The sequence below is a fragment of the Mangifera indica genome, chromosome 10, assembly GCF_011075055.1.
Source record: "Mangifera indica cultivar Alphonso chromosome 10, CATAS_Mindica_2.1, whole genome shotgun sequence".
In the NCBI taxonomy this organism is placed as follows: Eukaryota; Viridiplantae; Streptophyta; class Magnoliopsida; order Sapindales; family Anacardiaceae; genus Mangifera; species Mangifera indica.
Genome location: NC_058146.1, coordinates 12,860,834 through 12,932,922, shown reverse-complemented (window position 1 = coordinate 12,932,922; position 72,089 = coordinate 12,860,834). Strand labels below are relative to the sequence as shown.

General features: G+C 32.8%; 5 protein-coding genes and 1 long non-coding RNA gene across 10 annotated transcripts; all 6 read right to left on the bottom strand.

The window, feature by feature from the left end:
• Positions 1 to 4,024: 4,024 nt before the first annotated feature.
• On the bottom strand, positions 4,025 to 4,889 carry LOC123228378. Its single transcript, XR_006504674.1, has 3 exons — positions 4,810 to 4,889; positions 4,623 to 4,730; positions 4,025 to 4,390 (listed from the first exon to the last, which is right to left on the bottom strand). It is a non-coding gene; the product is annotated as an uncharacterized LOC123228378 (long non-coding RNA).
• Positions 4,890 to 19,709: 14,820 nt separating this feature from the next.
• LOC123227086 (carnosic acid synthase-like) lies at positions 19,710 to 22,073 on the bottom strand. The gene is made up of 2 exons (XM_044651723.1): positions 20,928 to 22,073; positions 19,710 to 20,434 (listed from the first exon to the last, which is right to left on the bottom strand). The coding sequence occupies exons 1-2, from the start codon at positions 21,858 to 21,860 to the stop codon at positions 19,814 to 19,816; spliced, it is 1,554 nt and encodes a 517-aa protein (XP_044507658.1). The 5' UTR covers positions 21,861 to 22,073; the 3' UTR covers positions 19,710 to 19,813.
• Positions 22,074 to 28,013: 5,940 nt separating this feature from the next.
• Positions 28,014 to 30,264, bottom strand: LOC123227205 (carnosic acid synthase-like). Its single transcript, XM_044651908.1, has 2 exons — positions 29,211 to 30,264; positions 28,014 to 28,719 (listed from the first exon to the last, which is right to left on the bottom strand). The coding sequence occupies exons 1-2, from the start codon at positions 30,141 to 30,143 to the stop codon at positions 28,099 to 28,101; spliced, it is 1,554 nt and encodes a 517-aa protein (XP_044507843.1). The 5' UTR covers positions 30,144 to 30,264; the 3' UTR covers positions 28,014 to 28,098.
• Positions 30,265 to 37,400: 7,136 nt separating this feature from the next.
• LOC123227238 (accelerated cell death 11-like) lies at positions 37,401 to 41,696 on the bottom strand. Its single transcript, XM_044651950.1, has 4 exons — positions 41,395 to 41,696; positions 40,472 to 40,644; positions 38,262 to 38,407; positions 37,401 to 37,725 (listed from the first exon to the last, which is right to left on the bottom strand). The coding sequence occupies exons 1-4, from the start codon at positions 41,584 to 41,586 to the stop codon at positions 37,619 to 37,621; spliced, it is 618 nt and encodes a 205-aa protein (XP_044507885.1). The 5' UTR covers positions 41,587 to 41,696; the 3' UTR covers positions 37,401 to 37,618.
• A 721-nt stretch (positions 41,697 to 42,417) lies between these two features.
• On the bottom strand, positions 42,418 to 53,646 carry LOC123228118 (cation-chloride cotransporter 1-like). Of its 5 annotated transcripts, XM_044653362.1 has the most exons (14): positions 53,308 to 53,646; positions 52,161 to 52,304; positions 51,769 to 51,853; positions 50,731 to 50,822; positions 50,349 to 50,463; positions 49,816 to 49,916; positions 49,564 to 49,625; positions 47,813 to 48,040; positions 47,030 to 47,144; positions 46,117 to 46,311; positions 45,515 to 45,609; positions 45,209 to 45,283; positions 44,861 to 45,022; positions 42,418 to 43,721 (listed from the first exon to the last, which is right to left on the bottom strand). In XM_044653362.1, exons 1-14 carry the CDS (start codon positions 53,463 to 53,465, stop codon positions 42,628 to 42,630), a joined length of 2,721 nt encoding a protein of 906 aa, XP_044509297.1. In that variant the 5' UTR covers positions 53,466 to 53,646; the 3' UTR covers positions 42,418 to 42,627. The 5 variants fall into 5 exon arrangements, with proteins under 5 accessions (XP_044509297.1, XP_044509293.1, XP_044509294.1 ...); XM_044653358.1 differs by having other exon boundaries at positions 45,209 to 45,609; XM_044653359.1 differs by having other exon boundaries at positions 45,209 to 45,609; positions 47,813 to 48,034.
• Positions 53,647 to 66,274: 12,628 nt separating this feature from the next.
• Positions 66,275 to 71,309, bottom strand: LOC123227087 (BTB/POZ domain-containing protein At1g30440-like). The gene is made up of 5 exons (XM_044651724.1): positions 70,748 to 71,309; positions 70,504 to 70,639; positions 69,542 to 69,611; positions 67,624 to 68,850; positions 66,275 to 67,043 (listed from the first exon to the last, which is right to left on the bottom strand). The coding sequence occupies exons 2-5, from the start codon at positions 70,560 to 70,562 to the stop codon at positions 66,495 to 66,497; spliced, it is 1,905 nt and encodes a 634-aa protein (XP_044507659.1). The 5' UTR covers positions 70,563 to 70,639; positions 70,748 to 71,309; the 3' UTR covers positions 66,275 to 66,494.
• Positions 71,310 to 72,089: the final 780 nt, after the last annotated feature.

Genomic DNA, 72,089 nt, shown 5'->3' with positions numbered 1-72,089 from the left:
TTTGGTTTATCCCAAGTAATTGAATACATGTGCTTTAATTCTTAAATTCTTTATTTTTCAAGGGATTTGGATTTGTATTTTCAAAGATCTACAAATTATACTCATTGAAAATTTTAATGAATCAAATTAGACTCAGAATTTGTTAATGTTGGCACTTAACTACTAAGTTTCATTAAAAAATTTAACAGTTGAATAACCCTCCCACTAATTTCAGTGAAAGGTTCACATGATCATCTTCATCTGAAATACATTACTAATATTCATTATTCAACAGGAGTCGAACAAGTTGAAATTCTACCATGACTTAGCCTTTTATGCCACTTGACACAAATTGTTGAAGTTCTTGGGATGATGCTCAACAATTGAGTGACATTCCCACTAAATTTGGTGAGAGATTAACATAGTCATCTTTGTCTTGATAGACATAACCAGCATTCGTTATTTAATGAGTCAAACAAATAAATAATGCTAGTCATGACTAAATCTTTTCGTGTCAAATTGTTGGTCCAATTTTAAATTAATTAGATTAATCTAATTGAGAATAACTAAAATACACATAGTTTTAAAATTTTCTAAAAGTTTTATTTTTAAAAGAATATTACAGTATGTTTGATTTCTATCATATTACCTGTACGCTATAGTGAATATTTAAATCTTGCAACTAATGTGGCATGAACGTTCTGTATTTTCAACTTGCAGGTCTATTTTTTCCTCTTAGCAAACATTTACTATACCTCAGAACCTACACATTAAAACAAATGTGAGAACTCAATTATATGTTAAATAACCTAAGATTTTGAGAAAATATTTAATTCTTAATTATACCTGAAGTCAAAGACTTGGTCTTCCTTTTTTGTTAGTTGTTAAGGTTTTGCAATGTTTGCTCCAGTAACCAAGAATACCATATTGAAAGCAAATTACCTTATTTTTGCAATTATACCATTATGAGGGTTTAGTGTGTTCTGAGATATTAGTTGAGATTCAAAATTCAGCTTGGCTTTAGCCTTCCTTTCTTCTTCCTTTCTTTTCACACTAACTTTAACTAATTTTGCCGTGCTAATGTGTACATTAGCATACATCACAATTCTTAGCAATCCTTCAGTGAATTCTCCCTTATTATGCTTTAGAAAGTCCATAACAAATTTAATATAAGATTTGGGTAAAGATGAAACAACAAGGTCAAATGTCATGCTATCTATCATATATGAGCTTAGAGATTTGGTCCTCTCGATCATTCAGTTGTATTAAACACCTGAGTTCTAATCTCCGCTTCATCATCCACTTTATGACTAAGGATTTCCTTTGTTGCCCGATATTGCTCTAGACAAGCATGACCTCAAAAGATCTTACACAAATGGTCGATTATGTCTTTATCAACTAAACTATTTCGTTTGCGTGTCAGGAGTTAATGAAGTCAATATAATGCTCAATATAAGTTTTGCATGATGTTCATGTTTTTAGAAGCATTAAACTCCCTCATTTCGATGCCATGTTTAGGCTCAGCAAGTAAATCATGTACAACAACATACATGATTTTCTTTTCTTCTAGTACAATTCGAAAACATTGATACCACTCGAGATTTTCTACATCCAACCCAAATTCATTTTTGAATATCTTTTCAAATATGGGTTCATATGTATAATCCATCTACAAAAGCAAAAACAAAGTCATATTTTATTTTTACATTTATCTAACAAGGTCTTTTGTCAAATAAATATTTTCATTATTTTCTTTAAGCCAATAACTCTTTTTGTTAAACTTGAGAAGTTCCAACGGACTTCCTAGTGGGCCAATATCCCATCAAATCAATCTTAATCTTTGCTTTGATAAACATGTATCAATTGACCGATTAGGTTGGTCAACAAACCAATCACAAAAGTCTATGATGTCGAGTTTAGTAGTTACATATAACCAGATCATATGGCATCAATTATGATTCTTGATATTTGCAATGGTTTTGTGTGTCCCTACTCAATCTCTAATATACTTTCGCCTTTACTTTAGCGAACACATTAAGTATATTAGTTAAGTCAAATCTAATACAAACAAACACTCAATTTTCCATTTGTTTGAAATGTACCCTTCATTTTAGTGAACAAGCTTTTAATGAACAAGGACTTAATCGAGGCATCATATTGGAAGGTTATATGTTATTTTTTGACTTAATATGTTTAAGGGATTTAATTACAGTCTCATTGATTTTAGTTTAAGCATGTGAGGTGTTTATACATAAATGTAAATCCTAATATGCATATTATAACGTAAATAATTGTGTCAATATACAACAATAACTAATGTCGATCCTCTCAATCTATAAGGGGTCGACTACTCAATTGAGGTCTTACTCTTTGGGTCTTCAAGTATGCAACATCTTCTTCATCTTCAAATATTACAATAATTTTCTTCTTAGTTACATTTTGTTCTAAATAAATAACATAAATCATATTCTAACATAAAAACCCATAAGTAAGTTCAAGGACATTTTAGTCTTTTTCTTTGCTTTTAATTTAGTCTATCAATGATTTACAAGAGATGCATGCCAGTTTATGTTGGTATACATAGTTATGCATCATCAACAGAGTTTAAATTCTAGATAATATCAAAATCGCAACAAAATATGATGTTGTCATAATTGAGCAATATGACATGCTGATGTACAGTGTCTACATGTATGTGTGTCACATCCTGAAGGCAAAATAAAAAAAGGTGTTTAACCTACCAAGTCATTCAATTATCGATATGTATCAGTTTATATTATGGAGCCATTGAGATAGACATGCATCTATGTCTTAATCTCAAGAGATATTGATCAATAAATGGATCGTCTTATGCATAACCGTGAATAGGAGTGGATTCGAGCCGAGTCGAGCTCGAACATAGACAAACTCAGTATCAGCTCGATAACTGTTCATTCGAGCTCGAGCCACGGCTCGAACTCATCGAACGTAACAAAAATGCAACTCGTATTCGAGCTCGTTGGCTTGCGAGCCTTTAACAAGCCTGGCTCGCAATACATACTGATTCGAGCTACTCGCGAGCCTATAACAAGCTGAAAATCAAATATGTTTCATGATCCGAGATATCAAGCTAGGCTCACTTATGCTTAGCGAGCCGAGCCATCGAGCGAGCCATTGAGCCAAGCTATCGAGCTGAGCCTAACGAGCTTGTTCACAAGATCACAGTTTCAATTTCAAAATGTTACTTTCGTTTAAACATTATTTAATACATTTTCTTGAAAATCAATCATTGTTTGTAAATCAATCTATTTATTTATTTTGAGAGAGAAGAGAAAACAGTGAAGTGTGTTTCTTGAAAGATAACCCAAACGGAGAAGCAATGTAGAAAAGCAAATGGCTTCCTCTGCTTTTGATTTTCCTTTTGCTTCCTCTGCTTTTGATTTTCCTTTTTCTTTACTTGTGACTTCTACACTATAGAGCAGCAGAGGCAGAGGTAGCACAGTAACAGCATTTCCAACAAAGAAAAATAATGGGAAAATGATTAGAAAAAGTGTCTTTGACATTTAATTCTCCTCAACTCTGCATCTAGTTACCTAATTTTTGTATTCTGTCCGATTCCAATAGGGACTTTCCCTTCTGCCAGTAGAGATGCAATTTCAGATTCTATTTGGTAATAGTCTGCACCCATCATCACATATGCAAGTAGAAAACCAAAATCTTTATTATACCAGTCACCTTCGTCCCCGATCGTCCTATATGACACGATCCTTACCAGTGACTTTCCACTTCCAGTATCCACCACCGTTGGTTCCTTCACGTAGTTTTTTTCTTTTTTTTTGGGTAAGTCCTTGACACAGATTTAAATCCAAATAAAAAGATTGTGTTTGTTTTTTCCTATTTCAGGGGGTAAGGAGACGCAGGGAGGTGGGTAATTTTTTTTTTTAATTTTTTAGTTTTAATTTATTACTAAGTAATATATTGTCATTGATATAGTTGAGCACATGGTTCTCTTGAACAAGTGCTTTCTATTTTGGTTGCACAACTTTTTTTTCTGCACAAATGAGGATTTCCAGAAACAAACAAGCAACCCAAAAGAAGATTTTCTATGGGCTGTCTATACCTCATTTTCAAAGCTTTTACAAAATTCTGATTCTTTCTCTAGAATGGTTTTATTTACAAATATGCCTAAGTCTTCAGTAAAATACCATTAAGAAACTTGCAGCGACACTGGTGAAAATACAACGCTAAGCCGGGCATGGTTAGGAAGAGAGTAGTTCTCCGGCCAGAATCCTTTCTCAACTTCAGGAGGGAAGAGACATGCATTCTTTACTCTAAAGCCAACTACTTCTTGTTCTCTGCAATCTTCGGACGTCTCCATATTGTCATTGAAACTATCCTCTATTTGCTCTGAACAAGTTGAATTCCACATCTTCTGCAGCAATGCCAATATTAATCTAAATTGTATTAAATTTATGCAGTTGACAGCATAAGTACAAATTTCCTGCAAATTTAGTCATTCCCCATTTTCCTCCTTTTTTTTTTTTTAACTTAATGATCCCACTTTCTTTCACTTAATTATCTAAATTTTGAACAGAGAAATGCAATCAATAGGGCTTCTACAAGTAAACAACCAATAATATGGGAAAAAAAAAAAAGTTAAATACCTTCAATTCTTCATGATTAACAACACCATTTCCATCAACATCTGCTAGTTTCCATAGATCATCTGCTTGTTGGAAACTCAGTCTATAAGGTTGTACATTTAAATTTGCCTGCATAAGAAATGCAATGTGTTTTTTTTTAATTCAATGGAGCTAATAGATCTAAACTTAAGGCCTAATATTCAAATACCTGCTGGTGGAGGGCTTCGCAGAAAGCTGAATAACTAATAACATCACCATTGTCGTCAGCTTTCAATGAGGCAACATAATCCTGGAGAGATAAGTCAGATTTTTAATAAATTAAATTTATCTTTCCCCAGCAAGCTTCTTATGCCAAGAAGAGAATATCTGAAAGCAATGAATGACTCACCTTTAGCTCAACACCATAGTCTAAACGTGAGCGTTCACCCACTATGGAATGTTCAACACTGCATTCTCGCAGGAAACATCCATGTGAAATTATTGCATCCTTAATCTGAAAATAAATATGAACAATGAGAAAGCTAGACAAGTGAATGAAGCCAAGAGGATAATCAGAACTCTGGCAGCATACCCGGAAATTATCCACCTTGGTTGGTGGTAGGAAACGAGGAGAAGTGTAGAAAGGAGTCTTCGGATCATAAAATTCAAACGTTGGACTTGGAACCTGCACAAAAAGAAATACTCATTTTAGATATCAAAAGGTAATATTCAATCAGCTCCACACAAGGGAGGCCTTATTTACAGCAATCATATGAACAAAATATAGAAATCATGTGAAAGAACAGAGTAGTAATGTAATCAAACTATCAATACAATTGATATAGTTAGGATGTAATCAATGTGGCTATTTGGTGATTCTGTCCTTGTTTAAGAATTTTAAATGTTGATTTCATAGCTTTCTTAGTTGGAGTAATGGCTTTCACAACATTCCAAGAGTAGTAAAGACAACTTCTAATAATCCTAAAGGCTGGTTGATATATGAATCATAATAACGTGAATAGAACATACCATTTTGTCCAGAGACTATAAAATTGTCAATGACTTAATGCACAGTAAGCCAAAACGAAAGTATCAACAGTCCCATTGCAAGTCCACCTATGACATCAATCAGACTGTGCATGCCAAGGTAAATTCTTCCTACCAATAAAACCAGAATTCAGTTCAGAAATTGACAGTAAAGAAACTAGTAATGCTGCCAATAACCGGTAGAAGTTAAACCTACCTAAACCAATAAGCCCTACAAACAAGCAAACAAGGGCAACTCCTGTAAATTTTACGAAGTCATTGTCATGTTGGTAATACGATAGGATACAGTGCAACAACAGATACCTGGAAACCACACTAGTTCTACAGTAAACAATTAGTGCCTACAATAATAAAATCCATTTCTAGAACGATAAAGTAGATAGAGAATCATATAAATTTTGTGTGGATTACAAGGTTTAATATCACTCTCGTAACAAATGAACATATACTCAATGCAATAATGCATTGCCACCAACTAGAAACTTATTATTGCAGGCACAAACATTCTACTGATTTAATTTAAAAAGCATTACTAAACATTCACAAGAGCCTTGGTTAGCTTAAATAAAATCAAATATATTAATTAACCAGAAATTGGTAATCAGGAAAAAAAAAGTATACGCTTTCCCAGAGATACTACATTAATTTGAAAACATCATGAACAGTTTGAACCTTCTTGATTCAAGCAATTTTGAGGAAATCTCATATTGCAGAAGGTCTAGAAATGTATACCTCAAACCCCTAGGAAAACACAAACACAAAAGAAGTAAAAAGGTTATGAATACCCAGCTAAGCAAACTGTGTTAAGAATGTGAGAAGAAGGCAATCCATATTCCATTGCATTCTCTTTCTCATCTTTTGTAGCAGCTATTCTCCTCACAGGTGGGCAATTTGGTCTAGGAGCTGAAACCACATCCTATATAAACACAAAACACCACCGAAGAGCAACAAAGAACCAACTTAAACATCTAATTCTAAATATCACAATCAAAAATATAAAAACAAAAACAAAAACAAAAAACTTACCCGATAAATTAATTACCTTTATAGCATTCCCAAAATAATCACAAAAAGCCATCAGTAGTGTCATTTGTCTTGGCAATTTTCCATGTCCACTCTACAACATTCATACTGTAACCTAATTAGGAAAATACTTATTACTATTGTATTCATTAGATTGTTAGAATTCAAAGCACTTAAAGAATATTTCCTCCAATCCATTAATTGTATTTGCACCATCTTTTATGTCAGCACAGTTAAGCAATCCAGTGCTTGTTGAACTCTGAAACAAAGGTGTACTTTTTATCCTAACTCATATAACATTAAGAATTCAGGGAAAGATAGGGATCACCTGAAATATATTTGTTGCTGATTTCACAGCCATTTATGGAATAAAGAATAAGCAAGTTAACCATGCCCATGAAAGAAGCTTCCTGAAATCAACAGAGAATAAGCTTTCAGATAAGGGGTAACTGAACAAATTTTATTAGCAAATTGGTTCACAGAGTGACAGATGAACAAAAGGAATTTGATGGAAAAAAGAATTACCACTCTAAATCATGCCATAAAGCAACAAATTCCCCTCCATCAATGAATGTAAAAGATCCAAAGCTGCTAACATTTATGGCTTGTGGCTTAGTATAAAATCTGGGCTGCTTCCAACTATATAGGTGCAAAAAAGTTCATAAATGCTATTACCTTGTTACCTTATATCTTTATTTATCTGGCAAGATAAGCTCAGCAATCTCGTTTTCAACTTCCATCTTCAAGAAATTAAAAATGAATAAAAGCTATTAATCATACTGTCAACAATTAAATGAAAAATCAATTTAAAGATCATACAGTTGTGATAAGTTATTGACTACCTCATCTTGTTTCTTAATATTATAACGTGTTCTCATCCAATCGGCTCCAGACATAAGCATGTTGACTATTTCTGGCGATAGAGATGACCTGTACGTGTCAATCACTCTACTACCCGCACTAAATGCACTCTCCGAAGCCATTATTGTAATAGGAATTGCTAAGATATCGATTGCCATTTGTGAAAGTACTTTATACTTATATTGATTGTCCCTCTACTAGTGAAGCACATTAAAGTTGCCTGAGTTGACATCATCAGGTATCTCAACACTACATTCATCCAGATACATTTCTAACTCAGACTTCATGGTTTCTTCTAAGTATATTTTCTCTTTATGATCCTTCAAAAGCATCCAACTATATCCAGGACCATAATGTCTACTCTCTGAATATCGAGAGCTTGATGATTTACCTTCAAATTAAATGTTAGAACTTATGATATGTTATAAAGTTTGATTTAATGACAATGATCTAATGTACCTGATGTATTTGATAGTGCTTGTTGGGTCTTTAGCTGATATTGTGGATGCGCAAATACAGTTGATGAATTTCCTGATGACAACATGTCAACGTATTCTTTGTATAATTTTTCTAAAGCCCTTTTGATATTTTCTATCTCCACAGGGGCATTTTCTTGACCATATATAGTGGGAAATGCCAAAGTAATCATAAGAAACTTTATCCTGAAATCATCACAAGCAAACTAATTAGTTAGAAACATGTTCTTTATATACATATATATTATAATAAACCCAATCAATTGTAAATTAATTACCTGGGATCCATGATGCTAACAATCGCCATAAGGAAATTCACCTCACCCTAATATTTGTCAATTTTTTCTGACATTGCTCGCACCATCATTGATATAGAATAATCTTCATCAAATTCTCGCTCTTTAAAGATCTCTTTTATTCTAAACACTTCTTGAAAATACTTATTTGCAGTTGTATACTGCGACCCAGAAATTAATTTTGTTATATCATCAAATATTTATAAAAAGTCACAGACGACCTCCAATCTCTCCTACTCTTCTCTTGTCGAACAATATATATAGCTTGACTCAACAAACATAAAATGAAGAAAAACCTGTCTGAACTGTAGTGTTGTCATTGGCATTTTGTATATACTATTCCATCGTGTAGCACAATCCAAAACTAGTTTCCTCTCTTTTATTCCACACTTCATAGCAATTTTCGCAAAATTTTTTTGCCTTGCCTCACTAGCTTTTATAAACTTCACACTTTCCCGAATATTGTCTATGATGGGTTTAATCACAGCCATCCCATCCTGAACTAACAAATTGACAATATGGGCAGTGCATCTAACATGGAAAAGTTTTCCATCATACAACAAAGGTCTCTACATTTGAAAATCTTCTTTCAATCTTCTAACACAACTATCATTTGCAGTAGCATTGTCTACTGTGACAGTTTTCACCTACAAACAAAATTAATGAATATTAATAAAATGATATGCGATAAAATTATATGTGTATTTTGATAAACAATTTGCAAATTTGATTTTACCTTATTTTCAATCCCTCAACCCTTTAGACAATCAAAAATTGCTACGGCAATGTCTATTCCTCTCCTAGGCGGAGGTAGGTGCACAAAATTTATAATTCGTTTATTTAAGGACCACGACTGGTCCACCCAATGTGTTGTGAGTACCATATACTCAATATTTTGATGATCTGACTTCCAAAGATCAGTAGTAATACTAATCCTTCTAGTCTCCTCAAAAGTCTTCTTCAATCTCTCACACTCTGCTTGATAAACCCTAATGTAATCAGTTTTTACTTGTTTTCTTCCAACTTTTTCATAAAGAGGTTGCAGAACGTGACAAAAATTAATAAAGTCGGGGTGCTTGACTATATTAAACAACAATTCAGATATCATAACCAAGTGGGTTAAGGCCTCTCGAACCTGAAACACCAACACCATAATCATTGCATTAGTTAATATAATTAATTTCATAATAATTTTATAGTAATAATATACGTTATTAATTGAACTCAAACTGACCTTGGGATGCTCATAATTCATCTTTGTTTTCACCACAGTTGGAGTAGGTACCCCTAAGGTTGAATGCTCAAAACCCAAAATAGTTTGTCCCCCTACGACTAGGTCGTTCCCTATTGCTTTCTTCCTTTCAACACATTAACCCACATGTTGTGTCAAATGGGAAGTAGCCTTGGTCTTTTGCAATTTCATATTTTTCTGGCAATACTTGCAAATCGCATATGTAGCATCACCAATAGTAACAAACATATCTTTTGGAAAACACTCCTAAACAGCTAATGTTTTCCTCCTTTTAGTAGATGGAATAACAGAAGGTGGTGCTTCTGTTTGTCTTTGAGGATGTTCAGTTGCTTCGGCTTCTTCACTTGTAGCTGAGATATCAAAATCTCCTATTGCAGTCAAATCAATATCCATATTATCAATTCCAACCGTTTCAGTTGGTATAGGTGCTTCAATTTGCACCGATTTTCTCTTGATGGATGTACATATAGAAGGAGTCATCGTGCTTACAGTAGATGCTTGCGATGAAACTCGACTTGCTCCAGATGGTTCTACTCTTCTCGACGTCATATTCTACATCGCAATCACATGTCAATGGTTAGTCAGAGAAAACAACATAATAGTATAACCGTCCAAATTCAAGATATCCTGCACTACACTACTTCATATTGAACAATAAAATATACAAGCACTGTTCTGAAATTTGAAATTGCAAATTTTCCAGGGTTCAAAATTTAGAGATCAAATTAACTTCAAACTGAAGTAAGGGCATGTTTATACCAAGGATAAAGAAAAATGGACAAACAAATCTTAATTGAGCAGCTTGACAGTTAGAATTTCCAAAAACTACAAAACAGAGATCAAATTTCAAGAAAAAACAGAAAACAAAAACCTTCCTAGTTAAGTACTATAACACAATGAAAAGATTACATTGTAATACACTTTCGGTATAATTTCTTTGAAACAAAGAAAATAAAAATTTAAAAACACGACCCAGTTAGATACATGAACATAATTCCTGTAACAACACAAGCTAAGAGAAATAATCAGATCAAAAGTGTAAATTAATCAACACCCATTACTCTCTATTATAAACTGAAAAAGAAAAAACAGAACAAATTACAACCCACAAACATAAAAAAAAACAATAATTTTAATCAATAATTATGCAAATTAGCTTCATGCCCTTTAATATAAACATTGAAATGAGCAATTCAAACATTAAAAAAGAGCAAGGCGTTTACTGTCCAGCTTCACCAACCATCATCTCTCCGACATAAGGAAGAGTCATTTAGAATTGACAAAGTCACGAGGCTTCATCGCACACTGAAAAGGATGAGGGGTGGTTCTTCCTTTATTTTATAAAACTAACAATTTCTCTTTAAAATTAAACTCTGAAAAGTTATATTTTATCACTTAGAATTTTATTTTCAACCTATTTTCTCTAACAGTTAAAATTGGATTGTGATTTCTCCTTCACTGTAATTGATAGTCTCCCTTATGACGCATCCTCCAATGCACGTCCATCTTTATAGAGAGTATAATTGTCATAAGATTTCAGTAGACAGAATTTTGGGTGATGGAAACGTTAACCCCTCCCACCACCAATAAGATAACTCTAGAACACAAGGATATATATGATGTACACTATTTCAACTGGAAAATCAGCTGAGAAAAGTACTTGGTAAAATAAGCTATATCAATTGGCCTATTTAATTTATGTCAACTGAATCCAAACACTCAAATTTTTATGGTCGAATGACTACTTCCCACCTAAGGTTTGATGAAGAGCATTTCTAAGACACACGCAACCAACAATTTTGCTATTAATAAATGTGACCATTGGCAAGTCTACTTAAAAGATTTAAAAATAACCCAGTCGTCTACATCCAACCCCAACAGCGTAGTTTCAACAATAAAATTTTATATAAAAATACTCAACGATTGTGAATAAACTAACTCTCTTGATAAAATAAAATTTGTGATACAATAACGAAACTGCCAATTCAGAAACCCTAATTCCAAAGTTAGGGTTCAATCAATTTAAGGCAAAAATTAAAAAATTGAAAGTGAAAAAATGGAAAAACACAAACCTAAAATATATTTGTGTCGTCCACATCGTCGTCGTTGTCAAACTTCTCTCGCCGTAGAACTCCCGATCGTTGGAATCTTCTATTGGCATGTCAAAAGACTTGAACTGAAACGCCTGAGAAACCCCTGTCGATGGAGAAAATAAGTCGAAATTTCAGATTGCAAAGGGTTGTACTCTGGAACTGGAACTGGAGAGCAGCTACACATACTTGGAGTTTAGAGGAGAGTTTTACGTGACTGGAAAACATAAACAAGTGAATGAAATTAGCCTAATTTCATTCCCTTCTTATTTAACCAAAAACGATAAAATTTTCGGTTAAATATGAATCAAACTCGTGAGCCAAGTCGAGCTGCTCGGCTCACGAGCCTTGACGAGCACTAGCTCGCGAGTTAAGGCGAGCTGCTCAACTCGTGAGCCTTGACGAGCACTGGCTCACGAGCCAAGGCTAGCTGCTCGACTTATTGTTCGTGTTTGGGCTCGAGCAAAGTTTCTCTAAAACTTGAAGCTCGAGCTTGGGATTGGGCTCGTTAATACCTGACTCATTTTGGACTCGAGCGAGCTGAGTTCGAGCCGGCTCAGCTCGAATCCACCCCTAACTGTGAAGTTGATAGAGTTTAGAGTTGTTTGCTAACACTCTATCAACTAAATGGCCATGACATCTTGCTAGAGGCCAATCTTGGTCAATGTCTTTATTTGACTTGAATTCATACATTATTAACTTGATAGAGAGTTGATGGGTTACACACATATAAAAGTTGATTCAGACTTTTTGTATCATCTTAAGCCACTAATTTTTCATATGATCATAGGCTCTTTGTTGTTTGTCTAATGCATCATCATTAAATTCAATACTATACCCATCAGATTCTTCCTCAGTCACAACATAAGTTATCTTAGACATATTTGCAGAAAATGTAATAAACGTTTCTATAGACACCAACTCATTAGATTCATTCACAGCCTCAATAATTCCACTATCATTAAAGGTTAATGCAATCACTTTTCCTTTCTTTTTAAGATTGTTAGCACATTAGGACTAGATGTGACCATAACTTTTACACTCTCTACATTGTATACCTTTATTTTTCTTCTTAGTTTCTTTTAAAAAGTTTTCATTATTACTATTTCCCAAAAAATTTGATTTGAACTATCTCTAATAACCTTTGTTTCTCTTTAGTAGTATTAGAATTTCTCATGTCCTTTTCTAAGAAATTCAAAATAATTTCTAGTCAACATGACATTTTTTCTTCATCTAAATTTTCAAAATCAATATTTTCAAGCAAGCTAGAATCAACAAAGTGTTCAAGAGCAAGACCAATACCCGATTTTTTCTTATCCATAGAGTTCACTTGTCTGAAGGGAGCCAATAAACTCATTTAGATCCATTTCCTCAACATTTCTGCACACATCTATTGAGGTAATCTTTCAACTAAAGAACCTAACACTTTACGAACAAGTTTGACACTAGAATATTCTTCACCTAAAGTATAAGAATCATTTGAAATATCATAAATTTTAACCTGAAAATATGCAATGTATTCAAAAGCAAGCATGGTTAGATTTTTGAAGTCAATTATGAGTCTCCTAAGTCTAGTCTTCTTAACACTTTTGTTTCCCTCATTTTTTATTCTAAATTTATCCATACATCCTTAGCTATTTCACAATTAGTAATAACCTTTCATTTGATTAATGGAAAAAACATAAAAAATAGCACGAATGACCTTAAGAATTCCAATTAGAAAATTCTAATTCAGCAATAGTCCATTGCTCTACAAGTTAAGGTTTTATTTCTCCTCCTACCGAAACTATAGGATGTTTCCTACCATTAAGAATAGAGTTCCAAACTTTTTCATGAATAAATTTTAATAAAACTCTCATTCTTGCCTTCCAATATAGATAGTTGGTTTCGTCTCATGGGTGGTTAAGTCCTTGAACCATCTTCTTAGAACATAGCCATTTAGAAGATAGGCAAGACAAGTAAAAAACAATTAAAACAACATCATTTGATTTAAATCCAACCTTGCGAGTTTATACTTAATATAAGAGATTCAGTACCAACACTAATACCAATTTGAGATCAAGCATGATACAAACTGGTTGGGACAACAACATGTGAGCACAATTAATATATAACTAAAAGTGAGTCTGAATTAAAAAATCATCATAGAAAATATAAAACAAACAACTTAAGCAAATAAACATCAAAATGTGAAAGGGACAAAGTTTTTACATGGATTGGATATAAACATAGCCGACATCCATGGGACCTAGTCCAAATATTTCAAATCCACCAAGTTCACATAAATGCCAAGTATAGTAGAAATTTAGCTCAAACAACCAAGCTCACAGGTTCACTCAACTAACTCTTAAACTCTTTTGATAGTCACTTTATACATATCTAAATCTTTCACAAGCATCTTGCTCATTTTTCAAGCACCTCGCTTAGAATATAGTTTAAGATCCCTTTAAACTTTTTATACCAAAATCCTTTTGGCTACTATGGTTGAATCCATTCAATCCTCAAAATAGAAATGCCTCATGCAATATATATAAATAGGGGTGGATATGAACCGAACTAAACCAAACCTAAACACTCCTCAGCTCAAGTTTGATTCAAATGGAAAATGATTCGGCTCAGTTTTGACTCGAGTTCATTGAACCAAAATTAAAGGTGGTTAAAGTTATGTTCGAATAAAAAATGATTCAGATTAATTCGATTCGAATTCATGATTCAAATTGATAGTTCAAATTTGTAGTTTGAATTCATGACTTGAGTTTACGACTCAATAAAAAAAACAATATCGTTTTACCCAAGTAATAAGTGAAACCATTTATTCAAGCTATAAATTCAAGTAAAATTAAGCAACAAATTTGAACCACTAATTCGAACTATGAATTGGAACTTAATTAAACCACAAATTCAAATCCAAATGAGTCATAAATTCACACCACCTATTCAAACCATGAATTTGAACTAAACTTAAATTGAACATCTCTTAGCTCAATTTCAACTTGGTTTCAAAAATGAGTCAAATCTTCTTACTAAAATTTATCTCGAATTCGAATTAAATAAATTCAAGTCAAACCAAACTGAGTTGAGTTGGCTTTCGAGATCAAACTGGCATGGTTTAGATCTATCCCTATGTATAAAGAGGCAAATCTGTTTGAAGAAACATAAGAGAAAAACATAATAACAAGATGTACTACTAAGCTACAAAACAAAAAAGAACCTGCACCAAAAATATAGAATAATTCATATATACGAAAAAAGAAAATATTGAGGTTCTAACTAAAATGAAAGAATATGTATGATCAACACCAATGTCCAAAGATGCTTACCTTCCTTACCATGAAATAATACAATTGTCCCTTTTAAATAATTAAATTAGATTAGGGAAATTATGTCGAAAGTCTAACAAATTAGGACATAAATAATTTCATATATTCAGATATGCTCCGTATCTGATTAATAGGAATATAAAATAATAACAAATACAAGATATTATCAATGTTGAATTATATATATCATATCAAAATAATATTATATCAAAAGATAATTATTTGAATAATATCATATCGTAAAATAATTATCAATATCCTATCATGTCTAGATGATAATATTTGTATTTAAAAAATATACATTACAAAACAACTGACATTAGCAAGAAAACAATTAACGAGCGGATAATATTCAATCATTGTAAGTACTTTTTCATGATTTTAGTGAACAATTATTTATATTTTTATTAAAATCAAGTAAATTTATAACCTGAACAAAGAAAAAATAGATGCTAAAAGTCTTTTCTATCATTAAAACGTTTTTAACAATGAAAAAATCATGTTGTCACTAATTGTTATAATTTCCCGTATTATAAATATTAACGATGGGAATGAAAGAATTTTTCTCTTGTTAAAACCCTTTTTTTTGTAGTGATGATCATACGATACAATATGTATGTGTACACAACATTGTGAAAACACAAATTAAGAAATGTGACCACAATTGTTCACTGGTCAGTTACCCCTCCTTTTCAACGAAGCATGGTTGACATTGTTACGCGAGCATGATTATTTAGGAGCTGTAACGTCTCAAGGATCAGGTTTGTACCTTGAAGACAGAAATGGTAGAGACTAGTGAGTAGTCTGAAGCTCATAGAGTTGTAAATAATTTTTACTAAAACTTATAGCAATACAAGATTCAACAACATTTATTTGTTATATACAGTTAAAAATAATGGCATTTATAAATATTACTAAAATTCATTAAAAAAAACAGTCGTGAAATAGTTATTTTGTTGTAATGAAGGTAATCATATATAAAGACATTTGTTCCTTAATTTTGTCCACGCACTCAAAATTGCTTTAGGGGTACAAGATGGAACTTATCTTAAGGTCCATGTGCTAGACAAAGACAAGTCAAGATATTGCACAAGAAAAGGCAAGATTGTTACAAATGTCACAAGGGCATGTTCGATAAGAAGTTCATTTTTGTCATGCATGGATGGTAGGGTTCAGCATTTGACTAAAAGTACTTCGAGATGCTCCCTCTGATTATAAGTAAGCCAACTAAGTTTAGAGTTCCAAGCTATAAGGTATTTCTTAATTTTTTAAACATTTTAATTAACTTTTTATCCTTAACTATCATTACGTGCTAACTTTTTTTTCTCTTTTGTTTGATTAATCAAGTTATTACTACCTTGTAGATGCTAGACATGGAAAAGTTAATGGATTACTTGTATCATATATAGGAACTAAAATTTACTTATCGGAAAGGAGAGATGCGCACCTCAAAAATAAAGAGGAATTCTTCAAGATGGAACATCCATATGCAAATAATGCCCTTGAGCGATGTTTCAGTTTACTTAAGGCACAATGAGCTGTGCTATGTAGTCCATCTTTTTATTCAATAAAACCATGTGTAATTTTTCATGCACTTAAAATGAGTATCAATTTGAGTACTAATGATGATGTATCATTATGTAATTGAATATTATTTTATCTTTAATTCAAAATAACTTAATCTCAATGTAATTGTGACATATTATTATTAGTATATAAATTAATATTCGTTATAAATACATATAGTTTTATTTGAAAATAGATTCCCTCATAATTACTACATGTTGTTTACTGCATAATCTTATTACAAAAAGATATCAATAGAGACCTATTAGTGAGTGAATTTATTAGGTGCTTGACAATAAAAATTTTAGTGAGGATATTAGGCTCAATTAAATCATCTCATCAATGGCCAATTTGGATGCATGATTTGGTAGAGAGCATGTTTAATGAATTGCAGATTAGGATTTGCTATATATTAATTGTTACTAATTTGGACTAAGAATTAGCTAGAGAACTAATCTCGATGTGTTCAATTATTATTTCTCATGGTTGTGCTGTTATTGACCTATGGATTGTCATGACTTTTTTATGTGTTAGTTGCTTTACTCATTTTCTTTTCTGCTTTGATATAAGTCATGCCATTGATTTGCTATTGATTTGTTATAATCAATGGCATGTTATCATATGATTGAATAATTTAAAATTAAAAATAAAATAATACTTAATCACAAGGTAACATGTCATTAGTTGTGTAAATAGTTTTATTGATATAACAAAACTATGCACACCTTATTTTGAGTAATTAATTGAATACCTAGATGATATATCATTATGTAATTAAGTATCTAATTACATGATGGCATATTGATTCACAACATCTAAGTATTCAATTGAGTACTTAAAACTGAGTACACATAGTAATACTCTTGACTATGAGGATGTTCGATAATAATTACTTCTCTTTCAAGAATTATGAATGCAATGTTTAGGAATAGAGCAAGGAGGAACTAGATGTAACAGTGAAACCAATGTTGATGCAAGAAAAAGGATCTAGACGAGTGTGGACCACAGTTGAAGAAGCTAAGTATAAGTTAGTGTCAATTTAGTTACAATCTATTTACTTAATAATTTGTTAAAATATTGTTTAACTTGTGTGAATTTTTAATCACATGCATAGAAGCCAGAAAATAGATAAACAAGTCATGCCCCATATATGAGAGGCTCAATAATAGTAAGATTATGTACACCCAATTTTAAATACTTAATTAGATAACTTGATGATAACACATTTGATATCTAATTAAATATTCATAACTGAATACACATAAATTTACTAATGTGGAAAAGCCTATCGATTATCTTAATGTTAATGATGATTGTTCTCCAATAACAGTTACCAAACTTGGTAGCTCCCAAAGGTCTCAATCAGAAAATTCAAGTAAAAAAGAGGAAAATCAAGCGAAGTCACATTGTTGGAATGAAAAAGGTTACAAGCTTGTTGTTATGGGTATTCCGATTCATGATGAATTGGAGTATTAACCCAATTAAATTAGGACTCATCCATTCAAGTTTAGAAAAATTATTGATGTCAATGGGTTATAGTCTCGCTTATACTTTGCAAAAATATAAGATTTTATGTTTTTTTTTATTTATCAATAAAATTATGTATACAATTTAATGCATAAACAATAATATATTATCATATGATTGGGTATTATTTTTTATCTTTAATTTTTAACTATTCAATCACATGAAAACACGTTATTGTTTGTGTATAAGTTATACATATAATCTTACTATTTATTTATTATATATATCATCAATAATTTTTAATAAATTTGTTAAGGTTGATGATTAAGGTTATAAATAAAGACTTGTTTATTTAATTAAAAAAACCATAAATTTGACCATTTTGTATGATATACCTTCAAGTTTTTTAATTTATTAAGATATAGGAGGTATTAAAAAATATCACCTTTAAATTATTTAATTGAAATATATTAATATGGTTATGAATTTAAGTCAACTAGAATTAGTTTCAAGTTAGTAAATAATGATAAATTTGTGAAATCCCAAAACACAAAACAATTTTTGAATAATAAAATTAAAAATAAAAATCCACGTCATTAACGAAGCAAGGATTTTAAGAAATTTACTCTTTTAGGCTAATTAATGCAAAAACTCTATCCAATTAATTGATTTTTTTTTTCCCAAATGAGAAACGCTCTTCGAACCGAATCTTCCCTTTGAGGTCTAATTAATTGATTTGAGTTTTGGGTTTTAAAATTACGGTGAAATGGAGTTTGGGAGATTTTCGATTAGGGTTTACAGAGAGGGTTTTTTTATTAATGTCCAAAGAAAAATGAAAATGGTTATTTCAGGAGGGAATGTGGTTTGCGGATTTCAGACTGAGTAGCCAATTATTTTTTTTAATTTCTCCATAATTTTAATTTGTCAAAAAAAAAAACAATAAATAATCTCTTGCCATTGCTTAAAAAAGGTTTCCAAAAATGTGTGTTCCTATATATGCATAAAAAATAAAAGGCTTATTTTCGCCCTTAATTGAAAAATAACACCTTTATTTATTTATTTATTTTATTTTTTTGCTCTAGGCTAATAGCACTCCCCCAATTTAAACTATTTTTTTAAACCAAAAAACTTTCACTCTTTTTATTTTGGCACTTCACCTTGATATAAACTTTATTTTTACTCTTCCCTATATTGACTAGATCCGTTAATCTCCACTTGATTTCACCATCTTCATGTGATATTTACATTGACGTGATTCTTGAATTACCGTATGTAACATTATTCTTCTCTTAGTCTATTGTTATGTTGAAAATGAATTGTTGTTATGTTGGTTATTGTTGACTGAGAAGGGTAGAGATGATATGTTTATATACATATAATTTTATATTAGATTCAAATCTAGGATTTACATACTTAACCCACGTTTTCTATTGAAAGTTATAGATTCAGGTAGGTCTAAACTTTTGGCCAAAAATTGTAATGAATGGCGTGTTTCATAATTTAAGGTATATAATATTATTTTACTCCAAGTTTGTTGTTATGTTAAAAATGGACTGTTGTTATGTTATTCATTGAACATTTTAAGAATGAAGGGTTCACGGATATTATGAATTTAGATTAGATTTAAATCTATGGTTTATCTATTAAGGTCACATTTTATAGTCAAAACCAAATGATTTGACTTGATTTCATGCCTCAAATAGAAAACACAAGACCTAATTAAGAAGAAGGTTGACCAAAAAGAAGGAGGTAACTTGATTTCATAAATAAATTTATTTATTATACACTTGATTAACATTGCTTGCCAAGCATATTGGAATATTCTTGTTACTTATCTACATGTACAAGGCTGAATCCGATAATCTCGGCGTTGGGATTGCCACAAGAGAAGTCTTCAACTTTAAAACAATCCCAAACTTTTCAGTGAGATCCACTTTCTGTCCCTCCCCCACTTTCCAATCAAAAGAATGCAGAAGTGTAGCCAGCGAATACATGAACATTCTCTCAGCCATAGCAATCCCGGCACAAATTCTTCGTCCAGACCCAAATGGAAAATAATTGAAGTCACTTCCACTGTAATCCCATTTCTCATTCAAGAACCTCTCCGGAATAAACTCCAATGGATTCTCCCAAATCAAAGGGTCCCTGTGAATTGCCCACACGTTGATGAAGACTCGTGAACCTTTTTGAATTGTGTAGCCGTCAATGGTGCAAGTTTCAGAAGGGCAATGGGGAACTAAAAGTGGGAGGACGGGGTGCAAACGCAAGGTCTCTTTCATTATGGCATATAAATATGGCAATTTATGAATATGGGATTCTTCTACTATGTTGTTTTTACCAACTACTTGGTCTAATTCTTGGTGGGCTTTCTCCATTACCTCTGGTTTGTTGATTAGTTCAGCCATGGCGAACTCCATTAGATTGGAGGATGTATCACTCCCACCCACCACCATATCCTGTCAAAAAAATTCGTCAAGTCATGACAATATTTTTCACATTTTGGAACAAGTTAGAAATTAGATTGAATATTACACATAATTTAAATTTGAGATTAATTACAGTTTAACCATCCAAGGAGAACGAAAACAGAAGATAAGTTCAAAGATAAATAGTAGATAGGTCAATTTTCTTAATAATCCTATAATTATTCATTAATTGGATAGATCTTAATCAAACCAGCTTAACTCTTCAGCACCCCAATTCAGGTTCAAATCGAGTGATCAAATAGTTGGAAAATTGTTGATAGATTCATAGACTTTTGTTTTTGTCTAATTTCTTCTCCAACAGCATCTCTTCTTCTTTAAAACTGTCTTGTCCTCTCATATGAACTCACACTCAATTTGAGCAAGACCTTCTAGATTCAAGCTGATCCCAATTCGGGTTTGGTTCAAATCTACCCATATTCAGAAACATTCTTATTTAAGAAAGAATAATATAAAAAGTAATTACCATAAGCAAGGTTTTGACATGGGTCATGGTAAAAGGTGTTTTGGAATCACCCCTATCCCTCTGCTCAAGTAGAAACTGTAAAAAATCTTCACTATCTTTCTCCCCACTCTCTCCATTACTTCTCAGCCGTTGATCAATTATCTCATCAATCATGCTATCCAATTTCCCAGCTACCCTATGCATCTTCTTCTCCAGACCTTGCAAATCAAACCTGGCCAAACCTGGATAAAAGTCCGATATATTCGGCCGGCTCAACAAATCCGTCAACTCCGATATCAGATTCCGAAATAACCCACCCAAACTAGCCCTCTCCGCACCCTGAACCGATCCGCCCCATAACATGTTCGTAATGACATTCAGTATCGTCAAAAACATTTGTTCACCAACGTTAACGGGTGACCCGACTCGACTGTATAAGTACCCGACCGTTTGCCGGATCTCACGCCGCCGTAGCTCGTAAACAGAGTCCAGGGTTTTGTTACTGAGCATCTTGAGAACACAGATCTTCCTCAACATCCTCCACTCGGGTCCATACCGGTTCCAAGCAATGTCACGCCCTCCTTGCGTTGCGACCCGAGCCGTAACCGGCACGTCCCGGTTGGCGAAAGCGATGTCGTGGTCTTTGAGTACTTGGCGAGCTGAGGAAGGAGAAGTCAAAATGACACCGATTTTATTACCAAGACGGAGCTGAAAAATGGGGCCGTAGGAGTGAGCGAGGTGCGTGAAGTAAGTATGGAGCTCCGGGTCGAGAGAGAGGAGGTTACCCAGAAAGGGGATGCCACGTGGGCCAGGCGGGCATGGAGGGATTGGGTTCCTGGATTTTGTGAACGTCCATTTGAGGAAGAAAAGGGAGATAAGAGAAGAGAAAGTGAAGAGTAAGAGGGTAATGTTATCAGAAGGAAGGGATTGAAGGAGGGTTGAGGTAAGGACCATGGCGGTGAAATGGGAATTGGATGGAGGTTTAGAAGGGTAAAGTTTTTAATGGAAAACAGATTAAGTGAAGACAACAATGGATCTTTTCTTGTGTGGGAAGGAAACAGATATGGGATCTGTGTTGACATGAGGTTGCCATGTTTCTAAAAAGAGACATGGATAATTTTTGTATATTTTGTCAACCAAATTTATCCTTTCAGCTTATCATGATGACGGCCAGAGAGTGGAAAACTTGGACTGCCATGCCAGATATAAGACAAAGACAGTTGTCGTTATGGATATGCATAATTCGATATAAATGATGGAACTGAACCAAATCTCTTTTTTAATTTATATTGATAAATTTTTTAAAAATAATTTATAGTTTGAATAATTTTTAAATTAAATCAAATAATAAATTATATTTTATATATATATATATATATAACTATATTTTATAAAATTTATAAGAAAATAATTAAATGTGTAATTTGTTTTTTCATATTTATTTTGTATTTTTTATACGTTATATATATATTTCGTATTTATTTTATATATTTATATTATATTTTAAAAAATTATAATTCAATTAATTTTATTAAATGTTATATTTAAAAATGAATGATTTTAATAAATTTAAATCGTAATCTAAATCAAAACTAACCATATTTTTTCAGTTTAGTTTAACTTGATTTAAAAACTTTCAAATCATACTAAAACAAATCATACACACGCCTATGTACTGCATTCAACTTATCTTATTCCATAGCAAGAAGGGCACTATTCCAAGTAGCATTATCGTTTTATCCATGTATTGAGGAATGAACCTCTTTCCGTTTCATAAAATTCATATCATCATTCATGTAATCGTGGTGAAAAAGGATCAGTTGGGAGGTTTGAATAGATGGTGAAGAAGGATTGTGGAGAGGTAAGGGCATGTTTGGGTCTTCTTCAATGTTACCCATTACAGTGATATATGTGTTATATCTGTAATTTGATTGAATTGGTAGATTTAGATTGAAATTGAAATATAGATAGAAGAAAAAGGTGAATATGAAAATATAGAAATTGCTGACTTATTAATGTTAGAAGAATAAAATAATTAAATTTAAAATTAATTAATTGTTGTTGTTTTTAGGTTTTAATTTGACTGGAAGTTGTTCTGAATTATTGAATCAGAGATAGTGAAACAAACAGACAGAGGGTTTGTTCATCTTCTAAATGGTGGTAAGGTTTTCGCTTATTACTGTCAGCATGTTTTGTAGTAGGCACCATGCATGTGCAATCCTCCCTCACCATGTTATCATCATTCACCAATGAGAGTAGAATGACTATGATTTGACTAGATCTAATCAATTCAGTCTACTCTTACAACATACCCAGATCATCCTTGTCTTTACCGTCAATGTGTTTGCTCCATCTTCCATATTGTCCACACTCCATCGCACGTAGTTGTATATATCATCCTATATTTCACATGTTCAAAATTACTTGGTAATCGAATTAAATTGGAATTTAAACCAAAAATTAAATAAAAAATAAACTATTTAAAAAATCGGTTTTTTATATTGATTCAAAAATATAACAAAACTAATTTGTTGTTTTGGTTACCGCTTGTGAAGAATTTTGTTTGCATGATGGTGTTTTGGTGAGACGGCTTAGGGTTGTTGCCACGATGATGGTGTTTTTTTATTAAGTTTCCATGGCATGTGGTGTGTGAGAAAGAGAGAGATACATATTCCATGGCTCGTGTCATGTTTAAGAAAATTAACTTTTTTACCTTTTTATTGTACATTTTCTAATAAACAAGTTTGATTTTGGGGAAATTAATTAAATTACCCAAAATTTAGGGGTGCAAAAAAAATTACCCAACTTTTTGAATTTTAAACAAAAATGCTCTTATTTCACTGTAAAGACAAAAATACCCTTTTATACCAAAATCAAAGAAAACGACAAATCATCGATTCCAACCACAAGAAACTGTATACCCAACCACACGTCTCGCAGACTCTCTTCGACCATTTTTCTTAGGTGATTTTTGTGACTTTTCTGACAACAAAAATAGATAAAAAAGTTATTAAAACAATCTTTATCATTTCTTTTTGCATTTCGGTGCAAAATTTTGTCAATTAGACGTGAAATTTGGGTGTTTAGACTTAAGGTTTTAATTTGAAAGATTTGATGAAATTGCTTGATTTGTTGGTGATTTTGATAAATTTCATTAGGGCTTTTGTGTTAGATTAGTTGTAGAGTTGATTATTGTTGAAATAACATTTGAAAAACAAAATTTGCTAGGTGAAATCTGACCATACAAAATCAGTAGTCACCACGTGAATGTTTTGCTAGCCACACGAATTCATGTGGTGAGATTTCTTAGAGACAGGGAGGTTTTATGCATTTTTCAAACTTTCTGCAACGTACAAATCTCTGTGGTTGGGGGCCAAAATGCAGGTTTTGAAATAGTGAATCGTGTGGTAGGGTAGAATTGTAAATTTGAAAAATTCGTTGACACGTGAATTTGTGTGATAGGGTGCAAAATGCATTTTGCCAAAATTTTCTGCCACGCGATTTGTGTGGTAGGTTTTGATGGGGCAAAATTATTTTCTTCAAAATTATGGGCTTTTTTTATATTGTAATATAAGGGGGCAAATTGAAATTTTTGCCTTTTAAGGTTTTTTTTAAGTGGTAAAATTTGAATTTGAGGTCTATTTTTCTAAATAATGTATTTATGTTCAGAATTAATAATGTATTTATGTTCAGAATTAAATTATTTTTATTATAAAATTGATATGATTGCAATTTGATTTTTTTTATAAGAAGCTCGACAAAAGAGAAAAAATGATAAGGGAAAAGATGAAATCAGATTCCCTATGGAAAAACACTTTAAGACTCAAGTTACTATGCGTAGATATAGAGATATGGGAGCATGATTAAGAAAATATTAGTAAAGTGGCAATTGTAAATGTTTCAGCATACCTGTTTGGGACACTTCTTGGACTTTAAGGATAACCAATTCAGTAGAGTGTTAATACACTCCTTCATCTTAACAGGGGTAAATAAAGCGAACTCGAGCGATGAGTTATGGTTTTAAGTTAATGAGGTTGACGTGAGATTCAGCCCGTACGAATTTACCATTATGATAGGCCTTTGATTTAATTATATGTTATAAATTGACATGTATATTTCATCAAAGGCCACAGATAGAATCCATTCTTATCCATTCCCCCCTTTCTAATTAAAACATATTCAGTCATTTAGATTAATCCTACAATAAAATATATAATCAACATAAATAACATAACCAAAAATACTATTTACAGATTTGTGTTACATTATTTTATTATTAAGTTTGAATTTCGTGATTTTATTTCTATTGCACAATTATATTTATTCTATAATTCTATTACATATTGTGACTATTAATATACTTTGATTAATGCAATACTAATTTTTAAAAATATCACTTTACCCTTATAATATCTCTAACACCTTTTATTATAAAATATCATTTCACTTCTTACTCTATAATAATTACAAAATACCCCCTATAATTTTTACCAATTTAATTTTTACACACAACTCTAATTTATTATATAAAACACTACATATAATTGCATTATTAGTAAAATAATAACGATTGAAGTTATAGTATGTATAAAAACTTTGATATCACAAACTTTTTCTTCTCACCCGAAATCTCAATCACAAAATTTTTTTTTCTCTCAAATAATAAGTAAAATTGTATATGTTAATAGATAAAAGAAGAGATATAATTTATATAGAATAAAGGAAGGGTAATTTTGGTATTTTTTTTATATTTAGAGTATTTTCGTTTAAATCCTTTAAAATATGGATATTTTTGTTTAAACTCCAAACTTAGGGGTAAATTTTTTATTACCCATGAAAATTGGGTAATCTAATTAATTTCCCTTGATTTTGAGTGTAAAAAAGTTTTATAAAAAGCTTTTGAGCAAAACTTTAGATGGAAAAATGTAATTCCCTCTACCCAAATTATCCTTTTATTCTTCTTCGATATAACTTCTTATTATGTGACAAAACAACCTTAGTTAGAATCTCTTCTATTGGAAATACACAGAAAACTGAATAATTATATCTCACTTGAACATTAATGAAACAACAATTTCCTACTTTTCAAATTTGAAAAGTTTGTTTGTCCACTCATCATCCACTTCTATTAATGAAAGAGCAATATTATGTGTATCCATTTTTTATACACAATTCATGTACACAATGATGTGTCATCATACAATTAGATGATTTTAAAATATGTTTCATCATATGATAAAGAAATATTCAATCACATGATAACACATCATTTATGTATACAAATTGTGTACCAAAAATAAATACAAATAGCTTTACCGTTAATGAAAATTATTATACAAAGGGTTAGTAGTTCGTTTCCTTGAAATCAAATTTCATGCAAGTTGGTTTGTGAAGATATTATGTGAACATAGTATGTGACCACAATTCACATGCAATTAAATCGAGCTTGAATTAAAAATATCTCCTTTGACACAAAAAGCACACACATGAAGCAAATAAACAACAAAAAGTAAAGTGATAGAGAATTTTTACATGGTCTAACAATAATCATAGTCCATATTCCTGAGATCTACTCCAGACATCTTAAATCCACTAAGCTCAAACAAAGGTCAAGTACAAAAAGGAATTTAGCTCAAATAATTGAGTTCATTAACTTACTCAAGTAACTCTTAAACTTTCTTGATAGTTGTCTTTCACAAATCTTAAATTTTCACAAGCGTCTCACTTGTCTTCCAAACATTTGTCTCAAAATATAGTTCAAGATCCCCCTGAAATTTTGTGTTAAAATGTCTTCAGCTATTGAGGTTTAAATTCCTTCAATCCTTGGACAGTAACATGTCGCATGATCTATATATATAAAAATGGCAAAATCACTAGAAAAAAAAAAAAAAACTTATGACAAAATTAGAGGAAACAAATGTAGTAATAAGTTACATTAAATAACACAAATTGTCTTTTTTTTTGTAATAAAATCACATTAAGATCATTATGAACAAAATTCAACAAATAAAGAGACAAAATAATATCAAATATTTAGATTTGATCAATATATAATATGAATAAAAGTAACATATCTTATATCAAAAAAAAAAAAATCATATATCTATAAGATAGAAAAATTAACACTTATATAAATAATGTCATATCAAAAGATAATTATCATAACAATCTCAAATTAAAAAGATAATGATCAAATGTTATCATATAATAAAATAAGTATCAAAATAATACCATATTAGATGATATGATCAATATATTTTTATATCTAGAGGATAAGATTTGTATTTCAAAAACATGATCACATAATGCAACATATTTGCACACATCATTTGTTGGGCTACCTTGTCATGGATTATATATCAAGTTGGAATTTGGTGTTACCACAAGCAGAGTTTATCTTCAACAACTTTTTCGACCGTACAATGTGGTGTACTCCTTTTGAAGTAGTCCAAGGCTTTCGACTTCAAACTCCATTGGACTTGAATCCCTTACCCATTCCTACTAGACCGAACAAAGCAACATTAGATTTTAGTAATTACGTGTGAAACATTTAAGATGAAGAATAATGTCTTATCATTCTTCATACAGAGTCTTATACGAACTTTACCAATATAAAAGAAGGGATAATACTTATTCGTCTACAACTAGAGCATTTTGCTCTAGGTAGTTATGATGAATTGCATGCTAGACGAGCAGGTCCATTTAAAATAGTCAAGAAGTTAGGTTTGAATGCACATGTCATTGACTTGCATGGTTTTAGTCCAATGTTTAATATCTCAATTTTATGAAATTTACTAGGAATATGGATGAAACTACATTGCCAAAAGATCCTTCAGCGGATGCCACTATCCTTGACTGTCCAAGCACTGGCACTCACGATGAGGTTACATCAATTCTTGACCATCAGTTTGTCACAACATATTAAGGAGGCTATTACAAATTCTTGGTAAGGTAAAAGAATCGTCCAAACTCTTATTATACATTAATACATAAATATATATAGATATGCATAAAAACAAATCTTATAAACTAAAATGTCAGATTGTGATGAAATTATATAATTTTTTATTTTTTATTTTATTTTAAAATTATCTAAATCAAATTCTATTATATCAAATTGAAAATTTATTTATTTATTATACTCTTCATTAACGTTGCTTGCCAAGCATATTGGAATATTCTTGTTACTTATCTACATATACAAGGCTGAATCCGATAATCTTGGCGTTGGGATTGCCACAAGAGAAGTCTTCAACTTCAAAACAATCCCAAACTTTTCAGTGAGATCCACTTTCTGTCCCTCCCCCAGTTTCCAATCAAAAGAATGCAAAAGTGTAGCCAGCGAATACATGAACATTCTCTCAGCCATAGCAATCCCGGCACAAATTCTTCGTCCAGACCCGAATGGAAAATAATTGAAGTCACTTCCACTGTAATCCCATTTCTCATTCAAGAACCTCTCCGGAATAAACTCCAATGGATTCTCCCAAATCAAAGGGTCCCTGTGAATTGCCCACACGTTGATGAAGACTCGTGAACCCTTTTGAATTGTGTAGCCGTCAATGGTGCAAGTTTCAGAGGGGCAATGGGGAACTAAAAGTGGGAGGACGGGGTGCAAACGCAAGGTCTCTTTCATTATGGCATATAAATATGGCAATTTATGAATGTGGGATTCTTCTAATATGTTGTTTTTACCAACTACTTGGTCTAATTCTCGGTGGGCTTTCTCCATTACCTCTGGTTTGTTGATTAGTTCAGCCATGGCGAACTCCATTAGATTGGAGGATGTATCACTCCCACCCACCACCATATCCTGTCAAAAAATTCGTCAAGTCATGTCAATATTTTTCACATTTTGGAACAAGTTAGAAATTAGATTGAATATTACACATAATTTAAATTTGAGATTAATTACAGTTTAATCATCTAAGGAGAACGAAAACAGAAGATAAGTTTAAAGATGAATAGTAGATAGGTCAGTTTTCTTAATAATCCTATAATTATTCATTCATTGGATAGATCCGAATCAAACCAGCTTAACTCTTCAGCACCCCAATTCAGGTTCAAATCGAGTGATCAAATAGTTAAAAAATTATTGACAGATTCATAGACTTTTCCTCTTGTCTAATTTCTTCTCCGACAATGTCTTTTCTTCTCTGATACTATCTATCTTCTCAGATGAACTCACAATCAGTTTGAGCAAGACTATCTAGAATAAAACCGATTCCAATTTGGGTTTGGTTCAAATTCATCCATATACAGAAACATTCTTATTTAAAAAAGAATAATATAAAAAGTAATTACCATAAGCAAGGTTTTGACATGGGTCATGGTAAAAGGTGTTTTGGAATCACCCCCACCCCTCTGCTCAAGTAGAAACTGTAAAAAATCTTCATTATCTTTCTCCCCACTCTCTCCATTACTTCTCAGCCGTTGATCAATTATCTCATCAATCATGCTATCCAATTTCCCAGCTACCCTATGCATCTTCTTCTCCAGTCCTTGCAAATCAAACCTGGCCAAACCCGGATAAAAGTCCGATATATTCGGCCGGCCCAACAAATCCGTCAACTCCGATATCAGATTCCGAAATAACCCACCCAAACTAGCCCTCTCCGCACCCTGAACCGATCCGCCCCATAACATGTTCGTAATGACATTCAGTATCGTCAAAAACATTTGTTCACCAACGTTAACGGGTGACCCGACTCGACTGTATAAGTACCCGACGGTTTGCCGGATCTCACGCCGCCGTAGCGCGTAAACAGAGTCCAGGGTTTTGTTACTGAGCATCTTGAGAACACAAATCCTCCTCAACATCCTCCACTCGGGTCCATACGGGTTCCAAACAATGTCACGCCCTCCTTGCGTTGCGACCCGACCCGTAACCGGCACGTCCCGGTTGGCGAAAGTGGTGTCGTGGTCTTTGAGTACTTGGCGAGCTGAGGAAGGAGAAGTCAAAATAACACCGATTTTATTACCGAGACGGAGTTGAAAAACGGGGCCGTAGGAGTGAGCGAGGTGTGCGAAGTAAGTATGGAGCTCCGGGTCGAGAGAGAGGAGGTTACCCAGAAAGGGGATGCCACGTGGGCCAGGCGGGCATGGAGGGATTGGGTTCCTGGATTTTGTGAACGTCCATTTGAGGAAGAAAAGGGAGATAAGAGAAGAGAAAGTGAAGAGTAAGAGGGTAATGTTATCAGAAGGAAGAGATTGAAGGAGGGTTGAGGTAAGGAACATGGCGGTGAAATGGGAATTGGATGGAGGTTTAGAAGGGTAACGTTTTTAATGGAAAACAGATTAAGTGAAGACAAGAATGGATCTTTTCTTGTGTGGGAAGGAAACAGAAATGGGATCTTTGTGTTGATATGAGGATGCCATGTTTTCAAAAAGAGACATGGATTATTTTTGTATATTTTGTCAACCAAATTTATTCTTTCAGCTTATCATGATGACGGCCAGACAGTGCAAAACTTGGACAGCCATGACAAAGACAGTTGCCTTAAATATCCTGCTTTAGTTTGATTTGATTTAATTGCTGAAAAGAGACATGGATTTGATTTAAATTGTGAAAGTGACTCAAAACTCTTAAATATCCTGCTTTAGTTTGATTTGGTTTAATTTATAAAATTATTTAATTTATATTGATAAATTTTTTTAAAATAATTTTTAAATTAAATCAGGTAATAAATTATATTTTATATGTATATAAAAAAGAATTATATTTGACAAAATTTTTAAGAAAACAATTAAATGTATAACTTGTTTTTTTCATATTTATTTTATACTTTTTTATATATATTATATATATACTTCATATTTATTTTACATGTTTATATTTTGTTTTAAAAAATTATAATTCAATTAATTTTATTAAATGATATATTAAAAATGAATGATTTCAATAGATTCAAGCCATAATTCAAATCGGATGAAACTATATTTTTTCAATTTAGTTTGACTTGGTTTAAAAACTAAAATAGTTTGATTTAGTTTGAAAAACTTTTGAATCATTCTTTTAATTTGATTTGAAAAAACTTTCAAAATCATACTAAACCAAATCATGCACAACCCTATGTGCGTGAGAGAGAGATATTATAAGCCACCAACTACAAATTGATATTCCTTTTCATCAATAAGAGAGGTACCATCTTGAAGCTTAGGAACTATGTTTGGACACACGATTATATGGATGTCATTAGCGTTAAGCATTTTTGTTTTCTCCAAGAGATCATGGATGTATTTTCATTAAGACAACAAGATTTTGATGAATTGAGGAGTATCTATGTGCCAAGAAAATAAGAGAGATCACCAAGATCCTTTATGGAGAACTTAGTAGCAAGTTGAGCGATGAATTTGGCAAGATTTTGAGTTGAATTAGGAAGAACTAAATCTCATCTACCATTATGAAGAAGAGCATTAAACTCATTAGATATAGCCTTACGTCATTCATGGTGTTTTAAGGCTTTAGTGATAGTGTTAGGTATGGCATCGATAGCACGGTTATGAAATGTAACAAGGTTGAGTTTTTGTATAGGCTTGCATATGTTATTTATTGCTCTACTCTATAGTGGATGAATATTGGCAGGTGGTGATGAGAATGGTGGACTAGGCAACTTTAGTGAGTTTAAGCTTGACGAATATAGGGATTGAAAAAGTGAAGGGGTAGTAGCATCAAGTTTACATTGTGAGTGGCTCAAAGGGGGATTCATTGAAGTAAATGTGTCATCGCCATCCTTGGAATGTGTAGCCAATTGTGGCTGAAGAAGACTTAGAGTAACTCAGTGATTTTGAGAATCAATCAGAATATCATATTGGGTAGTGGACCATTATTCTAGTGTGGTGCTTGTGGGACATAGAGATTTAATTGTTGATATAAAAATGGAAATTTTGACACAACAAAGGTGTCATGTCTAGAGAGAAATATTTTGTGAGAGTGGGTATCAAGACATTGGTAAACTCTTTATGTGGAGGAGTAACCAATAAAAATGCATGGTTGAGAGCTTTGTGCAAATTTGTGAGAACCATATGGCCAAATCTAAGGATAACAAAGACACCCAAAAATTTTTAATTTAAGATAGTTTGGTGTATACCCGAAAAGTTTTTCAAAAGATGACAACATATAGAGACTGGTCTTAGGCATGCAATGGATAAAATAAACTGTGGTGCTAAAAGCATAAGACCAAAAAGTGAGTGGCATGTGAGCATGATAGAAAAGAGTAAGACCAGTTTTAACTATATGATAATGATGACGTTTTAAGAAGCCATTATGTTCAGTTGTATATGGTGGAGTGGTGAGATGTGATATTCCATTGGTTGCAAGAAAAGACTTGAGGGAGATATACTCACCTTCATTATTAGTGTAGTGTGTAATTATGGAGATTTTGAAAAAACTTTTCACAAGTGCTTTGAACTTTATAAAAATGTCATGAACATCGAATTTTTTCTTTAGGTTGTAGAGCCAAATGTAACGAGTATAATAATAAATAAATATCACATATTATTTATAGCCATCAATGGAAGCAACCGGTAAGGTCCAAACATCAAAGTAAAATAATTCCAGATGACATGAACTAGTAAGAGATAAGGAAGAAAAAAGGAGTTTGTAAGTTTTATTGCAATGACATGAATCATACAAAAATTTAGATATGTTAGACGCGAACATAGGTAATGTTTTTGTTGACATAAAATGACGCAAAATGGAGAATGATGGATGACGTAAGTGGTGATGCCATTGCTCAACTAAAACTTTGAGAAAGGACAAGACTACAATTGGTTGTGTGGATGGTGACAAACATGGCCACTTATAGACACCATCCTTAGTTGCCCCTTGTAAGATTATTACACCCGTGCAAAGGTCCTTCACATAAAAAGATATGGGTGAGAATTCAATAGAAACATTGTTATTTAAACATAATTAGAAAACAAAGGTCAAGTTTAGTTTCATGGATGGAACATAAGGAACATTATTTAAATGAAAGAGTTTAGAAGAGAAAGGTAGAGATGTGAAATTGGTGTACGTGAATGGAAGATTAGTACCGTCTCCAATTATGATATTGTCATGGGCAGGATAGTTAGTGTGAAGAGACGAATTCTGAAAATCAAAGGTGACATGATGAGATACATCAGAGCCTAAGAGCCATTCAGTTGATCTTGATGAATCCAAAGAGAATGGTTTAACCTGATGGTGGGTGGTAGACATGGTTGTAAGTCGTCGATGAAGCTCATACGATCATAACCCAAGAGAATGGCATGAAACTAAAAACGCCACGATATGTAGTTGGAGGGTGTGAGTTTGATGGATATTTGAGTGGCAGTATTTAGGGCTGAACTCAAGCCGAGCCAGCTCGAGCTCGGCTAGGCTCGGTTCGAGCCCGAAAGGAGTTAGGCTCTGCTCGGCTCGATCAAGCTCGAGTCGAGCTCTAGCTGGCTCGGGTTGGCTTGGTATATTTTTTTTTTAAATTTTTTATACAAAACGACGTTGTTTTGATCCATATATATATATACAAAACGGTGCCATTTTGATATGAAAAATGAGCCGAGCCGAGCCGAAAATGAGCCGAACTCGAGCCAGCCATTAAAAAACCGAACCGAGCCTGAGCTGGCTGCGAGCCGAGCTCGGCTCAGCTCGAATCCAGCCCTAGCAGTATTAATAGAGTAAAAAAGAAAAGTGTTTTCAAAGGGGTGGTTGAGATCGATGGCTTGAGTTGAGATAAAGCTGGGGAATCAAACTCATTTTGAGAATTGTCTGATGTTGATGAAATATAGGCCATTTTGCAAGGATCGATTACAGAACTAGTTCTACAACAGCTCTGCTATCATAAAAAAGATTATGAGATGAATGAAATTCTCAACTTGTATTTCCAATAAAAAAGTACAATATTTATACAACATACAAATTAATAAAAATGGAAAGAATATTATCTCCTAATTATCAGCATCCTAAATAAGGAGATATTTTAGAATAAAATATTTGATATGCTAGAATAAAGTATTTATCTAATTACTAATTATCTAAATGGTGAGATATCCTAAAATAAAATATTTGATATCCTAGAATAATATATTTACATCCAAAAATTAATATATTTACATTCCAAAAAATAGTTGAAATAGATTGTGGACAGTTGGAGAATTTTCAATTATGCATTTTCCTTATTACTATGATTTTCCCTCTTGACCGTCAATGTGAGAGTGTGGAGTTTTACATCATTCCCTTTCATATATGTAAATTTTCTTAATTGTAGACTTGCCCTTTCATTTAACAATTTTAAGAAGTGGGCATAACTCTTTACCTCATTTATTATTTTCACTCTTTAAAATGATTTATTTACACTCATAACACATTATTGAATTCAATCCAATTATGATGAAATGACTTTATTACCCTTGGTAAAGGTTAGCTATCCTTAGATAATCAAATCTCAATAATTGATTAATTTGGACATAACTATATACATCTGTTAATCATTAACTCTTAATTATATGTTATACTCTTTATGTATTTAGGTTTAATGTGTGACTTTCTAGGTTCATTGTAATCTAGTCATGAACTCAATACCAAATCATGATATATTTCGTTATAACCTATTATGAACAAAACTCTTACTGATTATGGTAAGTCTTTAGTAATGTATCATAACTCTTAAACCTCAAAGAAGATGAACTCCAATAAACCTATTATAAACATATATACTTTGTAATTGGGGAAACGACTATTTCCCACCCATTTTTTAGTCCCATCTCAAAAGCATACATACACCAGATGAAAAACTCAAACACCCACCCAAAGTTTAATCTGTTTGCATCCACCCACCCAAAGTTTAATCTGTTTGCATCCACCCACAACTGTCGTTAAATTCTCCATTAAATAGAAGGGTAAAACCGTCATTTTACTGTTTACATTCCATTGATATAATTTTATCGCATTTTCCCCCTCTGATTTTAAAAGTTACACTTTACCACCATCCCTAAACTTTGAAAAGTGACTTTCACCCCCTCAAATCCCTAATTTTTTTTTTCATTTTCCCTTTGGCCACCGGCAATGACGTGGCTGGAGGGAGAGTGACGAGGGTTCATCCATTCTCTGGATGACGCTCGTCCTTCTTGGACGACGATTGTCTTCCAGAAGTGGTCGACCTTTGGACAAAAACTTCTCCGGCGTCACCGGAAAAAGTGGCTGCATATCAGGGGGAAAAGTGAATTTTTTAAAACTTAATTTAGGGGACAAACGTTAGTTTTTCAAATTAACGGGGGGAAAATGAGATAAAATTGTAATTATTTAATATTATTGATAAAATTATGAATTTACCCCTTCATCTAACAGAAAATATGTGGGTGGAGCAAACAGATTAAACTTTGGGTGGGTGTTTGGGTTTTTCATTTGACGTGGGTATGCTTTTGAAATGGGGCTAAAAAATGGGTGGGAAATAGTCATTTTCCCTTTGTAATTAAATCATTCTACTATCTTATCTGATCAAGAGTAAGTTTATGGTATGTCAAAACTTTTATATTAATTTTAGATTGAATTGTCAATCAATATGTCAGAACAATTTCACCATGAAACCACCTTTTATAAATATTTCTCTACTATGACAAGAGATTTTGCATTTCTTATGTTTATTGACATTTCTCTAGGAGCTCAAGCTTATATAATCTCAAGTTAATAGATTTCATCTTGATTATCACTTGTCTTCGTACATAAACAAGTGCATATACATTATATGAATCATATGCATTTATATTGAGGACAACTATTATATCTCATGTTTAAGGATTAATGACACAAATAAACGATTTTATTAAGAATTATTGACCACATTATGAATGTGCATGTGATTCATCATAATTGGTCATATTAGATAAACAGTTTACTAACCATTAATTTATGCTAATGTTATAGTGACATGAGTCTCATAATCACCTACACTAATATCATCATATGATAGTCAATAGAGGCATTCAACATGTTAACTTGTAATATATTGTCAAGTTAACATTATATAGAGAATGGTTTGTTGATGTGATTTTCCAAAGGTTTGCATCATCCAAACATTTCACATGTAATATATGAATATATAAAATGGAGCAAATAATTGACACATGAACTAAGAATATTTCTTTTATTGACATAATTAAAACAAAATAATATACTCAAAATCTAATACCCTGAAATCGACAACGAGATTAATTCCTAAGGCGTATACTAACATAGAGTTAGGTAAAAGGCCTAGGTTGAGCCTTAGAAAAGGTAGGCTTGAACCGATTTGAGCCTAGGGATAAGGTCTCCAAGCCCAAACGAGGCTAAGCGATTAAGACCCAGGTGCTTGAAGCCCAAGCCATACGAGCAACCCAAAGCTCAATCTTCAAACCTAGACCGAGTATAATGGTTAAATATATAATAAAAATTATGATTTCCCTCCAACAATAAATTTTTTTAAGAATATATTTTATTCCAACAGTAATTGATCGTTGGTGGGGCAACTACACAATGTAAATATATATATATATATATATTGCACTTCACCCTTCCCTCACATTTATAAACACTCTCAAACACCACTCATTGTTAACAAAATGTTTTTAACTCTCTCTCTTATACTACATTATTACTTTGAACTCTCAAACTCTCTCCAATTCATCAATTTTTCTCTCAATTTGTATTTATTAACTCATTTGTTTATTATTTTATTTTTATCATTTAAATCATCTCAACTTTATAATATATATATATATATATATATATATATATTTTTTTTTTTTTTTTTTTTTTTTTTACCTTAATTTCCTAATGGATTCCTCACATTTTGGAGTTAGAAAATCATACTCTTCTCCAGTCGATACTAATGATTATTATGTTCCCCCTTCTCCAACAACTCAAAAAATGGAAACGTTTACTCAATTTTCATTCTTTCAATCAAAAAATCCAGACATTTCCATTTGACGCACATCTGCAATGGCCTCCAATCGAACACAAACAAGTAGTGGCCTCACAAGAACAACGAACAAGAATTTTCCAGTAGTAGTACTCAATATAACAACTTCAGCACGTACTAAATACAAGTGGTATTTTCAAATGGACTAGCCCTACGTAATGAAAAAGGGGTCACAAAGATGAATGTACTTCCATGAAATGGATTCCCACTGCAACCCAAAGCAAATAGAGAAATTAAGAAAGAGAAACGTGCAGGTAAGAATTGGATTGCGCTACCCAATAAAATAATATTTAAGATTATTAATGATTAAATTACTATACTTAACTATAATAATCATGTGGTTAGCGCATTATTATTCATAAAATAGGGTTTCAGGGCTTTTCTATACCAACCATATCCTATTGTTTATTGAGTTGATTAGGTTCATCTTCGGCATCAGGCTTTGTAGGGACTCAAACTCAATTGCTTATAATCTTCATAAAACAGTCAATTATTGCCACCTGATTTATGTTCAATGGATTACAGCACAACTGAGCAACATAAATCCAACATGCACATCCACTGGCCTTAACTCGAATCATGTTAACAATGGTGTTTCTTCAAATATACAAGAGTTTAAGACATTTGTAATGATTCTATGACGCTGAAGTTTAATCTTAGTGTTTCTTAAAACAAGATGATCACACACAATATTATATTACTACATAAATGAAATACGTATTTTACCAATCTACGTCCAATGCAGTTGAAAGAAGAGTCTCTCAACTTACAATCCATAATTTACCAGTCTGTACCCAACTGTCTTGAAATGAAGAGATTGTCGATGTACACAATCACTGGAGCAGATGCAGTAATGTAACTTTGCATTTGAACCCTTGCTGAGGCCTCTGAAAGAAACCAAAAACAAAACTTGTACCATTAATATAACATGAAAAGATAAGCCCCTTCTTTTCCCTCATTACTTTTTTCTTCTTTTAAAGTCAGCAACAATAGTTTGAGCAAAATCTGGTTTGCTTCATACCAATTTCAAGGCCAGAGAACCTAGTCCAGGACAAAGGATACAATTATTGATTGCTACTGTTTTCACATCATTTGTAAAGACTGTTCATCTAAACAAGCCAGCTTTTACTAATGCTCATGCCACAGGAAGAGTTTGAGCTTCAACATACAAACACCATGCCTATTGGGAGTGTATTATGTAAAATTGTAAGCATAGCATGTCTAGACCCACATTTCTTTCTTTCTTTCTTTCCTTTTTTTTTCAATAAATAAAAGATTAATGTAAACCTTTGTGTATCAAGGATATAATTATTAACCCAAAAAAAATTAAAAAGGGAAAGGGTTGGAATACAATATTGGCATTTCATTCCATACATACTTGACAGCAGAAAGAGACAAATGGATCACAGGGGGAAGCACTTACCATCTTCATTCAGCTTGTTTAACAGTTGAGCTTTAGTTGGAAGGGCATACATCCCTGCAGCAACAGCTTTCCTTATTGCCCATCCATGATGGGGAGCAAATACTTGTGCATACGCTTTGGAAGCTGGATCTTTCAAGGAATTGCCCCTACATAAGAAATCACATACTTTCAGCCACATGTTACAAAGTTCACATTCAAATGCTAAAGTATGAAAATGTACTTGCATAATTTACAGCCACAAACAAATACTTGTCTACATCTTGATACTTTAAAATGACTTAGTTCAGGAATCAAATAACTTATCAAAATAAATTTACTGAGGTTAAGTCAATTTTGCAGAGTATATAATTTGAATCACATTACATGGTAATTTCTTTCTTTCATTTTGTGTGTGTGTGTGTGTGGTCTATTAATGAAAAGATTAACAAAAGGTGAACAAGCTGTTTCACCTCCCAAACTATGATGGAAGAATAGAAAAAAACCATCCCAAAATTTAGAAAACAAAAAAGCCCATAAGGAGGTCCAGAACTTGATGTGTCCAATGAAGACTGAGCCCTCTCTACCGTTGTCTTTAAAAATACTTCTGTTTCCTTTCTAGCCCAATAAACCAATACCAGAACCCCAAAGAATCTTAGCTTTCTTAATTCCCACATGAGTTTGAGATCTTTCCAAGAAAATAGAACAGGTAAAGGGAAAAGCTACCAAGCAGAGACTAAAACCTAAAAAAATATTCATCCACAATTGAATAGTAACAGGGCATTGTACAAAAAGGTAGTCTAAACAAATCCATAATCTTCACTTTACAAGGGGCCTTGGCTTTCCAAAAATCAAAGTAGAAACATAAAAAGTGAAAATCTAGGCACTTGATAGAAAACAGAGGCATGGCATTCATTTCTATAAGGCCTTTTTCAAATGTTTCCACACATAATCTACAATAAATTACTTGCAGCTTTATCCTTCTTGATCACCCCAATTACCCATATCAATATCCACATTTGAAGATATTGGAGCTGTTACATGAAGTCATATATCCTTCTTGGATAATGCTATATTTTGTTCGATGACTCATAAGACTTCTTTGGAAAAACTTTATGTCAAAGAATCATTTTCCTTGATGGAAAAGGTAATCTTCTGGTAGACAGGTAATATGTTTCCATAGGTTCTGTTTCAATAAAGATATATGTCCCTTTTTGGATAAAGCTATATGTCCTTTTTGGATAAAATTAATATGTCCTTCTTGGATAATGCTCTATGTAATTAGGTAACTCAGGTATCTTGTTTTGGATAAAACTATGCAATAGAATCATTTCCTTGATAGCCACAGTAATCTTCTTCTTGGTGGACAAGCAATATGCTACCTTAATGAACAAGAATATTTCTCAAAAGAAATTTAAAACAAACCACATGGTCTAAAGATTGAAGTTCCTCCAGGATTATCTCTACGATCATAATACTTTTTCCCTTTTTTAACACAATGATTCTCTCTCTTTCTTTCATTTTCTCTCTTTGTTTCTTTCTCTCTCACCAAACCAATTCACCTTGTTATTCTATTTTCTCTTCATTATCACTTCTCTTTTCAATTTTTTCCATATGATTTTCACCTTGAAAATAAATATAAAAACAGGACCAAAATCTTTATTTGTAACAAAGATAATACAAAGACCTAACAGCTCCAAACAAACCACTCCCCTTCTGTAAATGTAACTTCTCTGTGATTATCCCATCCAGCTTAATTGCTTCAGCTTATAAAAATACAAACTTTGTTTTTCTTCTTCATCTATCTTTTCTTCCCAAAGCATAAAAGTGGTTCCATCCATACAGAGTGATAGTGACTTAACATCACAATCAGCATTGCCAAATTGAATGTTAGCATCATCCAATTTACCTGATTTTAAATACAGATAACTCTATTACTGGAACACAAAAATGACGTGGACACCTCACTCATTTTGGAGTCAAATTAGTCCAAAAGAGGAAATTCATGCAATTGAAAGACAAAAGATCCCTAAAGATTAACAGAACAATTTTGCAATGACTTAAGCTAAGTTACCATTGTGACACAAAAGGCAATACATACCTTTGCCTCCACCTAGAATAAACTCAAAATCACCCAAATCATAACATCAAGAGGCAATTAAAGTAAACTAACATGATCAAAAAAAGGAAAATTTTAAACAATCAGTAAAATGGTTTGAATTTGATATACATACTCTGTAGCTATTATCTGTTGAAAAAGAACCCTAACCATGTCCAGTCCACGCTTAACTCTCAAAAGATTTCTAGTGTGACTGCCAGCTTTCCGCACAGAGTTTCCCGTAATATCATGGTCAAGCAAGGCTTGCAAGGTCATTATCGACTTTGATGCCACTGCAAGATCAGCAACCTGATATCATTGTTCAATTGATCAATCAATCCACTCAAAACATAAGAATCACATTAAATCATAATCATTAAACAAAATCTATTCCTACCAGCACATTCATTAAGTAAACAAAATAAAATAATCTAACAAAAACTAGAATATAAAACAAACACACTCAAAAACCAACTCAGTGACATCAGCAGACCCTTGAATCTTGATACCAAAATGAAGCTCCCCCCAATCTGTACTTTGTTATACAATGGTACATGATGCAAAATTCCAGTGAGGAAAATGTATATCGACAATTATCTTCATACTGATAACATTCAACTTCAAATTAATAACCAAACACGATTATGGTACCACATTTAGTATCATATATCACGTAACTCACTAGTACATGCTACCAGTAACAATACCACCCAGTCACAATATTTAAGAAAATAAAAGATTTGGGTTTTGATTAACCTTGAAGACGTTATAATTAACCAAGGAAAAATTATCAAAAACAATTACATAAATAATCCGCACTCAAAATCCAATCCAGTAACACAATATATACTATGTTACACAAACGAACATGACGCAAAATTCCAACAAGGACAATGTCACATTGATGATTAACTTCACACTGATAAAATAAACTAAATCAGCAAACAAATATAATTACAATACCACATTTTAGCAACATATAACACGTAAGTCCCTAGGACATGTTACCAGTAACACTTAATATTAAAGAAAAGTAAAGAGTTAGGGTTATTAATTAACCTTGGCGACATAATCCATTTCGGCGAACTTGAAGGCGAATCCTAAGCAGCCAAAGAGAGGAGAGACGAGAGAACATGCGTGAGAGAAGGTCGCCACGTCGACATCGGCAGTCTGTGAATTAACAGTAACGGCGAGTTCATTGAATGCTACTGCGATTTTTCTGAGCAGTTTATCGGTGTCTGAGTTCGCCATGGTTTGCTTGCTTCAGATCTCTCTCTCTTTGCTTCGTCTTTTCTTCTTTCTTCCTCTTTTCTACATGTTGAGGGTTTTTTTTTTTTTTTAATATTTAATTTGATTTAATTTTGGTGCGGGAATGTTCTTTCCTTGCTGCCAATCGACGCAGCATACCAATTAAAACAACACCTTTACAGTGAAACTTATTCAAGTTAAAATAATATATTTTCATTTATTTCTATTTATGACATCACTTTTTCTAAGTAGCATAACCTTACCTTCAGCACTAGAAAATACTAATCCGGCCTTGTCTAAAGAATGATGTACTAAAAGATTCCAATTTTTTAACTTAGATTGTAATAAAGGAATATCTTTATAATTATCAAAAATCTTGATAAAAATATTGAACTTTAAAATTATATAAAATAAAAGAATTAACATTAATATTTCGTGCATTATCTAAAAACCCGAACTAAGTCGATGTACTCATCTGAGACACGCAACGTATATGTAATATATGTATTCGAGGGAAATGAACACCTAAAGAACACAACAAAATGAGTAGCAAATCTGTAAGAAAAATGTAGTAGGGAGAATGTGCTGGAAATAATGATTTGTGTTACTTGTTACAAATAAGCTATACAATTGAATTGGCTATTTATGGACATGACATGAGAGCCAAGGAATATCTCAACTTGAAAAATTTAGACAAAACCCCTAAGAGATTCTAGACATTATCTATCTCTCATCCTTCAATCCAAAATGGATTATATTGTCTTAACCAGAGTTTACATTATAATTAGGCCAACCAAGGAATCCAGAAATTTTGATTCTAGATTGTATTAAATACAAGATTATAACTTAATTCCACATCCCAAATGGCTGTGAATTTATTTTTAAGATGAAAACAAGATTGCCGTCAGGCACTAGCAGTGAAAAGAATGAATGCAATACAACCTCTTAAACTACAAAAATCAGACGAGGGCGGTAAAACAAAGAAATTTTGATATGAACAGTAAATTATAGGGGCAATTACAGACGAGGCTGCAATTTCTGCCGCTATGTGAATATCGTTACAACATCTCTTCGGTATCCTCTTACAATCAAAAGTCTCGGCACATTCTCTACCAACAAATCCATATATTCCATGTATAAGTAAGCTGGGTGGTTAGCTGGTGGCGGTGGCAGACTAACAAGCACAACCGCCGCCATTCTCGAGTGTCTCAGTATTGTTGAATTCAACTTCAGCATTGTGTGAAGAAACTTCTCCACCTGTTTCTCGTTTACAATGACAGGCTTCCCATCAACCATCAATGTCGTTGTCCCTTCCTTCTCAGCTGTAGCCTTCATTTCAGCCATGTAATCAGTAATTCGGCGCTGACCGGCAATGTATGCATCCAATGATTCATCTTGTTGAGGTCCTCCCTCCGCTTGTACCTCCCATGAGTTCATTGTTATAACGATAACTTCAGCCTGCATCCGAAGGTCATAAAGAAACTTCTTTACATCAGTCTTGAGCATCTCTGCGTCTGAATCCTCCTCTGCAATGCAGAAGACCTGAATCTTACAGCTTTCAAAAGTCTCCTTTGTGAGGAGGAGCTGAGAGAGTAGCAGCATGAGACCACCGTCTCTTACAATCCAGTATAAATCAATTGTACCATACTGCCTTTGATACTCATTGGGCCATTCATCAAGGCCCTTGACAATCACTACTGCCTTGTTCGCAACAATGCAGTCATTAATTATTCCAACAAAAGCGGCTGGGATTTGAGTTAGGTTTTCCCGACGCCAAATTTCTGGGTATCTCATAACAATAATGTTGGGTTTCAGATTGCCAAGGCCCATGGTCTGAACAATTCCTTGGAAACCTTCAGTCATATTGGGTGCCACAACTATCTCTGCTACACCTTCACAGCGCTTGTACTCAATGTAGGTACCAAGCTGTTTCCAGGCAACCTTTGCATCTTCAGCACGTTCATGATAATCTCCGTCTAGTATAGAAACAAATATGGACATTCCACGACCTTTTTTCTTCATACAGTTAGCAAAGTCACAAAGTTTGGGATGGCAGGGCACATTTTCCGGAAGCTTACCCCATGGCCGACAGAATATCAATGGGATGGGATACCAGTTCTTTGGGTGCACTTGGTTTGCTGCAAATATTATCAAAGGTTTATTACAGAAATTCAACAAAGAATTTAAAAAAAAAAAAAAAAAAAAAGAAGACATTCAAAGTGAACTTCACCAATGCACTAGACAAACAAAAGTTTGTAACTCAAAATGTTACAGCCCTGTCTAAATTCACACTAAGTACACATTTTTTCCATTTAACAGTTACCAAGTTTAGTTGCATAACATTAATTTCATCACCAAAAAAAGGCTATGTTTGCTTTTTTATCTCTGGTCTTGATAGTCTAAATTTAACCTAAATCTTGATAGGTGTTAACACATTAATTTAGGATTTGTACGTGTTAAGTTGTTAGATTCTATAAATCAGTACAAGTAAATGAATTTGGACACTTCTTCGGATATATACTACCACCCATAACAAATTATAGTTTCTGGATGATCTATCTGGTTGTGTAGCTATCACAAGCATACGATGTGGCAAATCACTGCCCCCATTTTCTGACAATTCCAACACAATAGGATAGACAATCACAAGCATACGATGTGGCAAATCACTGCCTCCATTTTCTGACAATTCCAACACAGTAGGATATATCATTCAGATGCTGCCAGTATACTGCAAAAAGCATCAATAGAAAAAGCCAACTACAAGAGAGTGTTGACTAAGGAAGCAATGATTTTGGGTTTTAGCATATACGCAAGTGAATTTTGTTATAAAGTGAGGAACTTGTGTCTATCGGAACTTTTCAAGGCCAGAAAATAGCAACAATTTGTCACTTTATTGAAATGTAATCATCTGAAAAGTCAAAGGTAATGGAAGAAAACAAACAAAAGAAGTCTTGGGTCTTGTTAGATCAAGATGGAATTAGCAAAAAAAACCTAACAGTTTCAGAACGATTTTCTTCATATTTAAAAGACTAATAATTTCTCAATTCTAAGTTTTGGAAATAGCCAGCCAACTACACCGCAATTTTACAGTAATTCTTCCATCACAAACTTCAAACATCCACCAAATTATTCAATAAAGAACATATCTTCATCATTAAAATCAGAGATTCTTCTTCTTTTTTTTTTTGCCCCACAAGTCATCATGTTGTAATTATTCAGTCTAACAATGCTGCTAACAGAGTACCAGTAATTGGTGTTATATGGTAAGATTTACCTCCCAAAGATCGAAGACTACCAAGTGCTAATTGAAAATAAGCACTCTTAAAACCATCTCCCCAATCCCCAGCTTTTCCTTTAAGGCTCACGTAATAATATATAAGGCTTGCAAGGGCCAGCGACACCACAGTAAATGACCAAGAGATCAAGAACATGATAACTGCAGGAAAAACAAAACCAAAAAGTAAATATGGTTCTCACTGAAAACATACCTATTCCTCCATGCACACTTAGTTTCTCTCATGCCATATTGTTTTCTTTTAAGTGAAAATATACACCACATGCATTTTAGTGGTCAATGTCTTATGTATATAGCTTCAAATGAATAACAGAAAAGGAGACATACCAATACAAAGTGCTGCTCCAAGAAAAGACATGCTCCAATGATGAAATTTCCACCGCGGACGCCAACTGGGAGCATCTAGAAGATCGAGAAGGAAGCAAGACAAGTTCACTCCCGCATAACAGAGAAGGAAAAACATTGTTATAGTTGGAGTGATAAGATCCAGATTCCCTATTATGACACATCCAATACAGATGAATGCAGTAAAGAATGTAGCTATATAAGGCTCATTCCCATCTGCTACCATAAAGCAATTAAGAATAGGCAGAATATTGTCATTGGCTATTGCTGCAAGGAGGCGTGGGGCACCTGTCATGCTTTGAAGAGCGGCACCTAAGGTTGAAAGAATGATTCCTATGTGAACAATTGCTGGGAAAGGCCAAGCAATTGTAGCAGTAAACAGCCTGCACAGAGAGTTAGCTCATCATTATAATAATTTATTGTTTTACATTCCAAGTGTAAAGATTGCTTATTATTCTACATTCATACACATCCTATTTTTTCATTTTTGACATACCACTACAAAAAATCAACACAATATATGTGCCACAACTACATTCCAAGTGTGTTATAGTACTCTTAAGGTCTTACTATTAAATTGTGCTTATAAAATAAAATCAGCCAAGTTGACCAGATGGTCTTATGTTTGGATTTCCCCATTTTCTTAATTACATTATAAGCTGCTAAAAAAGGGCAAGTAAATAATAAGAACATGGCCTCAAAGGGTCGATTCTCTATGAGTAACCATGAATTGAACTACCATGTGATGAAGAACAACAGAAAGATATGGGTATATATGCAATATACACACGTTCAAAAAGATAAAAAAGCGAATTTTTCCAGCAAGAGTTACAGAAAAAAGAAAATTTGGACATGTGAGACAAGCAATAACTTCGACGAAATATGAATACCTGTCTGTCAAAAGTTTCTGTCTGGTTGCAAGTGCTCCAAAAAATAACACAGAAACGAGATACATTACAGTTGTAGTAAGAGTTGCTGCCAAAGTTCCAATTGGGATTGAACGCTGAGTATCTTTAAGGGAGGCAGATCGATTTGACCCAGCCATAATTCCTGTTACAGCCGGGAAAAAGAGCCCAACCAAAGCACTGAAAGGTGAAAAAGAAACTGTGGTTAGAAGAACCACAAACAGACAATTCCATTCTATGTACTACTCACCAACCAATGTGTTCTAATGTTGTCAGTTTAAACTGAAAGGTGGGTGTCCAACTGTGTTCAGACTTCAGCTGGTCCCATCTTAGATGATTTAAATTGAAAGAGTAAAAAGAAATTAATACAATCAATCCACAGTAGATGTGCTTCAAGCTTTAGAGATATTCCAGTAAGACCTCCCTCTTGCCTAATTCACCAGAAAGATCTCATGCTCTAGGGAGAGCTAAAACTTTGTGGGGTGTGCTATTATGGCTGTTTTGTGGGTTGTTTGACCAGAGGGAATAGAAGAACTTTTTAGACAAGAGAGGCGATGATGATCATCCTTATGAGACAAAGCCAAGTTCTAAGCATGTTTATGGGCTTCAGCCTCTTCAAATCCCAAGATGTGGCCTTTTCTTCAATCATCATCATAGGAAGTCAGAGGTATTCTGACAGACATCATTTTGTTGAATTCAGGTCCCTTTTATATTTCCTAGTCCTCGTTTTTTTTTTTTCCTTTTCATTTCTCTACCTACTTTAGTATTGTCTATTTGTGGACAATTTGTTCACTATTTTGTAAATTCACATATTGAATTTCATCAATCAATTTCTGTCACACACACACATATATGAACATGATATAAAACAGCAAAGAAAAAGCTTAAAATTTCTTACTTGAAACTCCAGGTCACAGTTCCATTAGGATCAGGTATTCCTGCATTGTTTGTTTTCTGGTAATCTGAACTCCAGTTATCTTTAAAAGTTTTCAAACTCAAACCCGTAATTCCAGCTGCATTAAAAATTACAAACAAAATTTGAGGGAAAAAAAAAAAAAACCCTCAGCATCCCATGCTGAAAAGGATCCAAACATAAAAAAGTACAGACACTAATAAAAACAAGACAAATGTGGTGTCCCTTTTTTCTTTTCTGTATTGAGGTCAATATGGTACGAAGCATACAATGGCCTAAACTTCTCACTGCATTTATCTACAACTAAAGTTGACCCATCTCACCGGCATATCAATCTAAAATGTTCTTTTTCCTAAAAGTCTTCCACAAATTTCAAAATGTAAACCTACCACAATGACACTTGTCAATTAAGGAACTCTGACTTTATACATTGCCAAGCAACACAAAAAATACTTTAGAAAAACAATAAGCATAGGACTTGGTATAACTGTCAAAATTATATACAAATCATTTATTTACCCCTAAGAATCTACTATCAAAAAAATAATAAGCATAGGAATTTCAAATAACTTTCAACAATACAAATCAATCCCTGCTCCTCAAAAAAGGAAAAGAAAAGTATTAAGAAATCAGTTTTATATTCCCATGTTAACAATGCAAGCCAAAATCAGCCAACAGTTCATAAGTTCAAAAAATTGTTACCTAAAAGACATTATAGGAAGTCAGCAAGAGAACCGATCTCTTAAAAAAAAAATATAAAGAACTTACATGCAGGGTCACCTTTCTTTGCAAAAAGAACCCCAACAAATATGCAGAATAGAGAGAATAGAACAGGAATGAGGAAAGCAGGTGCAACCCGATTGATCATTTTCACACCACCAAAAACAATAAAGCATATGATGATAGTCACAACAATCCCATAAATTTGTAGGTCATGTGAACTTGGACTTTGTATGGATTGTGCAGTTTCTGTGCCATTAATATTTGTAACTGTCTCTACATTGAAAACACAGATGAAAGAGAAATAAATTAGCACAAGGTTTTTAATTTGTCTTCAAATTGCATACTATGTTCATTGCAAACAACAATAACGCTATCAATTACACGTGATATCCAACCTCAAACTAATGTTTTTTTTTTAATAGATAACAAACACAACATAATTATATCCCAAACAAAAAAAATAAAAAGTGGGCCTAGTACTGTACCGTTACAAGACCGTGTATGCACATACAAAATAATAGTAAAGAGAAAGACTTGATCAAGAAATCATTGAACAGCCTTGAAGTTTTGCTAAAATAAAGAAGAGCAGAATCTCAATAAATACACTAGAAACTTACAGCGCTAAGAACGAAATAAAGTCAGCCTCATCCCATAAAAAATTTAGGTCCTCTTTAAGAGCATCTTTCAAATTATTCCGGTTCTTGCAAATTAAATAATCTAAAAGATAAGTGCACAAATCCAAAAATGATAGTAGCTTGCCACCTAAACGTTTTTCATTAAGGAAACACAAATGGCAGATACCCCAAAGACAACTTAATAGTCTTGCTTCTTGAGTCATATAAAAATTATTTTGTTTGCAGAGTGCCAGAACCCACAGAAAGATGCATCAATGTGTATCAGCTACACTCAAAAATTAAAGCTTCATATTTCAGACCTTAGATCATGCAAGTGCAGCAAAAAAAGGAAATCCTAATTTTTCTTTAATAAAACACATTAACTAGGATATTACTTGCATCATTTGGAGAGAAATAATTGATCGTTATTTTCTTTCTCTTTTCTCTTCCAACTCTCTTTTTCTATTTTGTGCCTTATCTTTTACTTTATCTCCTATATTTCTATTCTCTCTCAAGAGCTCTCCTTTCCTTCTACTATTTTACTCTTCTCTTCTATCAATTCTTCTCTTCTACCTCTCCCTCATTTCAGTTAAATTGATCTCTTAATTTAAGTTCTTGTATTCTTCTTCTGTTATTCCTTTCTTTTTTTGTCTTCAAAGTTCAATCTATTTCTTTCCCATTTTTATTCTTCTCTTTCCTTTCCTTTCTTTACAATATTTTCAGCTTACTCTCCTACATCAGCATCTGCACTCAGAGACGATGAGAGATAGAGGTGGGAAGATGGAAGTCGATATATTATTAAACTGGCAATTGCAAGGTTAACTCCACATGAAAGATGTTCCAATCCAATGTCAACAAGTCAACATTCTGTAATAAACATAGCTACGAATATATCAGCCACTTACATGGCAGATCTCTTTTATATAATAAAAGAGAAGAAACACTGAAAATACAAGGTTATATTTCTTTATTCACCATCAAACAACGCTTTCTATGTTTTTTTTCTATGGCATTAGAAAATATTCATACTGGTCAAAAATCAATGAAGTAACATGCATCTTAATAGAGACAATTGAACCTATATCACTCAAACTTATAAGCTGCTCCCAAATGGGTTATGATATACAGTAAAAGAATATAAAACAGAGTATTTATCAACTGAAATACATTGTCAATATTTACCTCTAAAAATCCCAGCAGCAGGTACAGCTTTTAAGAAGGTTTCCACAGCTCCCAACACATACCTGAAACCACAAGGCAAAAACAAACAATAAACCACGGATGTTAGCATATGTAATTGAGAATAAATCGTATATTACTAAGTTATCAAGATCTTAGGACGTCTGTTATGAACCTCAAGTCCAAGATATCCATGGACCACAATCAGTCATGTACTTATAATGCCAAAAAAAAAAAATCACAATATAAACTCACATGGCTCCAGCAACTGCAGTCCCAAGGAAAAAGCAGAGTCCAATACTTACTCCAACCTCTGGACCAAGGGCACGACCAATGAGATAATATGGTCCTCCACCCTGCGAATGAAAATACAAAAAGCAATTAGTATTCAAACCAAAATGAAATACTCAGAAAAGGTGTAGTAATTTCTGAAACCCTGTACAGACACGGAAACAAATTACAAGTAAATTATCAAAAGAAAGGCCTATGCCTTAATTATAGTAAGTAGTCCACCAATATGCCATTTAATGTGTCTTATCTTCTCCCTCGTAAACCAGTAGAAAAGATATTAAGGATCAAGAACATGGAATTGACAAAGGCCATGAAGAATGATTATGCTGCCATAGCAGACTCCAAGTAAAAATGTGACTAGAGTTAGTAAACGCCCTAAACATAATTATATCTTTAAATTTAGGAAAATTCCTTGGCTTCTATCAAAATGATGTATTAAATTCAAAAGAGATGTGCAAAAAAGCAATCCGAGGTAATTAATCATAAGTATAATGTACCTTCATTGCACCATTCGTTGCAATAGCACTTAATGATATTGAAGTCAAGAAAGTACACAAGCCACAAAATGCCACCAGCAGCAAGGAGTCACCTATGCCAGCCATCCCAACAATCCTGAAATTGCCAAAATTCACAAGGGCAGCAAAAGCAATTAGTTAGCTTGAATGGTCAAAACTACAACTAAAGTTGGCTAAGAATCAAGAACATGAGATTTGATAATTTCAAAGTTACTGACAAGAACTCCGCTGACTTCTCTCTTAAATTCTCAAGCAGTATCATCAATAAAAATGAAAACAGATGCTCAATTGACAGGGCCAAATAGATTAATCCAAAACAAAAGTAGCAAAAGCAAAAATTAACATAAGGGAATTTGAGTTATACCATGTGAATCGAATGTAGTAGATAATTCCCAATATGTTTTGCAAGCATGGAATAAATACACCCATCATTGTACCCAATTTTACCTCACAAGGCTGCAAGATAAATATATATGTACATCAAGAGACAAAGGACAAACATCAGAAATAATGTAAATTGCAGTTGCTAACACGTTATTTAGATTCAATGTTTCCAAACCAAGCAAAGTATTATTTCAATAATATGTCAATTAAAATTATCTTACATAAGTTGACTCGATAGATATACCATAAAAAAAGAAAGAGGCAACAGAAGACTCTAAAACTTCTTTTATTGTTTACTTTCTAATTTTTGAGAAGAAACAATAGAATATCATTGATTAAAAAAACTAATTATAAAAGAGTGAAAATGCCACAAATTAGGCATGACCTGTTGTGCCACGGGTTGTGTTGTGCCAAAATCCACCAAAAGGTGGGCTTTGGCAGGCCATGTCAGCCTTCCTCAACACTTAGGCCCGAGGCACGACCCATACCCTTTGGTCATGCCTCTATGAGCTTTATAGCGGGCTAACTTACCAAAAATTAAATGTTATATATATATATATATATATATATATATATATATATATATATATATATATATATATATATATATATATATATATATATATATATTTTAAATTTTTGTGGGTCAGGTCAGACCACGGGCCCCAGCATGACCCACCTTAAAAGCAAATTATGCCCCCAAGCCAGGCTTTTTTAGCCTCAAGTCGTTCCGGCCCACGGCCCACAGCCCATTGCCAAGTCTAAAGGCAACACTTCTAAAGTTCAAAATTAAGTTTTCTACAACACTGAAGAAAGACCACACCAAAATATATAATGGTACCATTACCTTCTAATTCCATAATTTATCTTCTCAATAAATATGAAAACAACAACAAAATTCCAGTATCAACAATATCAAGTAAATGAGATTTTGCAAGCCCTTATATGTAAACCAAATTTAATACTGAAGAAAAAAAGTTATTCATCAGACAGTAGCATGCCTAAGAAATTACCATACCTGTGGATGCCCATATGTAACAGGACCATCATCACCCTCTCTACCATCTCTAGGACTTAAAGGTGCTGCAATTTGCTCAGTCATACTGGACGAGCATGAAGCAAGAATATCAATAACAGCTTCAGCCAGAGCAACTAATCAAAAATTAATCATATATAAGACAAAGATGAAATAAATTCAATCAATACATCTACATGCATATACTTTTGACGCCATCCATCCATCTATCTATCTATATATCAAAATATGATGTTTTCTCAATGACAAAGATTACAATTAATGAATGACGCTTTCTCAATTTAAAAGAATACTATTAACAAATAACAATTTCTCAGTTTAAGAGAGTCAATCAACAAGATAAAAGAGTAAGTTAACAAGAATAAACCAATTACCTTCTAAGACCAAGAATGTTGACAAGAGAATCAAAACCAAACAATTCCAATTTGGAATCCCTCTGAGGGCCATTGACTTCTATATTATCATGATTTTTCCTGGCATCAGAACCCATGTCTGCCTGCGCATCTACTTTTACACTCCTGCCATGATTTATTAACAAAAAAGACAATCTCAACATGAAGAAAATTACAGTATTAATTCCATTCAGATGAACAACTTTATATTCCAAGAAACAAAAGCATCTTCATTAAATCACATATATAAATTAAATGTAAATGCCTCAAATTTTTTCTTTTCAAGTTCTTGCATAAGATTACCAATACTGAACATTGTATCCAGTCGGATCATAAAAGTGTTCTTGGCATGCAAGGCCATGAAAATGGGAATTTCAATTTTGCACATATTAATAGGATTTATCAGAGAAAGTAATAATTCACCTTTTTATTATGGCAACAAATACTCAACCACTTTCAATAGAGCAAAGAAATTCTTATTCATTGGAAAATAGATGGAAAATTATTCATGGAACCCCATTTCTTCAATAGTGAAATACATAGCAAACCAAAAATAATGCCAAAACAAACAAAACTTGTTCGATCATTCTTTCAGCCTAACATCAAGAAAGTTTATTAAATTCTAATTTTATTGATTAGCTTAAATAAAACAACTTAACAGTCATAAAACTACATTCTTACAACTCAAACCACTCATCTTGATAAACTAGATTGCTAAAAGAACATGGCATAACACCTCTGTACAAAATTCTTATGATTATATAACATGAATCAAAAATCAAGGATAAAAACCTCTATTTATTGTGAAAGAAGATTAGATATAAAAAGGTTTAACTAAAACTTCATCCTTCCTTACCTCACCAGTAACATAATTAGATACTAAATGTCACTAATGTTCACTTGCTCTACGTGTGTGGCATCATTCCAGTAAAATTATGGGACTTGGTAGCAAATCAATCCCGGTAACTAAAATAAGCAAACACGAGTATAATCTTACTTCTCGCTACTCTTAAACTAAAATTCCACATCCAATAAACCTTCTCATTTCCAAATCCAATAAAGATATTTCATATACACAAATACAAATACATGAAAATACACACACATTGGGAGAGAGAATCGTAAGTACTTGAGATTAGAAGCAGAGGAAGATCCAAGATCAATAGAAGACATCTCAAGAACGGCACGATCGTTATCCACAACCGGCTGATACTTGCGGCCGCGCGGCGCCCGAAACTCTTCGTCTCCGCCTTCAATGTCTCCGTCTTCAATGTCTCCGTTGTCCATTTTCGGTTGAATTTCTGATCGGTTATTCCGAAACTTTGAAGAGCTTTGTAAAGATGCAGATCCAAACAAGAATGAAACGAGATTCACATGCAAAGATCCAAGATACAAAGTTAAGAAGAAATTAACTCCGACCAATTTTTGGCATTTTTTTTGTCATGGCCAGTAGGAGATCTAGAATTGGAGTTTGTCACGCGCTTTTATAAGGCGCTATTTGTGTGGGTTGCTTTCAATGAAGATTCAATTTGAAATTCTTTAAAGGTCGAAGGTTTGTTGAAATTACATGTTCCACCTTTTAAGATTAAACAATCTAATTTCTCACCTATCTATAAAAATTAACCTAACATTTATATTATTTTATTGGGAGAAGGACTATTTCCCACCCAACTTTTGATGCGTTCTCAAAATGTAGCACATGTCAGATGAAAATCCAGTTTTCCCACCCATGAGCTGTTAATGTGGATGGTTTTTGTTTGCATAAGGGTAAAATGTCCATTTTACCCTTGTTAGATGAAATGACAAAAATACCCCTCTGCAAAATTCATCCCAAAATTGATGTGAGGGTTTTCCTTCACCCCCCTTAAGTTTTAGAAACTAACATTTCACCTTACCTAAAGTTTTTAAACTTTGAAAACTAACATTTTCACCCTCAAACCTAGGGTTTCCAAATTTTTCAAAAAAACAGCCGCCCCCCATAACTTTCAAAACTAGCAGTTTCACCCCATTCTTCAACTTCATCTCCCGATGTCGTCTCCGACGTAGTCACCTGTCTCCTCCTTTTCCTGGTGCGATGACGGTGGTGGCCGAAGAAGGAAGAGACGGAGATTTCCTTCTCCTGGTGCACGGTGCGACGAAGAGACAGAGATCTCTTTGTCGCACCACCGTGCGACAAAAAGGTCTCTCTTCGTCGCTCCACCCAGATGACGAAGGACGACTCTTCGTCGCTCGTCGCGTCGTCCAAACGCTACGACGAAGGACGACGAAGCGTCGTCCTTCATCTGTTCTTCCAGATCTGGATGACGCTTTGTCATCCAAATCTGGGCAACGAAGGGTCGTCCTTCGTCGTCCTTTGTAGTCGGAGATCTCTCATCGATCGATTGCAGCGGCCGTCGGTGGTGGCCGGAGGAGGAAGCAAACCCTAGGGGGTGAAATTAAACTTTTCAAACTTTGAAGATGGGTTAGTTATTACTTTTTAAAACCTGAAGGGGGAAACGATAAAATTTTAAAGTTTTAATATTTTAAATAGTAAATAACGATTTTGCCCCTGTTCTTAACTGAAAAAATGGACGACAGTTTGGTCATGAGTGGGAAAACTGGATTTTCATCTGGCGTGGGTGGCATTTTAAAAACGCATCAAAAGTTGGGTGGGAAATAGTCCTTCTCCCTATTTTATCCAAATATTATAATAGAAGTGTAATTAACTTTTATTTTATCCCCAAAGATTTAAAATATTACACTAACACTGATGATGAACTAAACTATGAAAAACTAGGAAATTAAAATAATTACTCATTTTTTAGAGGTAATAAGAAATTTACTCCTAATTTTGGGGTTTAAACAAAAATATTCATACATTAAAAGATTCAAGCAAAAATATCCTATAAAATACCAAAATTACCTTTCATTTATTCCCTAAATTGGAAAATTAATTAAATTACCCTTTTTTTAAGGGTAACAAACAAATTTACCCATAATTTTAAGGTTTAAAAAATACCCTTATTTTAAGGGATTTAAACAAAAATGTTCGAAAATAATACCAAAACTACTTTTTCTTTATTTCTATATAAATCATATCTCTTCTTTTATTTTTAACATATTTAAAAGAGATTTCTAAAAAGAGAAAAGAAGTTTGTGTTTAGGATTTCTAGGGAGAAGAAAAAAGTTTATAATATCGAAGTATTTATACCTATTATTACTTCAATCGTTATTATTTTATTAATAATACAATTATATGTTATATTTTATACAACAGATTATAGTTTTGTGTAAAAAGTAAAATAATAAAAATTATATGGGTATGTTAAAATATTATAGTAATATAGGGTTAAATTATATTTTATAATAAAGGGTGTTAGAGGATTAGAGTAGATAATATTATAAAGTAAAATGATATTTTATAATGAAGAGTGTTAAAGATATGTTAGATAATATTTAAGGTAAAATGATATTTTACAATATATGGGTAAAGTGATATTTTTACAAATTAGTATTACATTAATCAAAATATATTAATAGTCACAATATATAATTGAATTATGGAATAGGTATAATTGTACAATAAAAATTTGTAAATAGTATTTTTAGTAATATTATTTATGTTGATTATATATTTTATTATAGGATTAATCTAAACAACTAGATATGCTTCAATTAGATATAGGAGAAATGGATAGAAAATTGTGACAATGTTATAAAATATGTTAGAGGTAACAGGAAATTGACTAAAATTCCAGAATACACGACATTCAAAGAATTAATCCAAATGGTGAGCGATAAGTGTAATATAAATTGAAGGATATTTAACATTCACTTAAACATGAAACCAAAGCATCTTGATGATGGCATTCTAGTAGAAATTTTGAATGATGAAAATATTAAGGTTTTTAACAATTTGTCTAATATTTTCAAAGAATGTATTCCAATTTTTGTAACAACTATAGTTAATGATGATAGTTATGAGGCTCAACAAGCAAATAAGGGTTTACAAGGTGATGAGTTGAGTGGTTATTCAAATGACGTTATAATTACATGAACCATCATAGAAGGTGTCAACAAAAAAACCTCATGCAATGATATGTCATCACCCACATCAAAAGCCAATATAGGATCCTTTCTGAATGATCCCTCATCAAACAACTAGCGCTATAATAATATCAATATTCACGAGTTAACAGAAGACTAAAAATATTTCTAAAATATCATTTCCAATATACTTAGACGTTTAGCACTCACATTGACAGCAAGTGGAGATGGGAATGTCGGACCGCCTCTCGATAGTCTGTCACCATCGTTACAAGAAGACTGTAACAATATATACAATATTATAGGGTTTATATGGTTGCATATATAAATAGATGGAATATCTAGTAAATTATTAACTTTTTTACTTATTGGACAATATCTGTGTAGTGATGAGATCGTGTCTATTCTGTATGAATTATCATATCCTCTATACAACTCAGCCTATTCTCCATACGAGTCATCCTATCCTTGATCCAACTAAACTTATCCTCTATACTAGTGAATCGATCTAAGATAAGATTTCTCTATCGATCCAATACAATATCAAAGTAATGAATGGAGAAATTTGATCCATTGAAAGAAGGATCGTCTAACATATGCTCAGTGGTAAAGGGTAGAATAGAAGGCTCCAGTGATATGTGCTCACCGATAAGGGTCATAACAGGGTCGCTAATCGGACAAGGCTTAATGACAGGAGGCTAAACAGGAGCCTTGATAAAAGAAGGAGCAGCAATCGGAGAAGTAACGTCAAAAAGACCCAATGATGCATCTTTTGACGACGTCAGGGATAATGTGGACGAAGAAGATCAACTATCCAACATCCCTATGTATCGAACGATATCATCATACCAGTCTATACCTTTCTCTATCTAAGATAAAACTAGTGGAAAATTAATATCATCCTACAAATTTTTTTTAAGTGCACTTTATTATTATACTTTATACATATGTTAATTAATAAAAAATTAATACTTATTGCATCTTCGATGAAATAGTTGAGATAGAATCTCATCTTGGGATGTCTTTCATGTGTCATCTCAATATTCAGACAACTCCTAAAATCGACGAGATATCCACCCATCGATGTAGCGAGTCTAGTGTCTCGTACATCCAAAACTACAAGTTCAACTTAAATCGGTTACTATATATGCTTACAATCGTATTAAATAAATTATATTTTAATCACAATTTTTTTTTAAATTAATAAATGTCACAATTACCTAAAACGCTAGTGGAAATCTCATGATACTATACTATTTAAGCTGGTTTTCATTCTTCTTTTTGGGGTCAGAATATTAGAAATTCGGGAGATATTATCACAAATTGAGCGATATGTCATCTGTCACACTTATACTTTTCATAGGTATGCATTGAACCTATCAAGATGATCAGCCAATTGTAATATCTTCTAGGGAATTGTTTTCCTCAAATCGCTCCATAATAACCCCATGTGAAGATAAAACAACAACACTAACTTTACTGCATCAGTGTTGTCCTCCCCTTACAACCTCTGTTGCAAAACACGACTCAGATCAACATATGTAACTGACTTACACCCGTGAAAATATGTCTGGAGGATCCGATCTATAGCCTTCGATGGAATATAGATGAAAATATGACTGAATTGAAGGTCTATCATAATGGCAAACTTATAAGGACTAAACTTTACATCCACATCATTAACTCGAAACCATAACTCCTCTCTCGAGGTCACCTTATTTACCGCTCTAAAGATGAAAAAGTGTATTAGAACCCTACTAAATCAACCATCCTTCAAGTCTAGGAAGTGTCTGAGATAGGTACGTAAAAAAATTTGTAATTGCCTCTCTATTAATAATTTATTGTTCACGGCTTCCACATCTCTATATCCACGTGTAGTAACTTAAGTCTCGAAGTGTTTTTCGATAAGAATTCGCATTTCATCCTTGCCTTAATCTCTTTTTCTCTTTTGTCCAGCTCCTTGTATCAAAATTAAATTGCAATTATATTAATTTTATATTATAAATTATTCAGTTTTGAACATAGACATCTTATTTAAAAAAACAGATATCAAATTCGAATTTTACATATCAAAAAACTTTAAGATGCACAAATTTAAATTTTCCCCTTATATAGAAAAAATAAAAAAAAACCCTCAGATTTTGTATAACAGGCATTCTGCCCCCTAAATCCAACCACACAAATTCGTGTGATAGATAACTTTAGAAAAGCACATTTTCCCCCACCACACGAATTCATGTGTCAACCACACAAATTCACGTGTCAACCGCACGAATTCGTGTGGTTGACCATCACGTCGCGTGTCAATCAACTTTTCAAATTTATATTCCGCCCTACCACAAGATTAAAACTCGCATTTTCATCCCCAACCACATGAGTTCGTGTGGTCTAGGAAGTTTGAAAAATGCACAAAACCTCCCTGTCTCTGACAAATCTCACTATATGAATTCATGTGGTCACTGCCAAATTCGTGTGGTTAGATTTCACCTCCCAAACTTTGTTTTTCAAATATCATTTCAACAACAATCAACTCTATACATAATCTAACACAAAAGTCCTAAAGAAATTTATCAAAATCACCAACAAATCAAACAATTTCATCAAATCTTTTTAAATCGGAACCCTAACGCTAAACACGTAAATTTCACATCAAATCGAGTAAATATTAAACCAAAATGCATAAAAAGATAACAATAATTATTTTACTAACCTTTTTGTCCATTTTCGTCATTGGAAACGTCGCGCAAATTGCTTGAGAAAATCGATTGCACCGACTACGTGAAAAGTGTGTTTGAATTTTCTATTTTTGTGTGTCGGACGACTAAATGCGTCGTTTTCTTCATTTTTGATATGAGGGGCATTTTCATCTCTACAAGAATTTAGGGCATTTTGGTTTAAAATTCAAATACAATGGTAATTTTGTTTTGCCCCCTTAACTTTGGGGCAATTTAATTAATTTCCCTGAAAAACTAGTAGGGTGTAAATGTCATTTTTAAATCTTGTAAGGGTAAATGGATATTTTTCTATCTTGTTTATAAAATTATCATGTTCACTCATTTATTTTGAAAATATGAGTATGGCTCTAATAGTTGAGATATAATATTTATAGCATTAATTTGTTGCATTTTGTTTAATTTTTTAGAGTTAATTATCATTTTTGAAACTAACAAGGGGGGCATTGAATATCTAAAATTTCAAAAATGCTCCTAAAATTTTTCTTAAATTTTTAGAAACTCCGTTAAAAAATTTAATTAACTTCCCTAACATTTTTACAAATTATGTTCATCTCCAAATATATTATTATACATCATTGACATCTTTACCTATACTTGTAAATTTTTTATTAAAATTAATATAAATTAGGATATAAAAATTATTTATTAAAGTTTTGGAGATCAAGTGTTATTTATCTTGAGGATTTTTTTTGTCTTCTTAATAAATCTATACAAATTTAACTGATATTTTTAACAAACTTAATAGATAAGTAGAAAAACAGTTTTTTTAAATTTAAATGATAGGAATTTGTCATTTCATAAAACCATGGGTGGAATATAGTCATTGGGCCTTCTTTAAAATTGTATTACTATTTGGGTGAGTTTGATTGGGTAATATTTTATTTCTAAAAATGAATTATTATTATAATTTTTATAATATTGGATAAGAATGTATATATATAAATAATCATTATATTTGATTTAATTATAATAAAGAGAAATTAATTTAATTACCCGACAATTGGGAGGGAAAACAAAATTGCCCCACTTTTTGCATTTTAAACAAAAATGCCCCATTTCATTGTTAAGACAAAAATGCCCTTAATCCAAATTCAAAGAAAACAACAAAACTACAAACTCCAGCACACGAAAACGCAGACTCTCATGTGTCGACTTCGCATACTCTCTCCACGATTTTCTCAAGCAAATTTGGTGATGTTTTCGACGATGAAAATTGATAAAAAGATTAGTAAAACAATCATTGTCATGTTTTTATATATTTGAGTGAAAGAATTTGTGTATTAGATGCGGTATTTCGTTGTTTATAGTTAGGGTTTTGAATTGAAAGAATTGATGAAATCGATTGATTTGTTGTTGATTTGGATCAATTTTGTTAGGGCTTTTGTGTTAGATTAGTTTTGAAGTTGATTGTTGATGAAATGGTATTTTAAAAACAAAATTTGGAAGGTGAAATCTCTATCACACGAAACTAGTAGTCACCACGCTAATGGAAATCTCACCACATGAATTCGCATGGTGAGATTTCATAGAGACGAGGAGGTTTTGTGCATTTTTCAAACTTTCTGGACCATACGGATTAGTGTGGTTAGGGGCCAAAATGTTAGTTTTCCAATAGAGAATCGTGTGGTGGGGCAAAATTCTAATTTTGAAAAGTTCGTTGACACATGAATTTGTCAGTCAACCATGCATGCAAATTCGTGTGGTGGACATGCGAATTCGTGTGGTCGACTGGTGAATTCACATGGTGGGGTGCAAAACGCATTTTTTCAAAGCTTTCCACCACCCGAATTGAGTGGTGGATTTTGGTGGGGCAAAAGGAGTTTTATCCACAATAATGAGCTTTTTTGATAATTTTCATATAAAAGGCAAATTGAAAATTTTGCATTTTAAGGTTTTTTTTACGTGTAGAATTCAAATTTGATATCTGTTTTCTGAATAATGCATCTATGTTCAGAATTGAATCATTTATAATATAAAATTGATATAAAATTAATATAATCGTAATTTAATTTTGTTACAGGGAGCTTGACAAAAGAGAAAAATGGAATATCATGTATACCCTTCCCATCAAATTCACTCTAATCTAAAAATTTTTCTTCACTGCCATGAAGAAATTCTTTTGCAATATATAGTACATCAACATCTACATCATTTAAGACAACAAAGTCTTCCTCAGAAAATTCTTGTTTTAGATTGATCTGTATATTTTGAATCTCTCATAAACCAATCTCTTGATCTTCTAGATAATTACTTGGCTCACCACTTTGTAAACTCTCATCGGTTTGTTGAACTTCAGAACTATCATTATTAACGTAGTTATTACAAAAACTGGAACACATTCTTTAAAGAGTTTAGACAGACTAATAAAAACCTCAACATCTTCATCATTCAAAATTTCAACATGGATGTCTTTGTCAAAATGTTTTGGTTTTATGCTTATTTGAATGTTAAATATCTTTCGATCTATGTTACACTTGTCGCTCACCATTTTGATTAATCCCTTGAATGTCATGGGTTCTAGAATTTTAATCAATTTCTTGTTACCTTCAACATAGTTTATTACATTGTCACCCTAGTCTATTTATTTCTCTCGTATCTAATTGAAGCATATCAAATCATTTAGATTAATATAAAATAAAATATATAGTCAACATAAATAATATAACCAAATATATTGTTCTCAGATTTGTGGTACATTATTTTATTATTAAGTTTGAATTTTGTGATTTTATTTCTATTAAACAATTATACATATTTCTTAATTCAATTACATATTGTGACTATTAATATACTTTAATTAATGTGATACTAATTTATGAAAATATCATTTTACCCCTATATTGTAAAATATCATTTTACTCCAAATATTATTTAATCTAATCCTCTAACACCCTTTATTATAAAATATTATATCACCCCATACTACTATACTAATTACAAAATACTCAAATAATTTTTATTAATTTATTTTTTGCACACAACTCTAATTTATTATATAAAACACCACATATAATTGCATTATTAATAAAATAATAATGAAGTTATAGTAGATATAAATACCTTGATATTATGAACTTTTTTATTCTTGCTTGAAATCTTGATCACAATCTTCTTTTCTCTCTTCAGAAATTTCTCTCAAATAATGAGTAAAATCGTATATGTTAATGACAAAGGAAGAGATATAACTTATATAGACATAGAAAATGGATAGTTTTGGTATTTTTTGGGGCATTTTTGTTTAAATATTTTAAAATATGAGTATTTTGTTTAAACCCGAAAATTAGGGGTAGATTTTTTACTACCCTTAAAAAAGGGTAATTTAATTAATTTTCCTAAACATAGAATAAAAGAAGGGTAATTTTGATATTTTTGGATATTTAGGGGATTTTTATTTAAATCCTTTAAAGTATAGGTATTTTCGTTTAAATCCCAAAATTAGGGGTAAATTTGTTTGTTACCCTTAAAAAAAGGGTAATTATTTTAATTTCCCTATAATAAAAGACTACTCAAATATTATTTTGCTATATTTTTGGGTATGATTATTTTAAGGGCATAAGACTATTTTCCACCCAAGTTTTAGTTTATTCTAAAAAAACACACTTACAATATTTCAAAAACTCACTTACAATATTTCAAAAACTCAAACACCCACTTATGGGTTAACTTCTATTAGAATTTTCTATTAAAGATAAGGGTAAAATTGTCATTTTACTACTAAACTTTAAAATCCTAAAAATTTATATCATTTCCCCTCCTTAATTTAGAAACTAACAATTTTCTCTCATTATTAAACTTTTAAAAGTTGCATTTCCCTTATAGAATTTTTTGTTTCATATCTAACGATTGGATGTTTTTCCCACTGTCAGTTGACTTTCCTACCATTTTCTTTTCTTGTTGTTGACATTCCCACCAAACCAATTTTGTCAGATAAAGACGAATTGTCTTTATCCAATCGAAAAGATGAAGAAGACGAATTGTTTCCATCTCTTCATCAGACGAAGACGGTTGGTCTAGTGGGAATGTCAATGATAGGAGAAGAAGATGGTGGGAAGGTCAGCTAACGGCAGGAATGACATCTAGTCATCAAAGATGAAAGAAAAAAACCCTAGGGGGAAATGTAGTTTTTCAAAGTTTAATCATAAAGGAAAATTATTAATTTATGAAATTAAATGGGGGAATTAGATAAATTTTTAGGTTTTTAGGGTTTAATGATGATTTTACTCTTATTTCTAAGAGAAGTTAACCCATAAATGAAAGTTTGAGTTTTTGAAATATTACAAATGAATTTTTAAGAATTGGTTAAAACTTAGGTGGAAAATAGTCTTACGGTTTTATTTTAAAATATATTTTATGTCACTTATCATATTAGTTTAAAATAGGTTATTTTTTGTTATAAAAAACTAATAAGTAATTATATAATTGTAACAAAGTTACGATTATCTTAATAATTTTACTTTTATATTATATATTACATTACTTTTGGTTATAAAATATTATTAAAATATAAAATAAATAAAGTAATATCAATAACAAAAGAGCGAAAGTAATCTTTATATAATTCAAACTTAAAAATTAAAATTTACTATATGATATCATTAATTCGATACAATTTATAATTAATGTTAATAATAATTGTTATATACGTCACAGAATTAGCACAATTCACATAATTGTGGCACTAAACTCGTATGCATACATAAATTGCATTATTTACAAATGTGTTATAAAATTATGTCAATGGATATCATGTACTTGATCATGGGAGAAATGAAATATCTTAATTAATATAAGATAAGTATAAAAATTCAATATTTATATTCAATTTTGCAAAGTTTTTCAGCATTTGTTATTCACACAAATGCATTCAACTCAACGTTACACTTGAAAATTAAATTAAGAGAGACAAAATCATCGAACAATAGCCTATGATTCTACAAGAGAGGCTTCGTATTGCAACATGCGCATCTGGCGCTTCTTCCTTTATTCTTCTTTTCTTCTGCTTTCTTTTAACTCCCTTCTTCAAAACCATATCAGTTATTCAAATCTCTTCAACCACTTCATTTATTTGCTTTAAAAAAAAAAATTAATCCTGTATAAAAAGAAAAATATAGAAACAACCCAAGGCAAGAGATAGAGGAGGGCATGGTGGTGCAAATCAAGAGTCCACGAAGAGAAAGAGACAAGGACGAGCTTGACCATCGGTCAGAATGATGGTGGCTAGAGAAAGAAGCAAACCCTAAAAGTGAAATCTAAACTTTTCAAATTTTGAGAATCGGTTGAAATGTTAGTTTTTAAAGTCTGAAGGAGAAATGATAAAAATTTCGAAGTTTTAAAGTTCATTGATAAAATAACGATTTTACCTCTACTCTTAACTGAAAATTTGAGCAACGGTTAATTCATGAGTGCATGTTTGAGCTTTTCGATTGTTGTGAGTAAAATTTTGAAATTAGACTAAAATTTGAGTGGAAAATAGTCATTTTCCCTCTAAAAAATTGTATGCAATTAAGATGTGAGAGATGGTGAGTAGGGCTGGATTCGAGACGAGCCAAGCTCGAGCTTGGCTCAGCTCGGTTCACATAGAGTTGGCTCGAGTTCGAGCTCAAACTCGACCAAGCTCGGCTAAGGCCAGTTCGAATTCAGCTCGACTTGTTTTTCGTTGTCAAAACGACGTCGTTTTAATATATATTGATCAAAACAACATCATTTTATATCAAAAATTTTAATTAAAAAATCTGACGAGTGGCTCGAGCTTGAGCTCGGTTAAGGTCGGCTCGTTTTGGGCTCGACCGAGTCAAGCTCGAGCTGACTCGGTTAGAGTCCAACCCTAATGGTGAGCGTGGGGTGAGAGGGTGTCTTGTCAAGGCAAAGGGGTGGTAATAGTTGTGGTGGGGTGTGTAAGTAATGGAGATACTGGTGCTATAGGAGTTAGAGATGGTTTTGGAAAAAATAATACATGTTTTTATTAATAAAAATATATAACAAATTGATGAATGGATTTTTCAAATATAAATGGTGAGAATCAAACTTCAGATGAAAAATAGTCATTCAATCACAAAAATTTGTTAGATAAATTAGAGCTTGAAAAGCCAACGAAAAAGAATTAACGGGGCACATGATATTCATATAATATTAATAGATAATGTTGCCTTTAAGTAAAAGTGAAGTCGTTATATTGTCACATCTTTTGTTTTATTTTAGTTATTCATCACCAGAGGCTGAGATCTCTATATTAATTTGCTTGAATGTTATTATGTTTGTGACGTTTCATTAAGTCCTAAAGACTATTACCCATCCGATATTTGATGAAATAATAAATTCTTATCTTTTAAGTTTTTAGAATAAAATTTTATTTGTTATCAATTTCCATTAGTGAATTTATTAAGTGACAAAATAGGAATATTATTTTATAAAATTTTTTTCTATTATATTTTTTTCTTTTAAAACTGACGTGTTTAAAGGATGAATTGTAATTTTTGAAAATGCTAAAAATGTTAATTAAAATTTTAAAAGATTTTTGAAATCTTTAAAAGATTTGGGGTTTTTAAAATTTTTAAAATTTAATGTTTTCTTAATAGTTTAAAAAAATAATAATTATATGTTTAATTAACTGAATAAAATATAATATTTTAAGACTTGTTAGAGTTTTAATGTTTTTAGGATATCGAGCAATAAAATTTTAAACTAATAAAAATATATTAATAATTTGAAGAGTTCAAAGCCACATCACATTTCTCCTTCTTCACATATAGTATTAATCTTCAGCATATCATGTTAATACATAATTATGTATATTTTTATTTATTTACATGGAGCCGATTTTATTTTAATATTACTAATCATATTCTCTGGTGATGTAATCTTATTTAGTGGTTGATAATCAACTTAGATGAGATCAATTCGAACGACTCGATATTGAGTTACAGTTATAACTTCATGGGTCAAATCAAGATAATCTAATAATATTATTTATCTCATTAACATATTGTTCGCCTTTCTAATGATACTATTCACACTGACCCTAACCCTTTGTTGACACTATTTTTCGGTTCACATGCACTTAAACTCAAACTCAGATTGAACATTATACCTTCCATCTAAGCTTGAGCCAACCAATTTTTCGGCGTAGCTCAGATTGAAACCACTGCTAATCTTACCCATCTCTGTTTTCACCTCCACATCCATCTTGTGATATCCTTTTATTCATGCTAACCGTGGAGTTTTATTGGTTTATGATTTCTGCAAAACATTACATTATTTCCACAATTTGTCATTATGATTTATGAAATGCCAATTGAGATTCCAATGAAATTCTCTTTCCCTTGTTATACATATAACTAGAGAAGGATCAGAGTGATGTTGCATGAAACAAATTACACCATGATGCCTGTTTCTCCATTACAAATTTGAGATGATGATGAGAATAAGAGGATAACCATGGCACACAATTACAAGGAGATGGAAACTTTGCCTCTTGTGAATGAATATTAGAGTGGAACTTAGAACAACAAAAACTTTGAAAACTCAAGAAAAAATAATAAATGGAGATGAGGTTGTCTTAGTTATCTGGTGACAAGTTTTTCTTGTGTTTTACATGCCTCTCCTTCACCTTCTCAAGCTTCTCGCTTCCGTTGCTGAGCTGGCTAACAGAGCCCTCTTGCGCACTACACATCTGTGACTTTATTTTGAACCTGAATTTCTTTGAAACGTTACTCCACGTACTAGAACCCTTTATCTGACCAAACTTCTCTATCTCTTGCTTCATGCTTGAACATTCCTTTTCAAGCTCGTGAACCCGCATCCTCATATTATCCATTCCCACCTTCAGAACCTGGTTCTCCCTCACGGCTGATGCCCAGCCTCCCTCTTGTGAGCCAGCAAACCCACTTCTCAATGGTCTTGATCCATCAAGATTATCGGAAACAAGAAAGCAGCCGGCAATGGATGTCCTGAGCTGAAGTTGCTCAAAGAACAAGACTTGGACAATTATCCTCAAGGGAAGCCTTTCGTTTTGGGCAGCATGGGTGCAAGCTTCCAAGGATAGTTTTTGGCAGTCCATCAACCTGCACAGTTGTTCTCTATCGGACTCTGCCATCCATGAATGTGACTACAAGATTGACAACCACAAAAATTAGAAGGCTTGCACACATGGTGAAACTAAGTGTAACCAACTACTTCTCAGAAAGTCCTATAGTTTGATTTGAGGCTGCATCAAATCTTTTGCTCTAACCACTCACATATAATTATAACCATGTCCATTGAACATTCAGGTTAAGGAACAGGTCTTCATAGCTAGAGCTTCATTCAATGTTTCGGGATGAAACAGAGGCAACCATATCCTATCTTCATTTGCAGCCATTTGGTTCTTATAGGTTGACACAGAGTCCTAGCTCTAGCCTTAATTGGTTTAAGGCTTGAATGTTGGCCAGAATAACTTGAACTAATAATAGTATGGAAACCGAGCAATTTGTTGACTGTACAATATGTTCAAGTTGGGCCTAGGGAAATAGTGTTCTTAATTTAATGCTTGCAATAATGTGACATATAGATCAAGTTATGTTCGGATAACAATTTGAAATGATAACAGAGATAGCCACAAATGCAATCAACTATTCATTCTAAAAGTTTTGGTGCAACAAGAAAGTGCTGTACTTACCCAAAAAAAAAAAAACAATAAAGTGCTGTACCTTAAGATATATATCTATAGCCCGGTAAAGACCATCGTCCAAGGGCCTCGCATATTCAGGAACAGCAGCAGCAAGAGCCTGAAACTTGGGGAGCTTCAAATTAACATCAGGCGCAACCTCTGCAAGGTACCCGTCAACCAACTTGGCCACCATCGTAATTGGTGTCAATGAAGGTGATCCCATCAACTGGCCCTCATCGACTGAACATGGAGAGGCACCACCTGTGATCTGATCCATAGCAAGGAAGTGTTCCAGAATCCGCTGCACACATTCAACATTGTAAAGCGTCTCCATGGAATAAGAGAAATTGGGCATCAAGAGATCTTCAAGAGTAGCTTGATCAAGCTGCATCCCAATTCGCTTTTCTAAATTGGATATGCATGAGGAGCTTGTTCGAAGTATCATTGCTGTTCGAAGTAGACCAAATAGAAACTTAGTTGGGACTAGGCCCTTCTGCACTGGAAGTAACCGATCAATTTCTTCCAGTAAGACTTTTTGGTCCTCTTCTGATGGAGGGGTCACCAAAGCCACAGGTGCTAGGCGGGTGCTAGACTCACTATTACCTTGCCGCCGGTTCAGGCCAGGCAAATATTTTTTGGCATAAAAAGTAAGGGATTCAGCAATAATTTCCTGTCTAATACCACGAGATTCCATTACTGCAATCAACTGCTTATAGAGAGGCAAACTTAACGAAGATACATCCTCATACCACCAATCTGAAGTTGAATTTTTTGGTCTAGCCCCTGTACTTATCCCATTCCACAAGACACTCCCACCAGGACTCTGCATGGGGCCCCTGTATTCCACTACAGGCCAACCGAATACATTTGGATCAGTGGATGCCTTCATAGCTAGAGTCTCAATACACCTCTTTACAATATTAAGTTTTTCCGCATATGGAAGAATATCATCACAGGTTAGCAGCGCTTTTAGAGAATCTTTCCAATTCTGAAGGACAACTTGATTGAGAAAGGTTTCAGTCTGCGTAATAAGGTTACCCTCCCCATATTCTTCTGTCATTTCAAGAACCTCAGCTGCACAGCGGAGGCATACAACATTTGAGGCAGTCAGTTCCAGTTTAACGCCATAGCAGAACTTCGCCACAAGTTCGAATGTTTTGGATCCCCCAGGGATGTCAGGGAGACTTATGACACATTTTTCTTCAGATTCTTCAGATGATTTTGCAATCAATCTTTCCAAAACCCCACTTCTGGAAAGCAAAGGGAACTGCATCAAATGTAAAGGAAAGATTTAAGAGAGTAGCAATCACTGTTGACAGCCCATGAGAAATACATAGGAAAGGAGAGTGAAAGAAAATCAGAAGCTATACAAAAAGCACCAGGCTGATCTCTAAGAAGACTCTTAAGCAGGTTCACAGTCCCACTTTACAAAAAGTAGTTCAGGCCATTAATGGCATTACCATAAGTTTGAATAGAAGATGGCTTAATTAGATCTTATATAGGCAATATCATCATATAACTTCCAAAGTCTCAACTACAACGTTTAATGACAGTACAGCCCACTTAAATTTACAATAAAAGATAAAAAATCGACAATAATAAAAGCAAATAACTCATCAAATGCCTCTGCAGAACACCTTATGGGTCATTAAGACCAAAGATAAGGCTCCACAAATGGAGGAAGAGTAAGTAGAAGCATGATTAAAAAATTTAACATGAGATATTGTAGAAACTTAATGGACTAGATTTAACCATGGGAAACATAATTTGGTTTATAAGCAAACCAAAGACAATATATATAGTGTAACACCTCCATTGGGTACTAAAAAAAAGGAAGCAAATTTACTATTTCTCAAATCAAGAAAGCAAATGATGCTAGGGATTATCAAGTGACTGCATACGTAAGAAAATCAAAAGAAGGAAAAGAAATTAGACATAAGGATGAAGACATATATTACCTTGTGGAGATGAAAGGACATCTCTTCAACTTCAACAACAACATCACTCGGAAGACCAGTTGTGCAGAACCTATAATAATACATATCAAGGAAGATCATTAATAAGGCACAAAAGAAAATGCATTACAACCATGAACAGTGAAAACTAAGGAGCTGGGTTCATTCATTAGAAGGGGAATTGTTTCTCATAGACAGTAATATTTTTAACAACAAACTTTATCTACAATGACACAATAATATAATCTAGTATTGAAGGAAAAAAAAACATAGAATCCTGTAACATGGTCCTAATAACCAAGTTTCATGGGCATTTATAATGTTAGCTTTGAAGTGGATATGTTTGTGATACAAATAAACAGAGTCCTAGTCAGACAAATTTGAAGTTAATGCAACAAATTTGTTCAAGAGATTAGGAGAATTCTCTAACCAGACTTAAATGCCAAGAACATATAATGTGTCAAATGAAACATCACACAAGTAGTTGTTTTATCCTATAACAAACCGTTTCGTCTATCAGCTTTCAAGAAAAAGCAGTGTTTGTTACTCTGTTAGTGGATCCATCAACCTCAAATAGTTGAAGCATTCTTCCAACAATCTAATGACAATTAATAACACTTCACCAAAGACTACCTCATTTTCAATAGCAAACAAAAGTTTTCCTCAGCATACAAATTTAAGCTTCACATTGAAGATAAAAAATACACCGATTTGTTTAGGAAAATGCATGTGCAGGTAAGCTTTCACTGTCAACTAAAAAGTTATTACTAAATTCACAACATCAGAGACTCGCCAAATTTGGTAAGTTTGTGTGCTAATTTACGCATACAGAAACTTCAACAAGTAACCACTTCAACAGTGATAGAAGATGAGCGTAGTTGACTAAAACTAAAAGAGAAATTCACCAAATTCAAACTAACAGAGAAAATACATCATGAAGAGAGCAAACTTATGGAGTTTCATACCAGGCCTGTCCTTGCCGTTGAAAGGCATCAGTTTTAGATCCCAGTTTCATACAAGCCATAATTTTTGTTTCACAATGCAAGCTGGAAAATGTCAACAACTGGGCTGGAAGATGCCCCAAAACGGCCTCTTAAATCCCTGTATCAAAACAAAAACTCAACACCACTCACAAAAACCTTGAAAAACCAACCCAAATTCCTCAAAACGATGTCAAAAACTCAAAATGTAGCTTCTGCCATAACAAACCTGACCAATCTGCACCAAAAACTTCCCCAGAATCTTCCAGTAGCTTTAAAATTTAATATCTTTAACAAAACATAGCACTGATCCCATGAAACGAAACCCTAAAACCACTCCAAAAAAGGCATGCCCACTTCAAAGAAAGCACTGAAACAACCAATCTCAGCCCAAAACCACCTAATTCCCAAATAAGGTAAACGATTTCAGGCTGCTTCACTCCAACTCTAACCTTCGACCTCACCAAGAAGAATCTTTTAACTGAAACTTAAAATGAACACAAATGGCCAGAACCACTCGTGCCCTTTAAAGGGAAAAAAGCAACTAAGCCACTGAAAATGGTCCAAAAATTTCAATTCTATAATCAATTCCTGGATGCCCCATGACATAATAATTAGTGAAAAGAAAGGCGGAGAAGTTGAAAAACTCGAGAAGAGTAATTAATGGGAGTTCTGAAACCAAGCCTCACACATGCATAAACGTGGGACCTTTTGGCTTGAAACACACTCATTAATTTTCTTGAACTCAGATACATTTTTCATCTTTTATACAAAAAAACATCAACAGTACTGTCATCGGCAATGGGTTTGACTGGAAAAGATAAAGAAATATTTTAATGCCCATGACAAGCTTTGAGGTTACACCTACCTGCTTTGTCTAGCTGGGCCATGTGGGTTCATAAGTCTGCTTTGGATTACAAGCTAAATTGTTATTAATAAAAGTGGATTATTATGCAAGTAAGATTCACGTTCTCCTCGGACTTTAAGGACAAGAAGAATATTAGTTAAGGATTAGGCTAAACAACTGTTTCCCACCCAAAATATGTTGATTTATCAGTTTTTTCCGTTAATTTTAAAAATCTCATTTATTTACCTATAGACGGTCAAAATTAACGATTTTAAGGTTAAAATCATCAATTTATTTGTAATATTAAAAATAAACTTAAATTTGATTTTATTTTTCCCTCTAAACCCTAAAAATTAATAATTTTTTCTAACCTAAATTTTTAAAAACAATATTTTCCCCCCTAGGGTTTCCAAATTTTCAAATTGAATTTTATGACGATGACTAGCAATTTTCAGACAGCATCTCTTTCTCTTCAACATCTCTTCCTTCCAGTAGTTCTCTTTCCTGTCCTCCTTGATGTCGTCATTTTAATATTTTGGCCTAAAGATTAGGAAAAAAGTATTAACGGATAAAATTTTTTTTATCTAAAATTAATAGTATTTTAAATTTTTTTGAGATTATTTGGCAACATTTCTGAAACACTTTAAAATTTAAAATAATTACTTTAAAACTTATGATGTTTTCATAAAATCTTTTCTTAACTTGTTTAAAGTTTTGAAATTTA

What these genes read in the sequence shown, in the direction of transcription:
- LOC123227087 (XM_044651724.1), bottom strand. Translation starts at nt 70,562, where the DNA reads ATGGCTTGTATGAAACTGGGATCTAAAACTGATGCCTTTCAACGGCAA. An exon ending in CAACGGCAAGGACAGGCCTG is followed by an intron (nt 69,612 to 70,503) that starts GTATGAAACTCC and finishes GTATTATTATAG; the next exon opens with GTTCTGCACAACTGGTCTTC. An exon ending in TGTCCTTTCATCTCCACAAG is followed by an intron (nt 68,851 to 69,541) that starts GTAATATATGTC and finishes CATTTGATGCAG; the next exon opens with TTCCCTTTGCTTTCCAGAAG.
- LOC123228118 (XM_044653358.1), bottom strand. Translation starts at nt 53,465, where the DNA reads ATGGACAACGGAGACATTGAAGACGGAGACATTGAAGGCGGAGACGAA. An exon ending in TACTACATTCGATTCACATG is followed by an intron (nt 50,464 to 50,730) that starts GTATAACTCAAA and finishes TGGCAATTTCAG; the next exon opens with GATTGTTGGGATGGCTGGCA. An exon ending in ACTGCAGTTGCTGGAGCCAT is followed by an intron (nt 49,626 to 49,815) that starts GTGAGTTTATAT and finishes TTGTGGTTTCAG; the next exon opens with GTATGTGTTGGGAGCTGTGG.
- LOC123227205 (XM_044651908.1), bottom strand. Translation starts at nt 30,143, where the DNA reads ATGTTCCTTACCTCAACCCTCCTTCAATCTCTTCCTTCTGATAACATT. An exon ending in ATGTCAAAACCTTGCTTATG is followed by an intron (nt 28,720 to 29,210) that starts GTAATTACTTTT and finishes ATTTTTTGACAG; the next exon opens with GATATGGTGGTGGGTGGGAG.
- LOC123227086 (XM_044651723.1), bottom strand. Translation starts at nt 21,860, where the DNA reads ATGGTCCTTACCTCAACCCTCCTTCAATCCCTTCCTTCTGATAACATT. An exon ending in ATGTCAAAACCTTGCTTATG is followed by an intron (nt 20,435 to 20,927) that starts GTAATTACTTTT and finishes TTTTTTTGACAG; the next exon opens with GATATGGTGGTGGGTGGGAG.
- LOC123227238 (XM_044651950.1), bottom strand. Translation starts at nt 41,586, where the DNA reads ATGGCGAACTCAGACACCGATAAACTGCTCAGAAAAATCGCAGTAGCA. An exon ending in AAATGGATTATGTCGCCAAG is followed by an intron (nt 40,645 to 41,394) that starts GTTAATTAATAA and finishes CAATGATATCAG; the next exon opens with GTTGCTGATCTTGCAGTGGC. An exon ending in AAACAAGCTGAATGAAGATG is followed by an intron (nt 37,726 to 38,261) that starts GTAAGTGCTTCC and finishes GGTTTCTTTCAG; the next exon opens with AGGCCTCAGCAAGGGTTCAA.